The sequence below is a fragment of the Octopus sinensis genome, linkage group LG7, assembly GCF_006345805.1.
Source record: "Octopus sinensis linkage group LG7, ASM634580v1, whole genome shotgun sequence".
Lineage (NCBI taxonomy): Eukaryota > Metazoa > Mollusca > Cephalopoda > Octopoda > Octopodidae > Octopus > Octopus sinensis.
Window position 1 is genome coordinate 85,567,381 of NC_043003.1, and position 72,089 is coordinate 85,639,469.

Sequence of the window (72,089 nt, forward strand, 5' to 3'; positions counted from 1 at the left end):
GAAGACTATGGCTTCCACGCATCAAACCATTTTCATTTATTATCCAGCTTGTGTATATACGTGTGGCCACATTAAAGGTATTTAAAGTTACCACCTTGTTCCATGTATTTCTTTATACCATGTTCCTGTCAAATGACATTACAGCCTTCTGAGTAGAGTCATGTTAGATGGCTCCACAGCCTATCCATCTATAAATGCAATAGTGACAGTTGTTTTTAACATCAAGGGAGACACTCCAGAGAGTAAGCAACACTTCTAGTCTCTCTTATTTTACTTTAGTTTGAACACCTGCCTCTGCCTTTTTCTGAAGGAACTATTCTCTGCTATTCTTGTTTCATTTTCATGTTTAATTTTGCTCGTTTTCTTACTATCACCAACGGTTTCCATTATTTCTACAAACTTCATTTCTTACTTACCTTAAAATAGTGTGCTGGAAGTGCTATTCATTGCCTTTGATTGATTCTACAGCTGAGTGGATTGGAACCACGTGAAATAAAGTGTCTTGCTCAAGAACGCAACACAGCCCGGTCCGGGAATCGAATTTACTACCTCATGATTGTGAGCCCGATGCTCTAACCACTAACCCATATACCTTCACCACAACAGTAGATCAATGAAGTAATGGCATGGCTGGTGGCGCCGCAGTTCCGACATAGTCAGTGGTCCCATGTCCAAAGGTGGCTAGGGTGGAAGCAAAGGCAAAGAAATCGCTTCATTCTCGAGGCAAACAACGTAGAACACCGAGATGCTGTACAGTAGCGGAGCTAGTGGGGGTATGGCTGCGAGGATACAGTCCGCCCGGGCATTTGTAAGAGATCGTTTCCTGGATGCAAAGTTGCGATTTGAAACCGAATCCACATTTTCGTTGCTTGTTACATGGATGTCCGGTCCTTTGTTTCTCCTCTCTGCACTGGGAAATTAATGAGGATGATGTGATCTCTGAGAATCCTAAAACAAAGGTTACTCCTTTGTTTTAGGATTGACCCACTTTAGTTGCCAAACCTTATATAAACTAATAAAAGGTCTGTTCAGCCTCTTTGGTATCAACCTTCTGACCAAGAGCATCGTGGCGGCATGGAAAAGCGGGTGACAACACAATTCTCTTAGGCTCCATCTGGCACGGGAGGTACTACCCGTCACTTACGTATCAAATAGCAGAAGATGATCAAGTAGTAAAGACATACAGGGCGCGGAGGTCTGACTTTAGACATTATGTCACACAAGTCGATATACTTGGATGTCAATACTCTCTTTACTCTTTTACTTATTTCAGTCATTTGACTGTGGTCATGCTGGAGCACCGCCTTTTGTCAAGCAAATCGCCTAGTACTTATTCTATCAGTCTCTTTTGCCGAACCGCTAATTTACGGGGACGTAAACACACCACCATTGGTTGTCAAGCGATGTTGGGGGAACAAACACACACACAAACATATACACACACATACATACATATACGACAGGCTTCTTTCAGTTTCCGTCTACCAAATCCACTCACAAGGCTTTGGTCGGCCTGAGGCTATAGTAGAAGACACTTGCAGTTGGGCCTGACCCCGGAACCATGTAGCTGGTAAGCAAGCTACTTACCACAAAGCCACTCCTGTGCCTTTTCTTTTTAATGAACATAAACATTTAGTTACATTTATCAATTTTTTTTTAATCACAGCAACTACTCGCACACCATAAGATTTAATGGAACCTACTGAAGCAAGCCAGTACGCTCGCAGCATTACCACGGGTGATGGTGAGGCTATAAGGCATTGGGAAAGCCAAGCGACCTCACGGGCATCACCTGACACCTCGGTGAGGCGAGCTGCTAACGTTGACAAGAACTTCGCGGTTAGTGTCCCAGCCCCTTCGAACGTCCCAAACGCCACAAGGTGGAAGAGATAGTTCACTGTCAGGTCCCGATATTTTAGGGTTTTCTTCCATTCGACTACAGAAGCGGTGACCCTCTCCTTAACCGCAGCATCCAGGATGTGGGAAGGAGCAAAAGAGTGGCAGACTGTGGAATCCCAAATGAGGCACCTACCTCTAACCCAAGGACTGAGGGTAAGACCATCTGGTCTCTTTCTATCACTTCTGGACAACACTGACGGCTCCAGAACTGAGGGGATATTAATCCGAGCTAGGGCCCGTTTATTGATTAGGTTTAGCTCAAGTCTCCCAAAGGCGGCAAATTAGCAGAATTGTTAACACGCCGGGCAAAATGCTTAGCAGTATTTCGTCCGTCTTTACGTTCTGAGTTCAAATTCCGCCAAGGTCAACTTTACCTTTCATCGTTTTGAGGTTGTTAAAATAATTACCAGTTGAACACTGGGATCGGTGTGATCGACATACCCCTTCTTATCAAAATGCTGGCCTTGTGCCAAAACTTGAAACCAATACGAATGAGTCTCCCTGACTAAAGGTTAATTAGGTCGTTTGTCTCAAGAGTAAGCTCAGGAAAGCGGGAAGCTAGCACAGTAAAATGTAAATAAACCGGCAGACGGTGACGAGTAACCACTGCTTATCTTTCCCAATAAAAATCATGAATCATCAGATTTTAGCATAGAGATCTATAATCGCCAACGCCTGTAGGCATGGTACATGAAGAGAAGGAGAGACGGGAGAGAAAGAGAGACAGAGACAGGGAGAGAAAGATTGCAACAGAAAAAGAGAAACTTTGAGTTACCTCCCCTTTCTTGTTTATTGTTAACAACTCAGGAAGCGCCACTTTCGACTGAGTTAAGAGGTTTTATAAAATCATTCAATTATTTTTTCAACGGTCACAAAGAATTGATAAAGTTTCGTCCCTAACTTAAACAGTAAGACGTACGAAATATATTATGAGGAATAATTGATAGCAACAAAAATTGGTTTATAAGCATGAAAAATGGGGGTCTGTATACTACTTGCCGTCGCGAGAAGTGGTTGATATAGCAACATTACAAACATTTTATATATTCCAACGAACTCTTACGTACCAACATATATCTACCTATGACAATATCGAATTCTGGATCTGATTTCAGTGAACCAATAATTAATTACGCAAGCTCGACTCGTTCATTAACTTTTGATTAAAGCGGCATTTTCTGAACGAAGCGAATTAATGGTAATTTTTTAATTTTTTAAACTTCTTAACGTTTGTTATTGAGAAAGAAAAAAAAAAACATAGACATCAAAACCATTTTGCCCTTAAGAACATCTTTTCATAGTATCGGTATATAATTGTTTAACTAGTACATACATTATTAAGATTATAATTTTCTGGAGTATTATTAACCACATCTTTAGAGTCAATATTTTATCGATACATTTAGATATTAATATTGTAAATATACATTTTGTTAACTGCACATTTCTGACAGTAAGACTTATACGTAATTGTTTAATACTAATATTAATAATGTTTATGTTATTGCTTAAATGCATGTTTATATGACTGTTTAATAAATCCATATTTTCATAACTTCCCTCATTCAACTTTCATAGTGCTTTATTAATTAAGAAAAACATAGATGTCACCGCATCCTTCTCTTCAGTTTGGTTATTACTGAACACAATAGACATTACTATCATTACCCCTAATTCCATCAAAACGTCTCTTTTTATTTTTCAGCGTTTCATTATTTTGCTTTAACCCCCAGAACATCCCTAGCTAAACAAGCTCTATGATCTAAGTTATTCTAGTTATGACATCTCTTTTTGTACATTTGGAACAATTTTTCCCAATGTCTTTAATTTTTTAAGGCGGAAGGATGTGGCTTAGCGGAATTTTGTCACTATTTCTTGGAGGTCGAATGACTGTACAAAGGCTGCCTCTTTGGCTTAGTGTCCCCTGTTGTTTTTTAGCTCCAAGTCAGCCCTCATTGGGCAAACTTTTGATCAAGGACGTTTAAACCGTGGCCATGCTGTCTTTTCCCCAGTCCCAGTGAACCTAGGAACTCATTAATCAATGAATTCTTTTCTAAGACAGGTGTGTTATAACGGAGATTTGGTTGCTGTTCTTAGCGGGTCAATGTGACTGAATGGAGACTCCTTGGTTGGCTCAACTTCCCATTTTTCTCTTTGTTGCTATGAAAAATATTAGATTTTGCCCCTACAAAAGATATTTATCAGTTTTGATTTTCTTAAGGAGGTACAAGCCCATAGATTTATAGAGGATACGAATAATATTGTGATGCCTTCCTCAAAGACATTGCCATTAAAAATCCGTCCTAATTTAGGCACAAGGCCTGAAATTTTATGGGGAAGAGTTTAGTCGATTACATCGATCCCAGCTCTCAATTGGTACCTTATTTTATCGACCCTGAAAGGACGAAAGGCAAAGTTAATGTGAAATATTTTCAAGAAGCAAAATCGAATCAAAGACCTTTCACTACACTGTCTTCTATAATTATTGATTTTTAACTTTGATTCAAGAATCTGTAGAGAATGGTTAAGTTCTGCTATAATCCTGTTGACATCTGTGATGTCTGGATAAACTCCTGAATTTTTTGTTATTTTGCTGGGGTTAGAGAAAGGGGCTGTGCCCGTGGCCAAGAAAGATATAAACAAGGAAAGGATTCCAGAAAGCTGACATTCTGGAAAGAAAAGATGAGGCATAATGATTAGTGTGGGACTTGCAAAGTTGCACACAGAAAGGGTGATGAAAGTAGGGAGAGGTAGCATAAGCTCTACGAGCTCCATGGAGCAAAATCCATTATAGTAATGATAAGAGAGGAGTCAGCACATCTGTGGGCTACAAGCTGGAGTTTGTATATAAGTGACTTTATGCTGATCAGTTGGATAACCTTTTTCAAGATGTTGTCTAGGGTGTTTATATGTGCAGTAGCACTGTCTCATATGTGGGTCTCATCTGAGCTTAGCAGATTGTTAATAATTGTACGGGATTGAAGAGAAGGGCCAAAAGAAATCTTTGGTGACAGTGGGACCACAAATTGGAGTGATTTTGCAGACATTCATAATGAAAGGGATGTGATGATGTTTTCTTGATGTGAATAGTGATTTGTGTTTTCTAGCTGTTGAAAGAGAATGGTATATAGTCAATGACGGATGCTTTTTGAAGTTTCTGGTGATGGAATCAATGTGGATTTGTTATGTAAGGTCTAGGTTGGGAGTGAATGATGCATGTTAGGAAAGAATGAAAGGTGGGTTCATCTGTAAGAGCATGTTGTGTTGGATGTGTTGGAAAATGAGTCAAGGAAGAAAGTAGGGGACAAATTTGGATTCTGGGGCTTGCCAAAATTCATAGAATGAGGGACTTCCCATTAATGTAACAAATTATTTTCCAATACATAAAGAAGCCTTCTTTGTTACACCTTTGTCAACACACACTACAATAGTGACCTGATAGAAAGCTACTAATCCACAAAATTGGAAGACTGGTGGAGCCTACTGGCAGGCAATTTTGAAAGGAGATTCATGCACCAGACAGTAAAAAAAAGCTTGCAAATATCAGATGACAATATTATTTTCACCAAATTTCTCCAAAGCAAGAGCCTACGGGTGAGTGATAGAGGAGAGTAGTTCACAAATGGAGTTGGCTTTACAGAAGCCATGCTGGTGGTCAATAAGGAGAGAAAGAGAGCAAAGTTGGAGGATGTCATTGTTAACAATTGGTTCCCTTACCTTAGAGTTATTAGAAGTGTGATAAAGTGATTGTTAGCTGAGTTAGAGTAGTTGCCTTTCTGGAGAATGTTTCCTCTGTAGAGGAGGAGAGATTGAAAAGTTTGCTGAGTATAGAAATTAGCTCTGGGGGTTCAGTGTTTGTGTGAAAAGTTTGGACACTGTCAGGGTTGGCAGCCTTGTTGGTTTGAAGTGACCAAAGGTACTTTGGCTTTTGGCATGTGTGTGTACAAGGGAGTGGACATAAAAGGGTGAAAGAGGATAAAATTGGAGAAGATTTGCCAGGAGCATGCAATGTGGAGATGACTGCAAAACAGGCAGTGAAAGGGGAGACTTTCTTTGCAGGAGTATTGCTCTCATAGAACCATCATTGTTGTGAAATGGAGAGAAAGAGGATTCTGCAAAGTTGGTGGAAATCCTTTTGGCAAGGAACCAAAAGAATCTGCTGCAGTTTAGAAGGCAGGATAGCTTGAGGGTTGTACTATACATAATCATCTTACACAGTTTGGATAGTTGCCTTTCAGTTGTGTTGCTGGGTAAGGGTACATACCATTCGGGGTGGGGAGATAAATTTTGCCGGAAATTGTTGGCTTTGCTTTTTGCCTGAACAACTGTACAATTATGAGTGAATCACTTAGGGTATCAGATTTTTGTTGCATGTAGGATGTGAAAGGACTTGTCTAAAAAGATAATTTTATTCACCTACCAAACTGATGGCTCAAGTGTGAAGCACATGCTGCCAGGAGTAGTCAGCTTGGATTGCAGCTGTCAAGGGTAATTGGTATGAAACTGGCAGAGCTCCAACTTGTCATTGGGTATGATGTGTAGAGAGTGTTATGTGGTATATAAACATGTTTGTTGGGTAACTGCAATGAAGCAGTGGTTGGATGATTCAGTAAGTGTGGAGACAGTCATAGCTCAAGTCAGACTAGGTTGAGGGTGAGAATGGGATCAAAGGTATTTGAAGTGTCTGAGTGTTGATGTAGGATGTGTGAAGTGGTAAACTAATGAAGAGGGTTGAGAATTGCCAAAGATTCTGTTTCTGCACAGATGATATCAATGTGGCTTGAGTGAAAGAGTCACCAGGTGATGTGAATTTTGAAGTTGCCAAAAATAACAAGTTTAGAGAGGAGTGAAGTATAATATATATCCTCAATGCAGAAGGAGATATGGTTGAAGGAATTAAGAGAGCAATGTATTTGGAGTTTAAGGGAAGGGGTACTTTGATCCAGATTAAATGAAAGTCAATATTGCTGATCATCAGGGGAAAGAAGTGAGTAACAGGCTAAGTGATGTCTAAATATGTGCAGACACTACTTTTCATGAGGAATTTGGAGTAGAGAGTGTAGCCTGGACAAATGAGATGGGTTGGAGATAGGGATTGAGAGGTTTGTGTCTCAGGGAGAAATAAGATGTGTGATCTGTGTAGCAGAATAACACTGGTGCTTATTTTATCCCTCATAAACTTCAAATTAAATACTGGTACTCTTGGTTTCCATATCTCTACCATCCTATAAATAATTATTTTTTATGCAGCAATGGGCATAGACATGGTTTTGTCCTTAAGAATTTTGCTTCACAAATACATGGTTTGTGGTTCAATTCCATTATGTAGCACTTTGGGCAAGCATCTTTTACCATTGTCTTGGGTTGGTCAATGCCTTGTGAATGAAATTTGACTGCCGAAAAATCTATGTAGATGCCTATATGGGTTCTCTTTTTCTTTTGACCTGTAGACTTAATCCACACCTCTTTAACACTACAACCTGACTCTTTGGTACCTTTAGCACTCTGTTGCAAGTATTTTGGTCAAATTTGAGGATAACTTCCTCAAACCAGTTGTGGAGGCACTGCCAAGTATAATGGACATTTCATTTCATCCTCAACTAAGCCATACAGAAAATGACTAAATTGGTAAAATAATTGACTAAAAATGTGTAATTTTGTCTATTTATGTCAGTGTTTAAATCTTGGTGGTGTAGGCTTAGTCTATCAATAACCCCAGTACAATAAGCTCCAGATATACATACATTTAAATTCATTTGACTACTGTTCCCTAAAATCAGAGCTTTATAAATGGAGTACACTAGGGTATCATAGCATAAAAAAATTATAAATTTAAATAACTCGTTTAAAAAGTCAATAAATGTGTTGCTTACCATAACCTTCTTGTTACCATATTTCTGTTGAAATACTCTGCCTTTGTTTCAATTACTTTTGAAAACAATGAAAAATTTTAGTGAAATAACTAAATTTTGAAAATTATTAATCTGGTGTTTGAAGCATAAATTAAAATAGAATTTTGATGAAAAGTTTTAATTTAGATTACTTTAAAACAAGAAATTTGCCCGATAAAACCAGGGGTTGTCTCAGGCAGGTTGGTATCAAAAGGGTTTTGAGGAGATAGTGACAAGATTACAAAAACACTGGAAACTACTGTCCCAAAGGGGGTACATGCCAGGAGCATGCAATGTGGAGATGACTGCAAAACAGAGTGTCTAGCTTTAAGAGCATCGCAAAAGGCTTGGTTAAAGGCCCAACCTTCTGAGTTGTTTTACATGGCTTAGACAAACTGAAGGATCACTGCAACAAGTGTGTGAATCTGAGAGGGGAATATGCTGAATAAAATCATAATTAATTGATCTCCCCTGTATTTTCTTTTACCCAAAATCAGGAACTTTTCAGCACCACCTCCTATGTTATCAATATTGATTTCTTAGGCAGTGGTTATCTTGTTTAATTTATGACACAAGGTCCTATGTTAGTTCTCAAGAACTGGCATTATGTATCATTGAGTTGTGTAGTGTTTTGGTTTGTCATGGAGCACCACTTTCTTCTGACTTCAAGTTTACATAAGAAAACTTCTTTTGATATTGTCCTCACTTCTTTTGTTGAAACATATCATGATCCAGCTACAGTTTTTTTTTTTTTGAAGGCTAAGTTTGAAGTTTCATATGATTTACTTTTGTAACTTTGAAGGTCTGTCCAAAAGGAAACTGAACTTTTTAAAAAACAGATTTATTTTACTTAAAAATTTTATCCGACATGTCTTTTTCAAAAATGGTTTCTTCCTTTCACACTACACTGCTCCCAACATTTTTTATTTATTTGTATATTTTCTAGTTTTGGAACATTTTCAGAGGTTGCATGTAGTTCTCATAACAAATATTATTTGATTGTTATTACCTCAGATTGGCAACCTTTTAGGAACAGAAAGACATTTTCAAAGGGACCTAATCTAGAGAGATGAGTGAATAAGAGAAGACAGTCCTCCTGTGCCTTGCCAAAAACTCATTGATGAGGAATGACACAAGAGCAGGTGTATTGCCTTGGTACAGCATCACAGCAATTTTGCACTGTGATCATTGCCTGCTGCCATGGATAGTTGTCTAGATTTGAGATTGTCTTCAGTAGATGTTCTTCCTGTACATAATGTCACTGGTGCCACTTGTGACATTATGTACAGCTTAAATGGTCCTCCTTATAGGCCTGCTGCAAAAGTCTAAGAGTTTTTCCAAATTTGAAACAGAATTTCATACAAACATATTTTGCTTTGCTCTTCCAAATTCTTCATTCTTCAACTTCAAACAAATTAACCATGTGCACTGAACATGCATTCTCTCTAGCACCAGTAGATCAATGACAACCTGATATGACTGGAACTGTTATTAGACAGAATGTCAAAGTTACCTTGGTTAGGTCCACATTACTCCATAAAGAGCATAGGACCAGTTTTTCTGGTATATATTCCTCCCTGGATGGAATGCCAGTCTATCACATGATTACTCATTTTTACCAGCTGAGTGGACTGGAGCTACGTGAAATAAAAGTGTTTTACTCAAGAACACAATGCATCACCCAATCCAGGAATTAAAACCATAGTCTTCTGATCATGAGTCCAACACCCTAACCACTAAGCCATGTGCCTCCACTAAAGTCACCATATATAGTGTATACTCTATCATAACACCTTGTTGGTACACTGTTTTAAAGGTACAGTTTCTTTATGGACAGACCTCATATTTAATGATTCTTTTTCATGGGTCCATAGCTTAAATTTTATGGAAAATGAAATGAACTAAGTGTAATAACTCAAGCGAGCCATGAAATTAAATAAGTTTAAGGGTGATGTACCGAATGATGTATGCAAAAATCTTCATAGTTCCTGTGTACCTAGGGTCAAAAGGCCACCCTATAATTAGCAATGTTTGGTTTTGGAAAAATGTGTTCGACCATTTATGATCATATAATCAAAGATTTATTTTGTAAAGGTATCTAATTTAGAGCAAAATAGTTTTACATTAAACAAAATTTAGTACATCACTAAGGCATACTCACTACAGACCATAATGCATGTCTATATTTCAACTACATATGTAAGTAGTTTCAAAAGTACTGCCAAGTCTTGATTACCTGGGCACCATACTGATCTCCATTATTGCAGAGATGCAGTGTAGTTCATCCATGACCCCTTTTATAGTCAAAGAAATGATGTGTGTGAGGGAGTAAAAGTCAGTAAAAAGAGAGAGCTTATCTCTAAGACTAATCTTTAATATGAAATATATTTCTTGATAATGTCATAAATAGCATGTTTAGTTTACTTTCTGGTAAATGTAGGGTATGTTAACACATCAATCACTGCTGCCATCTACGTCAGTGTCACTATGTCTAGCTGTTTCTGCCTTATCACTATTTTCATAGAGAAGTTCATCTTTAATCTCATTTATTGCATTTCGTATTTTGCATTCTTTTATGTCTACTTTGACTGTTGCCCATGATGACTTCACCAACAGACATACTTCTGCAGTTGTAGGTTGCTTCAGCCATCTTTTTGGGTTTACCAGATATTCCCAGCAACCATCCACAGGTTCCACTCTTGTGTAAAACATCTCAATAGCTTGTTGACTGAAATGTCTAATGGTTGTAACTACAATATTAAACTGCAGGAGATATTGACATTTTAGTTTATAATTGCTTAAGGGTATTTTTCTTCCTTTGTTGCTTCTCTTTTGTGGGGTTTGGAATTGATCCCACACTGATAATATTGGTTTCTTCAACAAAACCTTCCTAACACTATGGCCATATTTCTCCAACCAGAGTTTCACATCACCTTCATCCATCCACCATTTGTGATGGACATGAACAAAATGCCAGTTGTAACAATTTCCTTGGACATTTAAGAGGTTTGTAATGTCTGCATATTGTAGTGTTTCTCAGGTTTAGTTATTTTTATAATCACTCTTTTGCATTATTATTTTTGGCAGTTTTTTTTGACACTACATTGAATATCAGCAGTATTTGATATTGCTTATTTGCCCCAGTTGGTAATTTACTACGTTCCTTGTATTGGTCATTCATTTTGTTAAACATTAAGATTTTCTTCCTCATACTCCTCAAGCATTTTTCTTTTGTACTTTAGTCTACCTCTTCATGAAATGGTAGCAACAAGATAAAGATCCAGCAATCTCCGGCTGGTTATATTTCTATATTCTGCCAATTTTCTTAACCTGCTTATTACCACCTTTGTTGAGACTATGCACCCCTTAAATTATTAATTATGTATCCATAATTTTATGGCTTCCTCCAGTTATAGGAATTTTGTTTCTTTTTGACAGATTCCATGTTGTTTTTTTTTCATACTTGTTTTTAATATCTCTCCCCGTTTTCTTCTTTCACAAATCATATTTTCAGTTGGTGGTTGTCCCTTCAGTTGCTCAGTTCCCCTGGTTGCCCTGTTGTTTGGCATATTCATCAACCTGTAGCTTGTAACTAATTGTATATGTGTCTTTTCTGCTTAGTTGTCATTGTGTATTGTTGTAGAGAAGTCCTTTGTCTGGGACCCTGAACTCTTGATGGAATCATAAGGGCACCATCTTGACCTACTTCATGTCTTGGGTATCAAAACCTAAACATACTCCATTTTCTTGCATACAATTCTACATAGTATATAGTATAAACATGTGGTGTAAATATTCAAACATTGTAACTATCTTTCCAATTTCTGTATTTCACATGGGATTTTTTTGCCCTCTAAAACCATCTTTGGCTGTAAATTTTGGTTTGGAAAATTCAGCTTGTGTGCCACAGAATACAGCATCTCTTCAGGTCTGACCACAGCTGATTTCTTCTAAAGAGAAAAAGAGAGAGTTGAAAAGAGAAAGAAAGCTCTATCTTAGGATTGTACTGGTATTTTATTTATCAACTCTGGAAAGATGACAAACAAAGTTGACCTTAGTGAAATTTGCTCCCAAACTGCAGAGAGCCAGAGCAATATTGCAAGTCAGTTTAATTGACATTATAACAACTCTGCCAATTAGTTTGTATGTGTGGTGGTGGTAGTGGTGGGGTATCCTTTAGTGGTATGTCAACTTGTCAACATATAATATATGAGATATTATTTATCAATTACTTAGGGTGGCCAACTGGCAGAATCATTAAGACCCCCGGCAAAATGCTTAGCGGCATTTAGTCTGTCTGTGCATTATGAGGTCAACTTTGCCTTTCAGCCTTACTGGGTCAATAAAATAAGTACCAGTTGAATATTAGGGTCGATGTATTTGGCTCATTCCTTCCCTTGAAATTACTGGCCTTGTGCCAAAATTTGAAACCATTATTTATTGATTACCATTTACCAAACAAAACAAATGGTGTTCCAATACAAGTTCATATGAAATTAGTGGTAAATCTATTTGAACTTCTTACTAGTTGCCATCAATATAATTCAAAACTAATTTGCCCTGAGTATAACTTTAAACTGTATCCAGTTGTGGAGTCCTGTTTCAGAAGTTCCAGAGTTTTGAGAAGTATGGAACCACCTTTTGGCCACTATTGTTTCTAGGTCTACTCTGACTCAAAGTAGTAGCACCCATCAATGTCTCAGCTTTGTGTTAACTAGCTTATTAGTGCTTACCTACCTATGCATGTGAAGACTGGATCTGACAGACTCTGCAGAAGAAACCTTCATGATTAAACAAAGAGATAAGTAGCTGCAGCAACATATTGTGAAGCATAGAGAGCGAGATGAGGCAAGACATCTCAGTCATCCACTGCATCCCTCTTCATCCCCTGTCATCCTGACATGGTCTTCCCACTGGATTGAAGATGGTTGCAGATGAAACAATGAGGTTGACAGTGCACAACTTTTCTTCGCCTGAAACAAAGTCACTGTGCAAGTTATCAGTCATCCCCAAGGATGACTAGATGGCGCTTGTACAAAGCTAATAAATTTGATAATCATAGTACTTCAATATCTTTATTCGCATGTTAATGTAGCCGTAGTTGATTTATATTACAAGTCTCGGGTTCTAGTGAGAACCTATACTCTTATAAATAAAATGCAGTTATTTGAGGTAGGGGGTTCTTACATAGAAAAGCATGTCTTATGAGCCAGAGAATACAATCATTGAAATTTACTTCATTGTTGGAGAATGAAAAGCAAACATTTAGCAGAAGCTCTTAGAAACTCTCTAAGAAACGAGAGATAATTTAAAAAAATTTAAGAATTAATTTCGTAAAGTTAATTTATAAACTGGTGAGTGGAGAATATCTGAACTGTTAGGATTTTATCTGCCTTCTCTCCAATTAGGCAGGAAATTTCGATTAATTATGAACTTTTTGCATTTGTGTTAAGTACATCACCCTTTAATTTATTTATCTACATTTACAGAGTCAGAGTGATGTAAGTGCAAGGAGAGGATTATAACTGACAATCAAACATTTGACGGCCTACCTTATATTTGGGGGAGGGAAATAATAAAAAACTTACTTTTTCATTCTACTAAGGTTGATAAAATAAGTATCAGCCAAGTATTGTGACTAGTTTACTTGCTCATGTCCCTGCCCCAAATATTTGTAGCCTTAAGAAATCATTATTTTCTGTTGTAGTAGTGTTGTTTCATATTCTTTATCTAGGAAGAAAACCAAAAGAAATTAAGTAAGAAGAAGAAAACAAAAACAAAAATGGCATGTATTACTTATATTTTGGCACAATTATATGTAAGCACACGCACATACACATACACATATTCTTTTGCTGATTTTCTGTCATTGTATTGTGGCCATGCTAGAGCTCTACCTTTGAGGAACCATGTTGATCCACCTGCCTCCATTACTAATTTGAAAATCTAGTATTTGAACCAACCAAATCAAGCCCAAACATTCTGTCTGTTTTATGTTTAAACCAGCCAAATCCAGCCTTTCACACCAATCCTGCAATGTCATTCTGAAAATAAGCACAATTACATCATTGAAATATCAAATCTCAAAGCTATGAGATAGCACATGATTAATTCAAAACAATGTGAATAAATAAGTATTACATTTGACTGAGTAATCTGAATGCTAAAGCGTTAAGTTTAGTATTTATTTTATCAATCTCTGTTTACCAGAAGACTAAGTTAAGTTTTTGACATAAAGGGATGCAATACTGGTATAAACATAAACACTGACATGGACACACACACTTCTTATATATCATTATCACTTTTCCACTTTTCCATGGAGGCATTTCCTGGACGGGGCTTTTCCAAGTAATGTTTTACAGTTAGATGTCCTTTTAGATACCTGTTATGATATGCAGGGATACAGCCAGGATACACAAACACATAACCACACTCACACACATCTGTGTGTCTCTGTGTATGTGAAGGCATGTGGCCTTCTGGTTAGGGTGTTGCACTCACAATTGCATGAACGTGGTTTCGATTCCCAAACCAGGAGATGCATTGTGTTCTTGAACAAAACACTTAATTTCACATTGCCCCAGTCAACTCAGCTTTAAATGAGTAACCCTGCTTCAGATTTGTATTCTGTAATCTCAGCCAATTTATACATCATGTAAACTGGGTAACAAGTTCTATGGGTCTTAGGGCTCAAGACAGTACTTTGTCTTTGTGTGCATGTGTGTGTTCATGTATAAATGTATGTGTGTGTATACACTCAAGCTAATATTGAACAGTAAGAATGAGTGCTCAACACTGCATTGGTGAATAAATATGTTTTATTTGTTGGTTAACAAGACTATTTCTGGTTTCATGCCAGGAGAAGTTTCTCAGCAATTATCAAGGCTGCCACATGGGACATTGATACTCATCTTCACCTTGGATGAGAATACATGTAGCTTCACGTCCATTGTAGCAGATTTAATAATGACTGAGAAATCTTCTCAGCATGAAATTAATGGTAGCCTGCTAACCCACAAATAAAGTTTATATATATATATATATAATATAATAATATAAATAATATATATGCATATATACATACATATATGTACATACATATATATGTATATAGCTTTGCATATATGGGTACAGGACATCACAAAACGTAAATAACATGAAATACATAAATAAGTTGGGTATGTGAACAATGAGAGAAACAAATGGTAAACAAAACAAGTAACATAAAAAAACGACCCTTCATCAGTTGTTGGCTGTCCTTCTTCTCTTCATTTCGAGCATTGGCCAACAATATAAGACTTTGAAGGCAGTTGCTCCTGTGAACCTAAATAAAATTTGGGATTTGCAGAGGGTCAAAGTTGGTAACAAAAACTGGGCAGTGGAGACATACAAGGAAACTGATTGAAACTCCCCCTTTCGTTTTCTCTCTCATCCTTTCTCTAAATCTTTTCTCTCCCCTTCACTGTTTTCTGTCTGTCTCTCACTCTCCCTCTTCCTCCTCACTCATTGCTCACATGTGACCATCATCCATCTTTCTTTTCCTTCAGTGCAGTTGTACAGACTGCATGTATTCCTATCTATTTCCCTTTCTATCTTTTCTCTTGTCAAAGAGCATTCACTACTTTACCTCATCTGGTCTACCGACCTTCCTTGTTTGTTTTCGATCAGTTTCCTTGTATGTCTTCACTGTCCTGTTTTTGTTACCAACTTTGGCCCTCTGCAAATCCCAAATTTTATTTTAGTTTGCAGGAGCAACTGCCTTCAAAGTCTTATAATGTCATTCACTGCTCAAAATAAGGAGTAGAAGAACAGCCGACAACTGATGAAGGGTCGTTTTTTATGTTACTTGCCTTGTTTTCAATTGTTTCCCTCATTGTTCGCATACCCAATTTTATTTTCGTATTTCATGTTACGTTTTGTGATGTCCTGTAACCATATTATGCATATATATATACATATGTATGTATATATGCATATATACATACATACATATATATATATATATATATATAATATGTTATTTATATCATTATTTGATTGAACGCCATGCATCCATTTCCAAGTATGTTTATCTATCTATATGTGTGTGTATGTGAAATGAATTGGCTGAGTCTTTAAATTGTCAGCCTTATTGTCATTCTGGCTCTCAGCACACTGTTCAGATATTACTGAAGTTGACTTTACCTTTCATCCTTTTTGGAGAGCTTGATATATAAAGTGTGTGTATGTGTAAGATTTTTCTTTTGTCCCATACAATCTTAATAAAATAACTAGCAGACAAAGTGTAAGGTCTCATATGTAATTAACTAAAATCTCTTGAAGTCTGTGTACTACCATGGCTGCACTCTAACTGTTACCAATCAACAAATAGGTATCAGGCCATATTGTGAGCCGGGAAAGGATTAGCTAGTTACACTGGAATCACCACTTCCTAAATTCCAAAGATGTTTTAAGTGTCTGTAGTTATCTGTATATATTTTTTTTATTAAGCTGATGAAAGATAGGATACATCTATCCTTGAGCCAGAGGTAAGTCTATCTTAGATGGAATTCTTCAGTTCTCTTAGGTAAGATGAAGTACATAAAATAAAAAAATTTAATCTTCTATCCTAACCCCACTCACTGCCAGTAAAATGTCTATAATGAATTTGAACTGCAAACCCGTGAATTAGTTGACCCATATCATTTTCATCTTGTCATTCCCTTTGTATATACAGTAGGGTAGTAAGAATCTGTAGGGAGAGGTTAATAGCAGGTCTTCAGAGAAGAACCCACACACACACTTATGCAAGTGTTTCAGACCTTAAGTTCTTTCACGCTAAAGGGGGTCTGCCCACATCCAGGTTATTACTCCTGGATACCCTTCTGTTGCCGCTTTCTATCTGCATTGCAACTCTCCTTATGGTTTCATGTCTATCTAATATTTGCCGGGAAAGGGGTTCAGAGTTTTTTGATATTGCTCAGCATCGTTCTCCTTAGCATTCTTCTTCATTTTCTTCTGTTTACAATTTAGGGGCCACAACCAACAAAAGATGTTGGGTTCTCCATACTGATCAATCTGCTTTTACTGTTGGTCTTTGTCTTTAGTAAAATCAGCAGCTTTACTGTCATCATTATCATCATCATCATCATCTTCACCAACACCACCATTTTCATCATCACCACCACCACCATCATCATCATCTTATCCACTTTTCCATGCTGGATCACTGAACAGGACATTTTGTGGCAGTGTTTTACAGCTAGATGCCTTTCCTAATGCCCACCCTTTTAATTACTTCTTGTGGCACATAGAGAGTTATGGGGTACCTATTTAAAAATTAGGATATACATGGTATTAAATCCAATATTGCTAGATCAATAGTTTGTGGCCATTTATTACCATAAACCAATCTGACTGATCAACAATCTTCCATCACCTTTTTTTTTTAATCAATAAAAAAAAAACTATTTTCAAGAAATGGTACATGCTTAAAACTGGATAATGTTCTTGGGGAAAATATACAAGAGTTTTTGTTTACAGTAAATGTTGTGTTGTTGCTTTTATGGCTATGTCTTTATGTATTATATATTCATAAGCATTTTATATTTCATCAAATATTTTGAAAGTAAAAGATTTTGTCTTTCTAATCCACAGATTACAAACTGTTGGTTTAATGCTGGTCATTAACTTGTGAAAAATGTCTTTTACAAATTCTCTGCAATATAATAATTGTCTGTAGCTTGATTTTATACCAGTGGCTATACAAAAGAGTAGCCAGTGATATATAGTATTTTGTGAATATATTTTACCAAGGATAAGATGCTAGACTACATATCACAAGTAAATCCCTCTACAATTAATGCTTGATACATACAATGTCTTGTGAGATGGAAACTAAATGGAAGTTCATCATGTCTGTTTGTGTTTTCAGAGATATTATGTTTCACTGTGGAGGTCTGATAAGATTGAAACATATCTGGTGTTGTCTCCCATACTTGCTGAACAAATCAGACAGCATTTCACTTCAGTCAATGATATTAGTAATGAAGAACTAATAAGGCAGTCACAGCATGATCAATCAACCTGTTAGGAATGGCTGTGCAGTCTTCCTCAAATGACACCCTAAAAAACACAGGAAACACTGCATAATGTAATAATACTAAATATATTATGTACGAAAAATAGAAGACAAGATTATCATAGATGAAATTCCTGCTGGATCATGACTGACCTAGGCTAAATAACTAATAACATCTGTCCATTGACCCTACCTTATAAACTTACATTAGTAACAAATATAAGAATTGATTGATATATTAATTACAAATCTTTTAAATGTTTCCATAATGTTTTTCTATGTGTGTTTTAAAACTAAACACGATTATTAAGGAATTTCTTGTCATTGATATTTCTTTTTTTCTGTTTGCTGCATATTTCTAAAGATGTCTTTCATAAAGAAAGGACGGCCGTTGTATCCAACTAAAAACAACATTAAAAAAAGAAAGAAACGTCCAGCATGGGATGTAAGTAATTTCTGTTTCGTCTTATGACTTTCTCCACCAAATAGCATATCCAAAGGACAACCAACCATGAAATAAGTACTGTGTGTTATGTGTTGCCAGCATTATTAATTAACAAGATATGTAGTTCTTGACACCTGAGCTTAGGATTTACTAAGCTAGGTTGACCTAGCTTAGGATCTACTTAGGCAGATCCTGTTCTTAGTTAAATTCAGTTGTGTAAGCTGCAGTTGCCTGTGTTCAATTCTGTTGGCATAAAAGGCTTTGAGGCAGTCCTATCTGCCTCCTATCTCTTCCCAACAGTTATGCCTGAACCAATTGTTTCTCTTTTCTATTGTTAATAGGATTGACACCAACTAGAAGTTATGTGTTATGTATATATATATATATATGCATATATATAAACACATATATACACGTGTGTGTGTATGTATGTGTAAATAGGTGTATTTGTATTACATATATGAATAGAAAACTATAAATTTAAATAAATAAAGATATATGGACAAGTGTTTCCTACTATATCCATGAGCCAATCAAAGCCATGTGAATGAATTTGGGAGATGGAAAGTGGAAGAAGCTTGTTGTGTGTGTGTGTATAGGCACATGGCTTAGTGGTTGGGGTACTCGGCTCATGATTGTGTGGTTGTGAGTTCAATTCCTGGGGGCACGTTGTGTTCTTGAGCAAGACACTTTATTTCATGTTTCTCCAGTCCACTCAGCTGGCAAAAATAAGTACTATCTGTATTTCAAAGGGCCAATCTTGTCACATTCTGTGTCACTCTGTATCTCCCTGAGAAGGGTACATGTGTCTGTGGACTGCTCAGCCACTTGCATATTAATTTCACAAGAAAGCTGTTCTCTTGATTGTATCAACTGGATCATTATCATAAACGACTGAGTACCAGTACATATATATTTATATATATGTACTCACACACACTTATAAATACATATACATACACACACACACACACACACACACACATATATATATATACACACACACATGCATATGTGTGTGTTTGTGCCTCTTTATCTTGACATCACATGATAGTTATAAGTGAGTATCCCAGTTATACAAACTGATTTTTGTCTCCAATCTTCTGTGAAGAATATATTCAGTAATGGGGAAATATTACCTTGCTTAGAAACTGGCATCCTTCCATAAAAAAAATCAGCCTCAAAGAATTCTTTCTGACTCATGCAGGCATGGAAAATTGAACATTAAAATAATGATGATTATAATGTTAATTTGCATTGTTATGAATGTTTATATTTTAAGGATAATTTTTATAGTTAAAGCAAGTTTGTATGATTAGTTAGACTGCATGCTTATTTGAAACTAAGAGGATACTGTATTTTCCGGCATACAAGTCGACATATATAGTGTAAACATTCAAACATTGTCACGATCTTTCCAAATTCTACTGCATTTTACACACAGATTTTTTGGTTCTTCAAAGTTGTCTTGGTGTATAAGTCATAAATCAACTGCCTTTTTAGGCTGTAAATTTAGGTCTGAAAAATTCAACTTGTATGCTGAAAAATATATGAGTTCAGTTAAGAAAGAGCACACCATCAGTTTGATTGAATTGTTTCTGTGAGAATGCTTTTCCATATTATTTCAGGACACTCTGACAGATCTTTCTGTGTACAAGTCAAATCCCGAAGAACTTGTAAGCACCCTGATTTTTGTTAATTCCCATTTTTTTAATATTTTTAGCTTAGGCATGGCTGTGTGGTTGAGTGGTTGAGAAGTTCACTTCCAAGCCACATGGTTTCAGGTTCAGTCCTACTACATGACACCTTGGACAAGTGTCTTCTACTATAGCCTTAAGCGGATCTTTTCCTTTTGAACGGCACTTTGTAACATAATTTCTAGGTAACTAAAAAGTTTTAAACTTCGTATACTGGTAGAATGTATTTATAAAACATCATTTTCTCTTGCTTTTATTGAGAAAATTTTATATGTTGTAACATATTTCGTCTTTAATTTCGAGCATTTCGGCAATTTTAACCAATCGCTGAGCTCCATTTAGGTAAATAACATTCTGTGCATAATGAATATGTCCCTCCTTTAAGAAACAGATTGGGTTTATTTACATTTGTGAAGAAAAAAAGATACCCTTCCCCAACTCCTAACCCTAACTCTAACCCTAAATCTAAAATAGATTGAAATGCAATAGATCGATACTAGAGCCATAATTATGGGTGACATTTTCATTTGACACCGCTAGAAAAAAATCTCATTTTCCGTAGTGGTGTCGTATGAAATTGTCACCCATAATTATAACCCTAGTATCTATCTATTGCATTTCAATCTATTTTAGATTTAGGGTTAGTCAGGGTTGGGGGTGGGGGAAGGGTATCTTTTTTCTTCACAAATGTAAATAAACCCAATCTGTTTCTTAAAGGAGGGACATATTCATTATGCACAGAATGTTATTTACCTAAATGGAGGTCAGCGGTTGTTTAAAATTGCCGAAATGCTCGAAATTAAAGACGAAATGTGTTACAACATATAGAATTTTCTCAATAAAGCCAAGAAAAAATGATGTTTTATAAACACATTCTACCAGTATACGAAGTTTAAAAGTGTTTAGTTAACTAGAAATTGTGTTGACATGTGCCGTTCAAAAGGAAAAGATTTCCTTAAGCTTATCAATGCCTTGTGAGAAGGTTAGGTTGGCAGAAGCAACTGAAAGAAACCCATCATGTGTATATGTGTTTGTGTTACCTTGTAAATTGTAAGTGATCATCAATGTTATACAAGCAGTGTCATTTATTTCAAACCTTTTGTGAAAATATGTTTAGCCAAGATGAAATATTACCTTGCGGAGAAACAAGTGAGAAAGAATTGGCAACAGGAAGGGCATCTGACCATAGAAAACAAATTCCATCATGGTTCATGCATGATGTTAAAATGATGATGATGATGATGATGACAATGCATACAAATGAATTGAGTAGGTGGAGAAGACTTGGTTAAATGTTTGACACATTCAGTCATGGAATCTAGGTTATTGCCATACATAACCTCCAGCCAACAGTTGAGCTTGTACTTCTCTGTTATGGCCTGCAGAACTCTAATAAACAAGGGTAGCTGAGAACTAAGTCCCAATGGATATCTACCTGCTGAATTCGTTGCTATCTCTTATCTTACTGACAACCTCTTTGTACGTGACTTATACTGCTTGTACAAGCCACTGGTGTATATGCACTTACTTTTCTTAGCAACCACCAGACTACAAAGCATGTACCCTATTAAAATCTTTGTCTAGGTCAATATTTGCTAGGTTTAGTGGTTTGTTCTTTACTGTGACCATTTCCTGTAGTTGTTTCACCAGGAAAAGAGCTTTACTGGTATCCTGTCCTGGTACAACCTCAATCTGCATCTCCTTTAACCCTTCAGCATATCCCACAAAAATATTCTACTTGTTTTATATTTAAACAGGCTAGATGTGGTTTCTCACACCTACCCTACAATATCATTCTAATAAATTAACAGTTACCTCATCAAAATCTCAAATCTACAAGATAATGCATGATTAATTCAAAACAATGTGAAGAAATAAGCATTACATGTAACAGAATAATCTGAATGCTAAAGGGGTTAACCCTTTAACATTTAAATCAATCATATCTGCTTTAAAATATTCCATCTGTTTTATGTTCACCTGTCAGATCTGGCTTTTCACACCTACCTTACAATGTCATTCTAAAAATAAACAACCACATGATCAAAATCTTGAAGAAGTTATGAGAGAATGCGTGATTAATTCAAAACAATGTATAAATAAGCATTACAGTTGACGAATTAATTTGAATGCTAAAGGGTTTAAGCTAATTTTCTTTCTATTAATTTGTGCTGTAACCCTTCATGTTAATTGCATAGCTTGGTCTGTCAGTCTGCTGTATTATTTGTATTATTTGAATGACTATGTGAATATTCTACTTCACTGGATATTATCAGCATCTCAGCAACCATCCCCAATGATCAGCTACTTTCTCTGACATCATATCTTTAAACACCATTTTGACCATATATATATATATATATATACAATTTAAAAATAGGATAAAATCTTTATAAGAAATGATCGAGTAGTTAGTGTGAAAAACCTCATTGCATTCCCTCACGTTCGGTACTATGTGTTTATTATGGTAGTTTTGGAGTCCCTCCTAGCATGAGGCATTTATGTATAGTAATGCCTTTAATATATATATATATATATATATATATATATATATATATATATATTTATATATATATATATATATATATATATATATATATATTGTTGTGTCTAGAGAGAGTCATTCTCTTTTAGTGCCTTATTATTTAACACACTCACTGGTAAAGTTTACACTCATTTACTTATTCATTTTTCCTAAAATTTTCGTTGCGTCTTGCAACCTTTTCAATTTGCAAACCAAATCCCAAAACAAAGTATATATGTATATATATATATATATATATATATAAATTTAAATAATTGGTCCCTCTGTTGAGTCTTCTTTGTATTAGCTTATCTTTCTCAAGCATTCTCCTTTCCTATAATTTCTTTTTCTTCATCTTTTTATGTATTTTAATTTTTTCCTTTTCTATTTTGCTGTCAGATGTATCGCAAGAAAATTCACCAGTCAAAACATTTACCGTGTGTTAAATTTCAGAATGACAGGAAGCAAAATGGCAAAGGTTTGTAACATTAACACTTTTCTACTTCTCTTTTTTTATCCTATGTCACCCTATCTCTCTCTCTCTCTTTCTCTCTCATTTTATATGCCCAGTTATGTCAATCTGTCTCTTTGTAGGTCAGTCTATCTCTCTACCTACCTACCTATCTATCTATTTACCTGTCCAAATACCCATTTGTCTGTTTGTCTGTGTCATATTTACTTTTGATGAATTGTCCTTGTTACATATGTGTGTTTTGTGCACTTGTAAATATACTTATATGTATGGCTGTGTTTAAGAAGCTTGCTTCCCAGTCACATGATTTCGGGTTCAATCCTATTGCATAAAATCTTGGGTGAGTACCTCCTATGGCTTCAGGCTAACCAAAGACTTGTAAGTGGATTTAGAAGATGGAAACTGAAAGAAGTACATCATGTGTGTGTGTGTGTATCTCCTTGCTTGGAAAGGGTTGGTGGGAGGAAGGGAATCCAGCTATAGAAAATCTGCTTCTATGAAGTGTACCTAGCCTTTGAAAGCATGGATAAGGAGATGTGAAAACAATGATATCTTCAGTAAAAAGTCATCAGAATTTTGGAAAAAAAATCCTTTTATTTCATCATTATTATTAGCACTTTTGTTCCTCTCTAGAACTTGTCAAATACAAGTTCTAGAGAGGAACGAAAGCTCTAATAATAATGATGAAATAAAGGATTTTTTTCCAAAATTCTGACAACTTTTTTCTCAATATTCAATTCAGTACATCACACCTAACATACACACACACACACACACACACACACACTCTCTCTTTATATATATATATATATATATATTCATCTACCAGCTATATAATCCCGTGCACAGATAAGTTTGAATGCTTACTTTCACTCCTAGACTGATCATACATGTCTCTCTATCTATCTAACTATTTTATCTGATTTCTCTATCTATCTATCTATTTTGTCTGATTTGTTCATTTCTCCTCTCGTCTATGATCGACCTTCGTGTATTCGCCATCTTGAAACCTGTTTCCTTTAATACACTTCCGCCTTCTCCAAAAATTCCTCTTCCGGACAGCTTTTTACTTAAAAGGTTACCCACAACATGTGCTCTCTCTCTTTCTCATTCATCTACCAGCTATATAATCCCGTGCACAGATAAGTTTGAATGCTTACTTTCACTCCTAGACTGATCATACATGTCTCTCTATCTATCTAACTATTTTATCTGATTTCTCTATCTATCTATCTATTTTGTCTGATTTGTTCATTTCTCCTCTTGTCTATGATCGACCTTCGTGTATTCGCCATCTTGAAACCTGTTTCCTTTAATATACTTCCACCTTCTCCAAAAATTCCTCTTCCGGACAGCTTTTTACTTAAAAGGCTACCCACAACATGTGCTCTCTCTCTTTCTCATTCATCTACCAGCTATATAATCCTGTGCACAGATAAGTTTGAATGCTTACTTTCACTCCTAGACTGATCATACATGTCTCTCTATCTATCTAACTATTTTATCTGATTTCTCTATCTATCTATCTATTTTGTCTGATTTGTTCATTTCTCCTCTTGTCTATGATCGACCTTCGTGTATTCGCGGTGCAAAACCACCACCAATACCGGATATTTCTATTTTTGCTCCATCTATACCGGATGTCGCTTCTCCCACCACCATTATAGGTGTCTACTCTTCGAACCCCGCTCTTCAATACGCTATTTCACCATGCATTACCCCTCTCTTGATATCCTACGTTCTACTTGCCTACAACCTGTCATCTTTTCTCTGAACCACCCCTCCCCACTGGTGCTCCCCTATATTTCTGCACCCCCCCCCCACATAAAAAGCACCATCCGAACGTGGCCGATGCCAGACCCCTCTGGCACCTGTGCAGGTGGCACGTAAAAAGCACCCACTACACTCGCGGAGTGGTTGGCGTTAGGAAGGGCATCCAGCTGTAGAAACACTGCCAGACTAGACTGGAGCCTGGGGCAGTCCCTAGCTCCCCAGACCCCGGTCGAAACCGTCCAACCCGTGCTAGCGCGGAAAACGGACGTTAAACGATGATGATGATGATGATGATATATATATATATATAACAGGAAGGTTTACGAAAATAAACAAAAAACGAAGGCAGGTGGAGTACAAACAAACAAATGTATTAGTATGGCGTTCAGGAATAGAAATAGAACAAGTCTTTTACGTTTCGAGCCTACGCTCTTCGACAGAAAGATACACAGAAAAAAAACAAGGAGAGAAAAAATGCGTGTAGGAGCTAACGATCTATAAAACTGAGAATGTGTGTTTCCCTAAAACTTGAGAACTACACAGCCAATTTCATTCAAATTTTACACATGCCTAACTTAGGGTCCATGTAGTGTCATCGGCAAAAAATTGTTCAACTTCTTGCCTAGGGTGAGCCCATAGCAATATCATATCTTCTCCACTATTTCAGTATTACGTGTTAAAAGTGAAACAAAAACATCTCTCTATTTTATGTCAGATACTTTCACTTTAACAATAAAAATTAGAGATAATAATAACAATTGAATTATATGTAGTAATCGTAACATAACAATTAAAAGTAAAATAGCAATTGGTATAAAATTGCATCAATGACTTGAACTTGAATAAGTGGTTTCACATAAATGGGAATAAATTAAATATAAATTTAAAGTGCAGAAATGGAATAGTCCAGATGGAGCTGTGCACATACCCTTTACCATGGCTTTTACATTAGATTATCTGCTAATTAGCTAGCATTAAGTATCTATATGAAGTTTGGCTGTACGTAATGTCTGTTTTCTCGAATAGACGCTCCTACTGAGTACAGCTGTTAGTTTATTTCTTATACATAAAGGACTATAGCTTCAACTCAGTACTGCTTTTTGATTCACCCTAAGGTTTGTTGTTATTATTATTACTGTTTAACTATTGTTATCACGTTTGTTGGTTCCTCGTAAGGGAAGCGTTGTTGTGCTGCATTTCTTAAATAATTGTAAACCGTAACCCTCCCCCTTTGGGAGAAGGAGCTTTGGTTATTGTTTAAAAATTGAATTGTGTCCCTGTTTGGGGAAATTGACAATATTTTCACCATTTATACGGAAGCATTTTTGTTAAAATATCTTCAATAGAAGAAAGTCCAAAAATGAATTTTGCTGCAGCCGTCGGTGGGCGCGAACTCATTAAAATTAAAATGGAAGAAATACAAACCTATTTCGAATTGATCACCGACGGTGAAACTAGGATAACACCACCAAATGAAATAAAAAATAAAATTAAAGAAAAGACTATTGTCTATAAAGTATACAATGTAGAGAAAAAAATGAGATTTGAACACCTGGAGGAAAGCACCATCGAAAAGTGTCTTGGTGCGACTATGGAAGATATCTAACTAGAGGCGGTAAATTCGCCACAATAGAAGCAAGGTTTGAGTCAACAGAGTGTGCAAGGAGTACTCAACTCCAACCTTGCAAAGTGGAAATATTTTATTTTTACCTTTATATCTGGGACGTAGGACGTCCCGGATAAAAATTTAAAATGTCCTCCCAGAGGTAGAGGTAGGCTGGATTGTAGCCACAAGAGAGAGGACAAGATAGAATTGATCGAAATTGCAAGAGACGGGCCTACAATTCCAACTTTGTATTTTGTATTTTATGTGTAGATGTATATATATAGATGTACATGTAATATGTACACATATATACACATATATACATGCACTAGCACTATGACCCGGGAACGCCGGGTCATAATGCTAGTATATATATATATATATATATATATATATATAATCTATGAGAGTATTTTTTTTTTCTTTTCATTAGATGAAATCTCATTGAATCTTGCAAAGTTAAATAGCAGACAGTTGGCGATTATGAAAGAGGTTCTTTATGATCAAGACCAGGTATGTATATGAATTCTGCCATTTTCTCTTTGTTGTTAATTTCATAGTAGAATGTGTGTGTGTGTGTATGTGTGCATATATCTAAACATATAAATTTGACATGGGCGATTCTTTCTTGTCTTGGGATTCACAGTCAAACAGCTGGGTGGAATTGCGCAAAAAATTACACAGATGTGTAGAATGATCTGGTGGTGTTGCTGGGCTTTGTATTTTTTTCATAGCTCCCATGGTTACTGAGATAATCTAGTATAATAATACTGTGTATGTGTGCATGCAAGCAAGCAAGCACTCACTCACTCACTCACTCTCTCACTCTCACTCTCACTCACTCACTCACTCACTCACTCACTCACTCACTCACAGACAGATGTATGCATGTTTGTGTGGAGGTTTGGTGATGCAAACAGGAAAAATAGAGCTCAGAACAGAAGTAGATATATATTTTTTATTAATATCTAGCAGAAGCAACAAAGTGAATCAAGAGCTGAGAATTCTGTGCATTATATACGTGTATTTATATACCCACATACGCATACTTAGCAGAGATATGTTTTAAAGTGATCTTTATTATACGTGTTCTTTTATTTTTCTTTTAGATTAAAACAGTTCTAGAATATTCAGATAGAATGATGGACAGAGTTGCAGATCTATGTGGTGATCATCCAAAGGTCTTGTTTTTGTTTATCTTGCTTTGTTATTCATCTTGGTAGTCTTGATCCATATATAATGTCACATCTTATAACTTGAATGAGGAAATAATTGTTTATTGTATTTAGTTCATTGAATCATTACACAGACTATAAACCCTGCTTCTGTTCACCCCTTTAGCATCTAAACCGCTCATATCTGACCTAAATATTCTACCTCTTTAAAGTTAATTGACCAGATTCAACCTCTCATACCTGCCCTACAATGTCATTCAAAAGAATATATGAACACACAAATGGAAATCTTGAAGCTACAAGATAATGCTTGGTTAATTCAAAACAATGTGAATAAGTAAGCAATGCATTTGGCACAGAATCTGGGAAATGTTGTTCTGTTGTCTTGTGAGATAGTGAGACATTTTGGCACAGCTGTTTTGATACTGCTTATTTGGCATCACTGATTCAATGCTGACTTATTTGACATCAGACATTCTAATGTTTCTCTTGTTCTCTCTCCTGCTTTCTCTTTCTCCCTCCCTCTCTCTGTATATGTATAAGTATACATATATTTTTGCACATGCATATGTGTTTGGCTTCAGTGTCAAAGATATACTGTTGCCAAAACAGGTTGAATGTCCAGTCCACACAGCTGTACCCATTCATCTCATTCTAATCTTGTGATACATAAACTAGTACATTCTATCTGGAGACATTGTTGACTGCCATTTGTTTCATGTCAGGAAACTGCAGATATGTATGGATTCTCAGCAGTCCACTGGGTGGTTCTGGAAAGAACAAAACTAAATCTAACACTGTAACCTCATAACAGTTTTGGCTTGATGTGTTGTTTATTTGATTTTTTTTCTTTGTTTAACCCTTGCAGAGGTACCAAGCATTTCCCTCTGTTACTGCTGCACCCAACTCTGAAACAAGTGCGATCAATAAAGTGTGAGTGGCAAAAAAAGTTTATTGCTGTTTTTCCGTCATCATCACCATCATTGCTATTGTCATCCTCATTATTGTTATCATTTCTTTCATCATTAGAATTGCCATCATTGTTATCTTATCAGTGTTGTTATTGCAGTCATCATCATTATAAATGTCATTATTGATCATTGTTATCATCATCATCATCGTTTTCATTATCATCATCATCATTTTCATCGTCACCATCATCATCTTCATCATTTTCATCATCGTCGTTGTCATCATTTTCGTCATTGCCATCATCACTCTGATGTTTGTTTTCATGATTTTGTGTTATTATTAACCTCCCTCCTGGAACCTAGCATTACTGTCAAAAAGCTGCACTGCTTTTTGTGGATTGATCCTCATGATATGTATATCTGTCAGTGTAGGTACACATTGTGGGTCTTACAGAAAGGGCAAAGTGCCAGTTGTATATATGAGCCTATGTAGTGCAAAAAAAAAAAGGATCTGTTGGTTCCTAGTTGGTTCAGTTTAGTCCAAATATCCCTAGTCAATGTCTATTCAATTGCACTGATGTCTGGGGGGATGGTAGGGAACACTTATTAGTATTTTACTGTGTGACCAATATGTACTGTATTTGTCGTATTATAGATGTTCATTTCATAGTCCAATTGTGACTTCAAGGTAACAGTTTGGATTTTATGCTAACTGCACCAATTACCACAGGAATAATTGTTGTCATAGTAGTCTTCTGCAATTTCTACATCTGTCTTGCTAAATTCTGATATTTCCCAATTTTTTTTTTTCAATTTCTTTGTTATTCACTCTTTATTATTAACAGTTAATATTATTATTACAGTTCCCTGCCAAAAGAAGTCCCTGAGTTCCATAGCCATCTGGATACATTAAGCAGCAGTTTAATGGATGTGTCAGCCCTAAATGATAACTGTCATAAACAAGGTTGTAGATATTTCTGTTTTAACCCCTTTTATTCATTCACATAGATATAGATATTACATCTGTTATATTTGTTAGAATTCCTGTTCTTACTAACACCCTTAAAACTAATACCCAGTTGAGTAAGCATTATCTACAAGCAGGGAACATGCAGCTGTAGTACCATGACATCTTCTCATTTTCTCTGTGAAGAACATAACAATCCATTGAAAAATCTCTATAAGAAGCATTGTATTAGGAAAACTGATGATGTTGTCAACTGAACAAAGTGGAAAGCTTTCCTGAAAAAGTATAAGTGTTATACTTGTAGCAAATAAAGTTGTCTTTGGGAGCTGTAAATATCCCTTCACAAACAAGGACTTCAGTATTCTGCATTCTTGACAACCTTAATCAAGTGGGGGTCAATCAGTTATGTTTCTGTGGTTAAGAAGTTCACTTCCCAGCTATGTGGTTTTGGGTTCAATCTCATTGCATGGTGCTTTGGGATAATGTCTTCTACTATAGCTCCAAGTCAACCAAAGCACTGCGAGTGGATTTAGTAAACAGAAACTGAAAGAGACCCATCATAACCCATGGTAGCATTGAAGGCAGACGTTAAACGATGATGATATATATATATATATATATATATATATATATATATATATAGGGAGTGGAAGTTGTATCTTCTTTTCTTGACATGGTACAATAGTTGCAAATGCATGTCACTAGACTTCCATGAGAACATGTCCAGCTTTGGGGAAACATGAAGGGTATCGACAATAGAAAATCTGTCTCATTGAATTCTATCTGACCCTTGGAAGCATGGAAAACAATATATATTTATGGCGCCTGCCTGTCTTGTTAATTCTGTTAGAAATCAATATTTTAACTAATCTCTCTTTCTTTCTCCTCCTTGGCCTATGGACTGTGTTTCAAATGAGGATCAGAGTTGACCTCCGCATCAAATGAATCATTACCATCAGTCACATATACTAGTCACAGTGACATGGAACGGTTCCGGAAGCTACTAGAAACAGAAGAGAAGAACCTTTTAGCAACCCAGTATTCCTTACAAGACCAATCATCATCACAGATGACCAACATACTTAAACGTATTTATTAATTTTTACTAACACACACACACATATTAAATTTTACTAACACACACAAACACACAAATTGTTTTATTTTTTTAGTTCCATGTTTGCATGCATGGTGTTTTTTTTCTTTTTGTTTTTAGTTTTTTTCTCTGTGTTTGTTGGAGCAATATCTTTTATATGGATGGTTGTCTTTCCTAACTCTAGCTCTTCAATCATTAAATAGCAGTTGAACCTGTTAGATAAAGTAAAGCAAACAGATTCAAGATATATTATTAATGTAAATGCTAGCAGCCACAACGTGCTGCTTCTGCTACTACTACTACTACTACTACTGCTGCTGCTATTGGTGGTGGTGTTGGTGGCAGCAGTGGTGACAACAACAGCAGCAGGTGGTGGGAGGATATTTAGTACATATGAGAAATGCTGGTTTCTCACTTAGTCACTCAGGTAGTGCAAGGAGATGCTAAACCCAGTGACTGGTGCAAAAGCATCAATCATGAACTACTACAAGAGCAAATGAGATGTTCTAGAAAGAATTAAGTGCAGTGGCATTAAAATGAAGAACCAGTTACATGAAAATGGCAGAGAAAGTTACAGCTAGGCTGATCAAGGAGAGAACTATCTTCGATGAGATAGACTTTGGATGAGGTTGTACCAGGATGTAGAACTACCAATGTCCTCTTCTTGGAGAGCTTACTACAAGAGAAGTGCTTAGCCAAGAACACTCTATTATACTTAACATTTGTTGTCTGGCTTGGAGAATATCTTTGAGTGGGTACCACAACCTGTAGTCTGACAGTTGCTAAGATAACCAGGTGTGGATGAATGGCTTGTGTGAGCTATGTTAGTCATGAATATGAGACTTAGCAATGTGACACTTAGCAACAAGCTCTTTGAAAACTTTAGTATTCAGGTTGGTGTTTAACTAAGTTCACTTCTCAGTCTCTTCCTCCTGTTTACCATTGTAACAGAAGAGTTCAAAACTGGCTGTCCTTGGCAATTCCTGTATGCCAGTGATTTAGTTATCATAAGTAAATCAGTTGGAGAAAAAGTTCCAAATGTAGAAGCAGGATCTAGATTCACAACCCTAAAGATCGGTTTATCAAGAAAGAAGAAAAGAATCCACTATTACTAAGTGTGAAGTGACCATGCTTGATATATAAAAAAAGGGAATTGGTAGGAACTGCATTCTGTGTATCCAATGCAACAACGGATATACGAAAGGTACAGTGGAATCTCAGACAAGCCAACTGAGAAGTAGGATTTCATCTGTAATAAAGCACATGAGGATGTTAGCTGTAAAAGCAATCAAGAAATGAAGTTTTTCAATACCCTAGGAGGTTTATTAGAAGTAGTTGGTAACTCCTGTTACCTAGGTAACCTATTCAGAAGTGGAGGTGATTGTAGCTAAAAACATAGTTGTTAAGTGAAAGGATGGGGCGGGAAAGCTATCAAAATTATTACTGCTAGCATTTGTCTTTTTATTGTTGTTGGTATAGGCATAGTTGTGTGGTTAGCTTCACTTTCATGTGGTCTCAGGTTGATTGTACTGTGTCGTACTTTGGATAGGTGTTTTCTATTATAGCCTTCAGTTGGCTGATGCCTTATGAATAAAATTTGGAAGATGGAAACTGTACAGAAGCCCATGGCTGTGTGGTTTTGAACACACACACATATGCATACACACAAATATAGCAAAAATTCTAGCAAAAACTGTCCAACGAACGGGAACGTGATACACACAAATATATAAATGTATGTGTGTGTTTGCCTGTATGTGTTTTTACATTGCTTGGGCTGCAGTAAAGTTTGTTATGTTCCACATAACCAATACATCTCAGATTTCATTGATTCAGTATCTAAGACCACTGGAACACCTAACATGAAAACATGTAAAGGTTGGCGTTGGCATCGGGGAGAACATCCAGCCACAGAATACTACCTCAAGAAGTCTTGTCCAACCCATGCCAGCATGGAAAAAGTGGACATAAAAATGATTGTTGATAATAATAATAATGTTGCTAAAAATAGAAAAGCAAGATATGAGCAGCATCGACCACATCAGGTGGACCAGCCTAATCCTTATGCACATTGAATGATGATTGCTAGGAAGCTACAATTGTTGGGGTTATTGTTGTAAGTTATCTTCTGTCAGCAACTGCAGTTTCAATTTCATGAAGTGAAATTTACGGCCGGTTGTGGCCGTTGCCAGCCTCGTCTGGCCCCCGTGCCGGTGGCACGTAAAAAGCACCATCCGATCATGGCCGTTTGCCAGCCTCGTAAAAAGCACCCACTACACTCACAGAGTGGTTGGCGTTAGGAAGGGCATCCAGCTGTAGAAACACTGCCAGATCAGACTGGGCCTGGTACAGCCTTCTGGCTTCCCAGACCCCAGTTGAACCGTCCAACCCATGCTAGCATGGAAAACGGACGTTAAACGATGATGATGATGATGAAAGCTCATTTCATTTCATTTGTATTTATGCTGTGTAGAAAACTAAAACCATCAAAACTTCCTAATGTTCCACCACCATCACTAACAATCTGATGTTTCTTGATGTTTTCTCAATGATTAATCTGTATTGATCTCATTCATATTACTTCAAATCAGTTTATTTACAGGACTAAGCCACTTGCCAAACTGGTTTGCAACCTTGCTACATTAGCTGATGCTGTTTGCTGTTTTTAACCCCAGGTTGACCCTGAACTAGCAAACCTATGACCAGAGTTGTTCCAGCCACGACCGGTTTCAGTCATAAAAATTTGGCTTTGGTCAATCATATTGCAACCCACATATACTCATTCTTGCTCATATGCAATGCGCATACACGCACACACACACACACATATGATGAACTTTTATAGTTTCTGTCTCTCATTATTTCAATCAAATGGTGACCCAAGGCTGTAGTTGAAGACACCTCTACACTGTTTCATGCTCAATCCCACATGGTTGTGAAACAAAGACAATCAAAATTCTGTGTCAGCAGCAGCTATGGCCAATGTCTAGGTTGAAGGAAATAGTTCAAAATCAGACAAACATTGCTCCACCTGGCACTCTGTTGGTTATGACTACAAGTGTTCTAGTTGATTTGATCAACAGAACAACCTGCTCATGACGTTATTCTGCAAGTAACTGAGCACTCCACAGATATGTGTACTCCTAACATAGTTCTAAGGGAGATTCGGCATGACACTGACTGTGACAAAGCTGGCCCTTTGAATCACAGGTACCACTCATCTTTGCTAGCTGAGTGGACTGGAGAAACATGAAATAAAGTGTCTTGCTCCAGGATACAACACACCACCAGGAATTGAACTCATGACTATATGATCATGAACCAAATACCCCTAACCACTAAGCCAAATGCCTTCACATGATTTGATGACATTTAGCCAACCTGCAAGGCAGGAGAATTTAAACAGGGACTTCATGATTGCAAAGTGACCTTTTTAACCATTCATTCAGCCATACTGCACCTACATATATATATATATATATATATATATATAAAAGGGAAGGTTTACGAAAATAACCAAAAGACGAAGGCAGGTGGAGTACAAACAAACAAATGTATTAGTATGGCGCTCAGGAATAGAAATAGAACAAGTCTTTTACGTTTCGAGTCTACGCTCTTCGACAGAAAGATACACAGAAAAAAAACAAGGAGAGAAAAAAATGCGTGTAGGAGCTAACGATCTATCATGGTGTTCTGATATATATATATTTATATACGCATTAGTTCTCTAACATAATGCAATAAAATGTTCCTTTGATGATCCATTGTGGTTAAACATCCAGTTGCACTTGGAACATCCAATGCAGAGTTCCAAACAACCAGAATGATGAAACATACATAGAAACTAATAGTAATATAAACTTGTGTTTATCATAATTTACACTGACCACTAAGTGATGCACCTTCAACAAACATTAAGGCAATGTTATATCCTTGTTAAAATAGACATTATTTTGTGCACAGGCATAGCTGTGTGATTAAGAAGCTCTCTTTGCAATCATGTAGTTTCATGTTCAGTCCCACTGAACAGCACTTTGGGGAAATATCTTCTACTATAAGCTCTAAGCCATCCAGTACCTCGTTAGTGAGTTTGGCAGACAGAAACTGTGTGGAAGCCTATTGTGTGTGTGTGTGTGTGTATATATAATGTGTCTGTGCTTGTCCCCATCCTTCAAGGTGGTGCCTTAGCATGGCCATAGTCCAGTGACTGAAACAAGCAAAAGATAAAAGATTATAATTATCTTAATTTTTATATAATTTTTTTTATCGTTTTTCCGTTTTCCAGAAACCCCCCAAGATGTTCCAGGTGCTTTCACCCCAGTTCAGAACAACAGGGGTCCTATCACAGCTGTTAACGACACAACAAAAGTGAATAAGGTTCGTAGGGTTTTGCATGCAGATATTTCTGATGAGGAGCCCTCTTCTGACAGAAATGGAGAACTATCACACTCAGAGTCTGGATTCACTCTCAAAGATCTCAAAAAGGTTAATTTTTTTTGTTGAAGGTTCTTTTATTTCTTTCTTGGTTCCCTGATTGCTTAATTGTGAGGACACATGATCTAGTGGTTAGGGTGCTGCACTCATGATCTCAAGATCATAGTTTCAATTCCTAGACTGGGTGGTGCATTGTGTTCTTATTTCTTTACTGCCCACAAGGGGCTACACACAGAGGGGACAAACAAGGACAGACAAACGGATTAAGTCAATTATATCGACCCCAGTGCATAACTGGTACTTATTTAATCGACCCTGAAAGGATGAAAGGCAAAGTCAACCTCGGCAGAATTTGAACTCAGAATGTAGAGGCAGACGAAATACCACTAAGCATTTCACCTGGCGTGCTAATGCTTCTGCCAGCTTGCTGCCTTGGTGCATTGTGTTCTTGAGCAAAACACTTCATCTCACATTGCTCTGCGATCACTTTGACACCTGACATGTGGTACGCCCTGCACCTGTTCAGGCAACGTTCAATTGATGGAGGGAGTGAGTTAATGTATGGCCTATACATTTGATCCTTATTAACCAGTGGAAAGTTCCAAGAGGGCATTGAAGAAAATTGGGGCAATAATTGGGTAGTGATTCATGTAAAAATGGGGTGATAATGGGGTAGCAGTTCATGTAAAAACAACAAAATAATGGGTTCATTAGGTTAAGTTTTATTTGCGAATTACAGTTGCTTTGAATTTCCTTCAGAAAGAGGTTTATGTTTATGATGGTTAGTTGGGATGGGGGCACTAGGAATGTGGCCTGGTATCAAGAGGGTGGCAGTCTGAAAAAGTTTGGGAACCACTGCTATAAACAAATTCTTTGTGCAGGTCCTTTGGCAATGCTGAACACTCGTATGTCATCTTCGACGGTAGAGTCTGTCAATTGCTTAAGGTGTCTGATGTATATATTGCTGGTGTTGTTTATGTAGATGCAGGTATTGGTGTGCAGTTAAAAATGTTGGTTTGCAACCACATAGTTTCCGGTTCAGTCCCACTGTGAGATACTTAAGGCAAGTGTCTTCTACAATAGCCCTAGGATGACCAAAGCCTTGTGAGTGGATTTGGAGACTGAAAGAAGCCCATGCATGTAGATGTATTTGTGTGCTTGTGTCTCCTAATTATGACAACAGGAGATAGTTGTAAATAAGCATCACCATCATACAAGCAGAGTCCCTCATTTCCAGTCTTCTGTCAAAACATGCCCACTCATGGGAAAATAAGAATTTTACCTTGCTTGGAAGCAGGTGAGAGTTTGCAACAGGAAACACATCTGGTTAAAGGAAAACTGACCCATGCAAGCATAGAAAAATAAATATTAAACCAATGATATATGTATCCATTCAATTATTCATCCATTGATTTTTCACTGCTTGCAATTTCTGAGAGGTCTGCAGGAGTAGAATCATCAGGCACCTCCTCCATACAGTCCTATCCGAATCAACCATCATCAAACATTCCTGCTGGATTCCCAAGTGCGACCAACTAAGACTGTGGATATTATCCAACCAATTCACTTGTTCTCCTTGTAGGTCTCCTACCAGTTGGCTCAGCATGAAGTGTATATATTTTGTGATCCTCTCCTTTGGCATTCTAATCACATATATAAAATGTTGTTTTTGGTTTTCAGGTGCTGGAAGAAATGCAGCGAGAAATGGTTATTTATGAAGAAAATACTGGTAAGGTACCAGCTGAGAAGCAACAAAAGGAGACATTTTCAGGCTACACAATGTCTCTTTGTCAGACAGTTATTAAGTTGTGTCGATACCTGAGAGAAGTAAGTGATTCTATTATCAGTATCTAAATCGTGTGTGTGTGTGTATGTATTCTTTTACTTGTTTCAGTCAGACTGTGGCCATACTGGGGCACCAGCTTGAAGAATTTTAGTTGTATGAATCAGCCCCCAGTACTTTTATTTCTTTAAGCCTGGTATTTATTCTATCGGTCTCTTTGCCAAACTGTTAAGATCCTGGGATGTAAACACACCATCATCAGTTGTTAAGCAGTGGTGGGGGGCAAACACAGATGCACACACACACACACATAGTTGTATATAAGTGTGTGTTGAATGATGATGATGATGATGATGGTGGTGCAGTAGATCAGTTCTATACTCAGCTCCTGTCTTTGACATATACAGACATTCTTCATAACTCCAGATAAGCTACAATGCAGAATCTGCATGCCATAATAGAAAAGGAACAAAGAAAACATAGTTGGTATTAATGCTTTTATAATATACACATGTTTTGTGAGATAAACAGAATCAATCATGTGGCCATAAAACCTAATTACCTGAAGAAATGCTGTTAGTCTCTTTTATCAGCATTACCCAAGGGAAAGTGTGTGTGTGTGTATATATATATATATCATCATCATCATCATTTAACTGAAACTGTAAGGCGTCAAGCTGGTAGAATCGTTAGTACGCCAGGCAGAGTGCTTTGCAACATTTCCTTCATTTTTACATTCTGAGTTCAAATACAGCTGTGGTTGACTTTGTTTTTACCCCTTCAGGGTCAATAAAATAAATACTATTTGAATATTGGGGGTCAGTGTAATCGATTTACCCCATCGCCTGAAATTGCTGGCCTTGTGCCAAAATTTGAAACCAAATATAATGTGAATCTCTGTTAAATTTGAACATGAAAGTCTGTAAGCAAATACCACAAGACTCTACCGATTATGCTACTCACTACTCTCTTTTAATCAATAATATCATTTTAAGTAATAATAAATATCTATGAAAATTTTTCAAATTTTCAGACGGATGAGAAACTTCAAGAACAGAAGAAACTGCGTGAAAAACTTTCATTGGAAACATCAGAATTGAAACTTCTTATAGATGCCCTGACTTTGGTAAAGAAAATTTCTAAGAAATCCCTGTGTTGTATGTATGTGTAATACATATATATATATATATATATATATATATATATACACACAAAGGGGTGCTGAAAAGTTCCTGGCTTTAAGGGTATCACAAAAGGTCTGGTTGTAGTCCCAACCTTCTGATTCTTGTACAGGTCTTAGAAAAACTGAAGGACCACTGCGATGAGTGTGTGAATCTGAAAGGGGAAGATGTTGAATAAAATCATAACTGATCCTCCTGTATTTTCTTTCATCCAAATCCAGGAACTTTTCGGTACCCCTCCACACACACACACATATATATATATATGTATATATATAAATAACATAGACATTCGTTCACAATTGAGTATGACTTAATAGCATCATATTTTTCTTATTATTTTAGGTACCTGTATAGTCACAAACAGACATAGATACATTCTCAGTGGTTCTACCCTTGACTTAGCAGTATATCAAGGATATGACAACTGGAGGAAGTGAGGGCTGTTTCAGCACCTTGCTACTTCTCACCTCTCAGCTGTGCAGACTGGAACAGTGTGAAATGAAGTGCCTTGCTCAAGGACACGCTATACTACTTGCTCCAGGAGTCAAAGCAATGATTTTATAATCTTGTGCCCAACGCACACTCCACTATGTGTGTGTGTGTGTGTGTGTGTGTGTGTGTGTGTGTGTGTGTGTGTGTGTGCATGTATAAATATAGATAGATAGATATAATATGTTTGTGTCAAGTGTTTCTAAAGTAACATAGAATAATTTGAAGAATGATTAGTAGGAAATTAACCACTCAAAAGTCAAGCCACTGTGGAAACTTCTATATGTTCCCCTGACCTATTAGAAATATCAGTCAAATCTAACCCAAATCACAGACTGCTGTCTTAAAAAAAGAAAGCACACATAGATAATGTAGTCCAAGATATATTATGCCTGAATAAAAGACAGTATGGTCATGGTTCTGTTTGAACAGAGTGATCTGGGGGTGGCAAATGAAATATAAAAGTGAATACTAATAACAGCAATATCCAATACTAATATTAAGATTATATGTGTTTGTGTGTGACATTGTCTTGAAATCATGTGATGGTAGTCAAATGAGCATCACCATCATTACAAGGGGCATTGTTCATTTCCAGTCTTCCATAAAAAACACACCTGGCCAAAGGGAAACTGGTGGAGTAGCTGGCCATAGAAAATTTGTTTTAACAATTAATATCTGACCCATACGAGCATAGGAAAGGGGGCATTAGATGATGATGATGATTACGACAATGACAACAAGCTATTGTTGTAGTATGACCTGTTAGGAATAGCTGCCAAATTTTCCTCAAAACACTACCTATTATTTTGAAAGGAAGGATATTACTGTATATTATGGACCCAGATTAAACTCTATAAAAAAATGATAAACAGGTTGCTGCCAGAATGCTGATGCATAGTCCCAGGTCAACCCTGTTGGAGCAAGTCTATAGTCAATGACATTTCAACCCTGATCATCTCATTTTTATTCAGATGCAATGTATTAAAGACTACATTATTGAATATGTCTTTTTTTTTTTTTAAATGTCTGTAGAATGTGAATGAACTGAGGAAGGTTGAGTGACTGTTTCGAGATTTTATCATTGGCTTAAACTGCTAAAATGTTTACATCATTGTTTATTCTCTTCAATTCAAACTAATCTGGTTCTAAACAACAACAGTGGCAACAACAATAAAATAATGGCCCTAGAAATTGTATTGATTAATATAAGAAATTAGTAATGACTGTATTAAATGCAGATGTTCTATTTCAGAATCTGATTGAGAGCCAAGATAAATACAACGGTCTCTATGCGGACATGAAAGAATACCAAAGAAATACAAATGAAGAAATTGCATCACTGAAAGTAAGTAGTGTTTGAAAGGAGGAAATTTATCTTTGTTGCAAGCTTAAATTAGCTCAGCGTCTCTTTCAGGAACACTGGGGCCAGTGTATTGCTGCACAAGGTGACTATTTCAAAGGAAATGATGTTAAAACTGGTACATAAGTTATTTTTTTATTAAACATAACAGGAGTGGCTGTGTGGTAAGTAGCTTGCTTACCAAACACATGGTTCCGGGTTCATTCCCACTGCGTGGCATCTTGGGCAAGTGTCTTCTGCTATAGCCTCGGGCCGACCAATGCCTTGTGAGTGGATTTGGTAGACGGAAACTGAAAGAAGCCTGTTGTATATATGTATGTGTGTGTATATGTTTATGTGTCTGTGTTTGTCCCTCTAGCATTGCTTGACAGCCGATGCTGGTGTGTTTACGTCCCCGTCACTTAGCAGTTCGGCAAAAGAGACCGATAGAATAAGTACTGGGCTTACAAAGAATAAGTCCTGGGGTCGATTTGCTCGACTAAAGGCGGTGTTCCAGCATGGCTGCAGTCAAATAACTGAAACAAGTAAAAGAGTAAAAGAGTCTGGGGACTTTTTGATACTGCCTTGTATACCGAAATTTTAACCATTCATTTATTTATAAGTTGTTGCTCTTTTTTATATTCCAGACAAAAATCAACTTATTAACTAGCCCTGGAATGAATGGCACTATTTTGAAGCAGATTCAACAACAAAGGTCATCATCAGAAGTCGAACAGCAACAAAATTACAGTTTGTCCTCTGTGCTCCATCAGCAGTTGTCCTCTCAGACCCATCAGCAGTTGCCTTCTCAAACTCATCAGCAGATACCTTCTCAAGCCCATCAGCAATTACCTTCTCAAACCCATCAGCAGTTGCCCTCACCAACCCATCACCAGTTGCCTTCACAGAACGATCACCAGTTGTCCTCACAGATCCATACCCAATTACACACACACGTCCAAAAGCTACAGCAGCAATCATCTACACAGACCCATCAACAACCGAAGCAAACGACTGTGCAAGTTGAGCTGCAGCAACAGAAGCATCAATCAACTGTGCAGCTACAACATCAGCAACAAAAGCAAGAACTGGCACGTCTTGCTTGCAGTTTCCACTCCTTTCTGGATGACACTAGAAAACGTACGCATTTCTTTAATTTCAAGTACCATTTCTTTTCATTGCGGTTTTTCTTCCCCTTTAGTATACAGTCTGGGTGATACTTGGGAGATATCTTGTTGAAGCAATTATTTTTACAGCCTTCCCTACTGCTAACCTTTTCAACCATCAAGTAGGGATGAAGCCAGAGTTTTGTCGGTCAGTTTGTTAGAAGAATAACTTGAGTACCAAAGAAAATGGTTAACAGTATTTCCTCAAGTCTTTTTATATTCTGAGTTCAAATCCTCATAGGGTTGATTGAGTATTAGTCACATACTGGGGTTAGTTTAACCAATCATTTTCACTGCTAATGTTACAAATCTATTTTATAGCCACCATTCTATGTTAGCATAGGAAGGGCCAGAAATTTTCATATTTGAACATTTGCATTTAAATTATTTGAGAAAGGATTGTTGGTTATAGTTGTTGTTCCTGAGATCAACTTTGATCAATGAGACCTATGATCAAAGAAGTTCTAATTGTGACATCATTTCATCTTTTTTGAAGATTAGTGAATCTAGGTATACTTCACTCAGTGTATACTTTTTATTTTTGCTTTGCTATTTTCGAGATGGTAGGTGTAATTTAAGGGAAATGTGGCTGCTGTTTTCAGTACTTTTTTTTGTTCATTTTCAGCTTGCTTTGATCTATCTCTGTTGACTCATGAGTAAGTATTGTTGGTGATGGAGGAGTGAATAGCTTCAGTCCATTCTACATGAACAGGCTAATGATTCGATGATAGCTGATGAAGTCTCACACTATAAATACATTGCAAATCTACTACACAGGCCATCATACAGTATTTTGTTGTTTGAGATCCATTTTAGCAATTTAGAAGTTTTGTGCTGGTTCAGATCACCTTGTAAATAATCATTTCCTGGTTTTGTTCAATGTTGTACTCATTGTCATAGAGCTTTTGAATTTTGCAGGGGGTAATGTAGCAAGAGTTAATCCTCTGGTTCAGTATACTGGAATATGTCATCCATATACTCTAATTTTCTATTTGTTTCTGTACATATTGCATGTGACTTTCTGCACATATTGCATCCAATTTTGCTTTTTGTATATGTTTTATATGTCTGTCTGTCCATAGGTTTGTTGGTGGTAGAAATTTGTATCCAAAATGAGCAAGGTGAAATAATGTGTCTTATAGCTTAGTTTTCTTCGGATAAATTATGTATTAACATCTTGTGTTAGAAAACTCACATTGGGCCTTACTCATTATCATTATTTCTATATATATAAACGTCATTATATGCAATATCATAAATGCTATGGATGCTGAAGCATTAAATAAGGTAAATAGAACAAAACTATAATGAAGTGCCTATTTATTATAAAGTATCATCCTTCTAATTCAGGCCTGTTTGGATCAGCAACAGAAGAAGAGAATACAAATGGTTGGCATGATTCTTCTGCAGTTTATGAAACACATCAAGGAAATACTCTGAGCAGTTTTAAAGCAGCTTTCCAGCTTTCTCCTCCTGTGCAAAGAACACACGTGTCTTCAAATTCTAAAGGTCTGGAGAATTTTTAATACTGTTTACGAATTCCAATAATTTACCCTTTTGCAGGCAGTTTCAGATAGACAGTTTTTCTACAATTGCATTATTATATTCTTTTAAATGCTCTTTTTATACTATAAGATTTTAAATTCAGCAGTGGATCTAAAAATCCATTGTTGACTTGAAACAATGTCAGTGAGTTCTGCTGAAGCTAAGCTTATAGCATTAGGGTAGAGTAGAGTAAGGTGCTTTCTTGAAAAATACATACGATGACTGTAACACTACTGTAGCTGTCAGTGATAGCAGCAACTTTCCATCATCCTGATCAAATAGATCTGTGGCATACATTGATGATTATATAATTACATGCTAGCAATCTACATTCAGCATTCTAGATATACTAAGCCATTGCTGAGTTGAAGAGACCACAATGGGAACTCCAACATGCAATGATTTATTGTATGAAATGCACTGTGTCATTCTTGGCATAATTCTTCTGCCTATTTCTTGTATCTCCTGGTGGTGGCTACTGCAGAGATGTTTAAGGTGGACTTAGAGCATACCATTTGTTGTAGTAGTGTTTTAACCAATAACTTAGATCATGGTTCTCCAATAATTTTGTAACTGAAAAACAAGGATGAAAGGTAATATGGTTTAAAAACCATTTCATCAAAGAGAGGTACAAGCAGATTTTGAGGTCTTTTTTTATATATCAATTAGTCAAAGAAAAGGCAGACTCTTGATTTTTGCATGACTTCCTAGATCAGAGAGATTGATATGGTTGATACATAGCCTGAACATCTTTAGGAAATATATGGACAAGGAGGGGGCTTGTCTGAATGCTTGTAACAGAATGAACTTTGAATGAACTGATAGTTGTATTAAACTGAGCAACATATTAGGACAACCACCTAATATATACTTAATACGTAAGCCCTTGCAATTGTTGTTTAACTTCAAATCAACTCTGATCAAGAAAACCCATGGATAAAGATATTCTAATCATGACCATCTTGTCCTTCAGATATTTAGTTGAAAATCTGCAGATGCAATTAGTAGTAGATTAACTTTTGTAACATTTAAGAGCTAACCTTTGATCTACACTTATTGGTTACTTTCATAAGTTTTCTTCCTTTAATTTACAACCATAGGTCTGTTTCCTTTAAGCTGAGAAATGAGTGTAATCTTTTACTAACTAGGTAGGTTTAGGTTACAAGACTTGATCTAAGCTTAAACACAAAAGCTATTGAGTAATCAGTAAAATTTTGTTTTATGTTATTCTTACAGATCCACTAGAATTTTTGGATGAAGCTGAGCTCTCAGCATCGAAGTCCATTTTTGATTTGACACAACAGCCTTCATTGAACACTTCATTTATATCAGATAAGCTTGTTACTGAAACTATTTTACCAGGACAAGTTCCAGAAGTGTACCCCTTTCAGAACGACACCACTGCTAGTTCTTTTAAACCAATAAACTCGGCAGTTTCTCAGTCAGTATTGCCTGAAATTCACAAAGACGTACCTGCTCGAGACGACTGCCTTTCACCAGAGATAGAAAGCAAATCTTTCCTTGCCAGCCAAATTGAAGAATTAAACAAGCAACATGAAGAAGCAGAGAGACTTTTACAGAAATTTCTTCAGAGTGGAAAAGAACAGGAAGAAATGTTGAAACTTGGAGGAGAGTTTGAAAGTAAATCTCAGACTGAGTTACAGAGAGCACAAGGAACTGATGATTTTCTAACATTGCCTACATCTAACCAAATCTCCAATGAGGAGCACCCTCAAACTCTAGAACAACAGAGAAGTAACTCACCACATATATTTAATGGTGTATGTATATAGAGTTAGTTTATTGTGTTCCTGTTTTTACTTTAATTCCTCATGTTGTATTTTTACTGCTTTATTGGAATTGTTAAATATCATTCTCCTGCTTATCCATTCATCCAAGTGCTTATCCTTATTGCATTTAACTTGTGATATAAATATTGTATAAAACTTGAAGCACAGTCTTGCACTAGATATTTCCTTGTACAATGCACATGCCATGAGAATAAGGTTACGATAAACTTCTTTGGGAATTAGAGCTTGTACTCTAGCCTTAGTTCTAACTAATTGTAACTCCTACTGTGACTCCTAACCATTTTAATACTAACCATAAACCTAAGTCTAATCCTACCACACAGGGATCATAGTTTACTTGCAAGAGATTCCATTTGTTAGATCTATAATTATCCCAAGACATTTCTGCAAGTAAGATAGTGATTTCCAAAAAAGGGTTCAGAGATCCGTTCTACCATCAAAGAGAACATAAAAAATAGTATGAAATTCTTGTCTCTTCTTTAAGACCATTGTGACTTCGGGGAAGTGAAATTGGGGTAGGAGGATTGGGAAAATATTTAATATGGCATTCTGGGAGTAAGGCAGGTTTATGAAGCTGTTCAGTTTAACAAGACCTTCACTACAAAGTCCTCGAGTGTCTTAGGAAGTGTTCATTCTGTTGCAAACATTCAAGGCAGATCCCTGTTCCCTTCATATCCACATTTCATTTCCTGCAAATGTTCAAGCTGTTCATCATTTGACCATTCTGAGATGACCTACAAAAAAAAAAGGAGATAATATAGAGAGGAGGGATCATCAAGCATTAAGGGGTTTGAACAAGAATAGGAAATAGTCAGAAAAGCTGGAACCAGTGTTTGCGTGGTAGTAAACACAGAGAAAAGACAACATGCTGTTGGATTAATGGCATGTGAGTGATTGCAGTATGTTGCTGATTAGCCTCTGATCAGTTCTATAATGAAGATGTTCCAGTTGTGACCTACCCATTCTTTCATTCAGATATATGCCAGGGGTGTAACTAGCCTACTTATGCATACCTTTTCCTTCTTTGGACACTAAACTCTGCTTGCGAAGACCTGTTGAGGCAAGTGAAATCAAAATCAAATTCGATGACTGGCATCCGTGCTAGTGGGGTGCAAAGAGCACCATATGAGTGTGATCGTTGACAGAGCGGCTAACCGGCTTCCATGCCAGTGGCACATAAAAGGACATTATTTGAGCGTGATCGTTACCAGTGTTGCCTTACTGGCACTTGAGCCCCATGCTAGTAGGGTGCTAAGAGCACCATCTGAGTGTGATCATTGCCAGAGCGGCTAACTGGCTTCCGTGCCGGTGGCATGTAGGAGGCACCATTTGAGCGTGATCGTTACCAGCATCGCCTTACTGGCACCTGTACCGGTGGCATGTGTAAAAAGATTCGAGCGAGGTCGTTGCCAGTACCGCCTGACTGGCCCCTGTGCCGGTGGCACGTAAAAGCACCCACTACCCTCTCGGAGTGGTTGGCATTAGGAAGGGCATCCAGCTGTAGAAACTCTGCCAGATCACGATTGAAGCTTGGTGCAGCCATCTGGTTCGCCAGCCCTCGGTCAAATCGTCCAACCCATGCTAGCATGGAAAGCGGACATTAAACGATGATGACGATGATGATGATGTTGATATTATCAGGCACATTACTAAATTTGTCCCATTTTGAAAACACTAGGGTTAAATTGAAGGATGCTTTGATTGCTATTTCTGGTAAGTCAAATGACCATATACATTGGTGAGTAATGGTATATCAGTCAAATATATATATATAGCATTCGTTTAGATATGAATCTCTGTTTGTGTGGATAAATAATGCAATATGCAAATTTTTTTTTCTTTTTACCTTCCAACCAATACCAGTTTTAGAGAAATAGTTCTACTTGTCAAAGGAAAATCAAAATTATGAATTTTAGGTTTTGGAAAAAATGCTGAAAATCTTATAACTCTGTTGGACTTTCAGGTAGCATATTGATGTATTTTGTTTTGTTGTTTCTTAAACATTTATTTCTTTTTGAGTAATTAAATTAGGTTAGTTTGTAACTAATAAATCTTAACAACCAGTACAGCTACATGTGAACAGTATTTATTTCCTTATTACCCACAAGGGGCTAAACATAGAGGGGACAAACAAGGACAGACATAGGTATTAAGTCGATTACATCAACCCCAGTGCGTAACTGGTACTTAATTTATCGACCCTGAAAGGATGAAAGGTAAAGTTGACCTCCGCGCAATTTGAACTCACAACGTAACGACAGACGAAATACTGCTAAGCATTTCACCCAACGTGCTAACGTTTCTGCCAGCTCTCCGCCTTATTGTTTTGTTGTTTTTTAAACATTTATTTCTTTTTGAGTAATTAAATTAGGTTAGTTTGTAACTAATAAAGCTTAACAACCAGTACAGATACATGTGAACGGTACTGTAAAGTTTACGCTTGTGTCCTGCAAAGTATCAGAGTTGCAATATGTTCTGATCATGAAGAGAGAGATTATCCTTAATATCTTGTAAAATTGTAAATACCAATTCTCATTCGTATTTTACCTTCAACTATTTTTAAAGATTCCCATTCATATTTGAGGTATAATATCAAAATAATGTCATTTTTCTGTAGGTATCTCCAGCAATATCGCCTATCATCGTTGAGGAATGTTTTGATCAAGCTGTTTGATTATTTGGTAAGTGCCCTTTAAAGTGTAATGTTTGCCTCACTTATTCTTTGGCTGTTTCACTCCCATCTGTATTGCTGTTGTTTAGTTTCCAACCCATATCTTGATAGAATCTGAGAGGACTGTCTTCTGCTCTACTTTCTACTTTGATATGGTTCCAATGACTAGATGTCCTTCCTAACACCAACCAATTTACTGAATTTACTGGTGGACGGTGTCGGGGGGAGGGGGGCTTTCTCTTGGTATTAACACTAGTGAGGTCGCCATGTTGCTCGCAATACTAAAATCCCCTTGACTGAGTGGGACTCCAGTAGAGAGAAAGAGCAAGAAAGGCAGCTTTATGTTAAGTGTCAAGAGGTAATAGATATATATATATATATATATATTATATTAAATTAGAGATAAAACCACTTTTAGGCAAATCAAACAATGAAAAACATAAGCCAATACATAAAATTAATTAATTTATATTATTTTAAATATATATCAAAAGTATTAAAAGTTTAATAAAAGATAATGAGTAAAACACTACGATCGTTTCATGGCTGTCCATATATATATATATAGTAAAGGCACATTCTCAGACCGGGCTGTGTGTTGTGTTCTTGAGCAAGACACTTCATTTCACTTTACTCCAATTCACTCAGTGGTAGAATTGAGTTGCAACGTCACTGGTGCCAAGCTGTATCAGCCTTTGCCTTTCCCTTGGATAACATCGGTGGCATGGAGAGGAGTGTGCATGGGTGACTACTAGTTTTCCATAAACAACCTTTCCTAGAATTGTGCCTTGGTGAGAAACTTTCTAGGTGCAATCCCATGGTCATTTGTGACAAAAGGGGGTCTTTACCTTATATATATATGTATAACTTTTTTTATCATCATCAAAATCTAGAGTTCTAATTATATTTTATATTTTCAGATGAGCTATGCGAGTCAAAGATTCCCTCGTAACCGTCCAATCAGCCTAGAAGAAATGCCAACATCATATCACACTTCAACTACCAGTTCTTCATTCCTTATCTATTTGTATTATATTATTTATAACTTCCTTTTTTTTTTTTCATTGTAAAATTATTATTTTAAGATTGAGTGGTGGTGGTGGTAAAAACTGTAGAGTACCTGACTGAATGCTGAGTAACTTACAGTTATACTCTTTCATGTTCAGTTCAGACTCCACCAGAATTTACCTTAGTTTCTCATTTCACTAGATTCAGTAAAATGAATACCAATCTTGTAGAGGAATTGGTTATTTCTAAAACATGGAATTTATCCACAGAGGCTCACCATTGGCTTGAATTTTAGATTTGTTGAAAATGATGGAGAGGACGGCATCGCACTGAATGCTCTTTCTTACCTACGTTTTACGCTTCATCACTACAAGTTCAAATCTGACTCCGATCATCTTATTTTTTATATTTCTTTTATCTATTTTTTTAAAACTTGTATCAGTCAATGAACTGCGACCATGTTGGGGGTACCACCTTGAAGGGTTTCAATCAAATGAATTGATCCAAGTACATATTTTTTTAAGGCCTGGTACTATTCTATCAGTCTCTTTTGCCAAACCACTAAGTACACATTGATGTAAACACTAACACCAGTTATCAAGTGGTGGTGGGGAATAAATGCAAACACACACACACACACACACACGATATGTGTGACTGGCTTGTTTCAGTTTCTATCTACCTTATCCATTCGAGTCTTTGGTTGGCCCAGGGCTATCATAGAAGACATTCACCCAAGGTGCCATGCTGTGGGACTGAATCCAAAACCATGTGTTTGGAAAGCAACTTCTTACCACATGGCCATGCCTATGCCTTTATATATATATATTTTATTTCCGTGTAAAAGGAGATCCAGGACAGTTGGTAAAATTAGAATAAGCTTTCCTTGAATTTTGATGATTAGTATTCACTTGTTCAATCCATTGGTTGAGCATTGAAGTATTGTGTAAGTGATTGAGTATTCCATAGACATTTTTACCCTTCAGTGTAATTCTCAGTCTGAATCAGCATAATGCAGTATGTGACAAGAACGGACCTTTGCTTTGAAGTATAATCCTTTCGGCAAGCTTCCAATACAATTTCTGTCAGCCTGGTTTCATTCACAGTTTGGGGTTGACCTGACTTATTGTAAAAGACACTTGCCCAACCCAGGGCATGAATGTTGTGAATAAAACAAAAACCAAGGCTATAATGAAGTTTGCTTCTTCCTTTTATATTTTACGTAACCAAAAATGTATAAATGAATATAAAAAAGCAATAAGAATCCCAAAAGTTTCTTAAAAATAAAAAGAGCTTTTTGAAAATAAAGTTTAAAAAATTAATTCAGTTTCCTTTATTTAATTTCACCCTCTCACTTTGTAAGTATGAGTGCAATGTTTGAGTGATCTTTAAGTACAAGTTTGTGTTGCATCGTTTTCAGTTAATATTTTCATCCAAGAAACTTCCTTCTTCTCACCTTGGTAATTTTTTTTTAATTAAAGGAAAGTAAAGTTAACCTCATTTGACACTCGTGGTAGTTGGGTTGGTTGGTTGGTTGGTTAGTTGTTTAACAACTAATGGTGTCTCCCATCATACAATGGGAAGATATTATTAGACAGCAAGGAGTGTTTTGACAGGGATTTGACTCCTAATTCTAGCATACTCTCTCTTTGACTCTTTTACTTGTTTCAGTAATTTGACTGTGGCCATGCTGGAGCACTGCCTTTAGTCAAGCAAATCGACCCCAGGACTTATTCTTTGTAACTTATTCTATTGGTCTGTTTTGCCGAACCGCTAAGTTACGGGGGTACGTAAACATACCAGCATCAGTTGTCAAGCGATGTTGGGGGGACAAACACAGACACACATATATAAACATATATATGACGGGCTTCTTTCAATTTCTGTCTACCAGATCCACTCACAAGGCTTTGGTCGGACCGAGGCTATAATAGAAGACACCCAAGGTGCCACGCAGTGGGACTGAACCCGGGGCCATGTGGTTCGTAAGCAAGCTACTTACCACACAGCCACTCCTATGCCTATAATGTCAGTTATTTCACAGAGTTTCCTTAGGCAATGTCAGATTTTTTAATGGTAAGTCTAAAGGGAAATTTTATTTCATAAGTGTTTACCTATATACAATGTATATAGTCCACAGATGAGATCCAGGGACTCTCCGTATAGATAATACTTAGTAGTGCTCAAAAGATTCAAACTTAGTCTGCAACGTGTTTACAGGGGATCAATTCCACAAGGTAAAGAAAGGCTATGAGAGGAATCAAGTTGAGTGGGTATAGGAGGCAATTATGCAGATAAACAAATTAGATATATTAAATAGGCAATTATGCAGATAATTACCATATATACAGTGGTTTTCCTACTTATGAACATTTGAACATACCAAATCTTATAGGAACTTATTTTGTCTGTTAGTTCAGTACTACTCTTCGCAATATTGAATACTGTACACAACATTGTGAAAAAAATCATAATGTAGCAATAGAATATTTTATTCACCTTAAATAGTATTTTAATCTATTATGTGTTGTGTCCAGCTATATTTATTCCTCCCCTATTTTGTAAGTATGAGTGCAATGTTTGAGTGATGTTTAAGTACAAGTTTGTGTTGCATCGTATTAATTCTATCTCTCTCCCATCACAATCTCTGGGTAACAAGGGTTACATTGGATCTATGTATAATCAATATACCATACCATCATTCTTCACTTCTGGCCATCATTCCCTCTGTCTTAGGTCTCTCATTATTAACATCTGTCACTCTCTCTTACCAGCAAACATGAAACTATCATTCCCTCCTTTAGCACTCTCACAAATAATTATTTATCTTATCTCCTTAGCAACCACGAATATGACAAAAATTAAAAGCATATCTAAACCTTTATTTGTTTTACTGATCCCCTAGCAACTAAATGTGTGGCATTGATGTAAGTTGCTGAATGGTGATATAAGTATGTCTTAGCATTTATTTGTTTTGCCTGTCTCCTTGATTTGCAGAAATATGATGCACGCATCATCATCATCATCATTTAACATCCATTTTTTCATGCTGGCATGGGTTGGATGGTTTGGTAGGAGCTGGCAAGGCCAGGAGTTGCACCAGGTTCTAGTCTATTTTGGCTTGGTTTCAACAGCTGGATGCCATTCCTAATGCCAACCACTTTACAGAATGCACTGGGTGCTCTTTAAGGTGGTTTAGGATATCAACTCTGTTCTATTGTGGTGAACAGGTCATCTTGAGTATAATAATGTGCCATATATCTTGACTCTTTGTCATCTTCATAAGAGTCAGCATTTTGAGATTGGCCTTCACTACTTCATCCCATGTCTTCCTGGGTCTCCTTCTTCCACAGTTTCCATCCACTTTAAGTGATTAGCACTTCTTTATGCAACTGCTCTCATCCATATGCTTCACATGACCAAACCAGTGCAGTCTTCTCTTTTGCACACTGCATCTTATTCGTCTTATGCCAGACTTTTCTCTCAATGCACTAACACTCTTTCACACATATACACTGACGTTGTACATCCAGCAGAGATTACTGTCTTTGTTCCTCTCTAGTCTTTGCAAGCCCTCTGCATTCAGGGCCCATATCTTACTGCCATGTAGCATCGACGATGTTTTGACATTTGTTGTTTTGCTTGTTTCTTTTACGACCAAAAATATTAGACTCAAATTGGAAATTTGTAGATCTAAGTTCAAACCACCTGCATAACATGAATTTATATTATTAACTGCAAAATCATTGGTAAATTATGAGATAGCTTCTTCCAAATATCATTTGCTATCATAATCATAATCTCATGCCAAGAAGTATCAATGTTGTAGATGTTATAATTCTTCCAGAATTCCACTCTTTGTCTAATTCACATCATAGCTGAAAGTTTTCCTTTGAGTGTTAGGCCTTAAAACTAGCTGTGGTACTTTGATCAATGGATTGGAAGACAGAGAGACATTGGGGGGCAGGTATATCACCATGATGTTGTTGTGGTAATTGACTAGGAATGATGGGTAACCTAGGGCATTCTCTTGACCAAGCAAGACTGAAGGGCAGATTTTTTTGCAGCAGAAAAATGAAAAACCCAATCTTCAAAAATGAATGTTGTCATCCATGCTTTAGTGGTAGATGGCTACACAACAGGAAGTAAATTTTTGAAAACATCTCAAGAACCACAAGACTTTCTGAATGATGGAGTAATAAAGGTTTAACCCATTAGTATTTGGATTACTCTGTCAAATGTAAAGTTTATTCACATTGTTTTGAATTAATTATACATTATCTCTTATCTTGAAGATTTTAATGATCTGATTGTATATTTTTAGAATGACATTGTAGTGTAGGTGTGAGAGCTTGGATCTGGCTAAAACAAGTAGAATATTTTGACTGGATATAGCCAGTTAAAAAGCTAAAGGGTTTGTACCAATAAGAATATATTGGGTCATCCCATAAATAATGTAGTTTTTTTCAACTGGGTGAACTAAAAGTCGGAGGGAGACAGGATAAACTACCTGCATCAACTTGCTATAAAAGCAGGTAGTAATTTTACCTTGTCCTTATTTTTAGTGCAAGTTTTGAAGAGTGCAGTTCAATTTTAACAGTTATTTTTTCAAAGCTATAATGGAAGTGACAAATGGGCATATTTTGCTTTATGAGTTCAATAAAGGCAACAATGCAATGAAAAGTGCAAGGAATATTAATGCAGTGTATGGGGATTGGACAATAAGCATAAGCCAATGTCAGTAGTGGTTCCAGAAACTACAGCTTAGAAGACAATCCTCCATCCTGGAAGATCTATAGAGTTCAACAAGCACATCCTGCAAACCCTGGTGGAACAAATCCCATCATAACTGTTGAGGAACTAGCAGAGAAGCTTAGATTTGGTCATTTAACCATTCATTGACACCTGCACTAGAAGAAAAACGACCATCTTTGGTTTCAAGACAAAAGGTGTTTTTCCATGCTAAGCCACGTGCAGCAAGGATGACATTCCAAAGGATGGAGCTATTTGAATGGGAAACGATGCCCCACCCACCATATTCGTCAGACATTGCCCCATCTGATTATCATTTATTCCGCAGTTATCAAAATCATTTGGACGGAAAAAGTATGAATTCTGTAGATGAGGTCAGAACAAAACTGGAGGAGTATTTTTCATCATGGACAAGTGTATTTTGGAAAAGAGGCCTTGCAAGTCTACCAGATAGTAGGAAGAGCATTGTAGAAAATGAAGGAGAGTATATTTTAGATTAAAAAAGACCTTTGTTTATCTTAATTTTGAAAAATAAAAGAAATATTAAAAAACAGCATTATTTATGGGATAACCCAATAAGTTTTCCCTTTGTTGCCATAAACCCCTAACATACAAATATTTTTTTTAATGCTTTTTTAAACATGGAACTGTGTTAGTTTATATATATATATATATATGATATATATATCTGTGGATAGTAAACATTGTTCTTACATGAAACAGTTAATGTGTCAATGTTAGTATGTCTGTATTGTATGAACAGTGAATGTAGCTCTTTCGTGGAACAGCTAAAGTGTTTAGTTTGTCTATATAGTATAAACATTAGTATAGTATTAAGGCGGCGAGCTGGCAGAAACGTTAGCACGCCGGGCGAAATGTTTAGCTGTATTTCGTCTGACGTTACATTCTGAGTTCAAATTCCGCTGAGGTAGACTTTGCCTTTCATCCTTTCGGGGTTGATAAATAAAGTACCTGTTTCGCACCGGGGTCGATGTAATCGACTTAATCCCTTTGTCTGTCCTTGTTTGTCCCCTCTATGTTTAGCCCCTTGTGGATAATAAAGAAATAGGTATGCATGTGTGTATGTATCATGAATAGGGGATTGGTGGAGTCAATGAAATGGTAGATTATATGCAGTTTCTTAGGTGCATGAATGTGATTTTTAGGGTTCAGAAGAGAGAGTAAATAGCAGGTTACGGAGTTTGTGTGTGTGTGTGAGTGACTGAAGATGTGCAGAAAGCAAGTGAAATAAAGTGCAGAGTTGAATGGGTGGAGGGAGCAGTTACAGCTCCATTCAAAGGATCAGTGTCATCATTAGGGTAACAGTATGGGGGAGGGGGCAAACCTTTTGCCCCACCGAATCTGTTGTAGTTAAAAATACAAAAACAAACTAAGAAAGTTTGTATGGAAGTGGGAAGGGCTTTAAGTGATGTGGGGAAAGAAGCATCTGTGTCTCTGAGGATGATGATATGTGTGAATATATGTATTTCTGTGTGTGGTGATATGCATTTGTATGTAAGGAGTCATATTGGAGGGGAAGTGTCTGAAACACCTAGGATTATTTCAGTTTTTTTTCATTTCATGTATGCATATATAAATGTGTACGTGTGTGTGTATGTATATGTATATATATATATATATATATGTATGTGTGTGTATATATATATATATATATATTCTGTGCAGGTGGCACGTAAAAAGCACCCACTACACTCACGGAGTGGTTGGCGTTAGGAAGGGCATCCAGCCGTAGAAACACTGCCAAATCTGACTGGGCCTGATGAAGCCTTCCGGCTTCACAGACCCCAGTTAAACTGTCCAACCCATGCTAGCATGGAAAACGGACGCTAAATGAAGATGATACACGTATGTATGTGTGTGTGTGTATATATATATATGTATATACATATGTATGTATGTGTGTATATATACATACACATGTGTGCGTATATGTATATATGTATATCATCATCATTTAACATCTGTGTTCCATGCTAGCATGGGGGTGGGGCACAGTACCATAAGAGCATATACATTTATATGTATCTGTGTGTATATATATGTGTAGACGCAGTTTGGATTCGTGCCAGGGAAAAGCACCACTGATGCCATATTTCTGGTGAGACAGCTGCAGGAGAAATACCTAGCCAAAGATAAACCTCTGTACCTGGCTTTTGTCGACATGGAGAAAGCCTTTGACAGGGTCCCCCAATCCCTTATCTGGTGGTCAATGAGGAAACTAGGGATAGATGAATGGTTAGTGAGAGCTGTACAAGCCATGTATAGGGACGCTGTTAGTAAGGTGAGGGTTGGTAACGAGTACAGTGAAGAATTCCGGGTAGAGGTTGGGGTCCACCAAGGTTCAGTCCTCAGCCCCCTCCTATTTATCATAGTCCTCCAAGCAATAACGGAGGAATTCAAGACAGGTTGCCCCTGGGAGCTCCTCTATGCTGATGACCTTGCTCTAATTGCTGAGTCACTATCAGAACTGGAGGAGAGGTTTCAGGTGTGGAAGCAAGGATTAGAATCGAAGGGCCTTAGAGTCAACCTAGCTAAAACCAAAGTTCTAATAAGTAGGAAGGTAGACAAATCACAAACACCCTGAGGTAGATGGCCCTGCTTGATCTGTAGAAAAGGCGTAGGTAGAAACTCTATAAGATGCACCAAGTGTAAGCTATGGACACATAAGAGGTGCAGCAATGTCAAAGGAAGGCTAACTAGGAAGATAGGTTTTGTATGTGGAAGATGCTCGGGAGCAATAAACACTGAAAATATGCAGAGACCATCTTCTACCACATTCCTTGGAGAAAAACTAGAAATAGTTGATATCTTCCGTTACCTAGGTGACCAAATCAGCAGCAGGTGCGGGTGCGCTGAAAATGTAACTGATAGAGTAAGAATAGCCTGTGCAAAGTTCAGAGAGCTCTTGCCTCTGCTAGTGACAAAAGGCCTCTCGCTCAGAGTAAAAGGCAGATTGTATGACGCATGTGTACGAACAGCTATGCTACATGGCAGTGAAACATGGGCCGTGACTGCTGAGGATATGCTAAGCTTGCAAGAAATGAAGCCAGTATGCTCCGATGGATGTGTAATGTCAGTGTTCATACTTGACAGAGTGTAAGTACTTTGAGAGAAAAGTTGGACCTAAGAAGCATCAGTTGTGGTGTGCAAGAGAGACGTTTGTGCTGGTATGGTCATGTGGCGAGAATGGATGAAGATAGTTGTATGAAAAAGTGCCACACCCTAGCGGTTGAGGGAACCTGTGGAAGAGGTAGACCCAGGAAAACCTGGGACGAGGTGGTGAAGCACGACCTTCAAACTTTAGGTCTCGCCGAGGAAATGACTAGAGACCGAGACCTTTGGAAGTATGCTGTGCGTGAGAAGACCCAGCAGGGCAAGTGAGGCCATAATCCCGTGGCCTATACCTGGGATGTAGCCAGCCCACTTATGCTTTCCTTTCCTTCTTGGGACACAAAACTCCACTTGTGAAGACCTGTTGAGGCAAGTGAAAATCAAAATCGTAATCTGTTAACATCAATGGAATTTGTAGCTCTGATACCAGTGCCGGTGGCACATAAGAGAATCATTCGAACATGGCCGTAGCCAGCGCCGCCCGTCATAAAATTGGTGCATTTTACGTGCCACCAGCACGGAAGCCAGTCATGGCGGCGCTGGGATCGGCCATGATTCGGATGGTGCTTTTTACGTGCCACCGGCACGGAAGCCAGTCAAGGTGGCGCTGGCATCGGCCAGGCGGCGCTATCCCTAAAAATGAAAGGCAAAGTTAATTCTGGCTGAATTTGATTTTAAAGTTTAAAGAGCCAAAAGAAATACTGCTAAGCTGTATATTGCACTAATAATTCTGCCAGCTCACTGTCTTAATAATAACGATCATCCTTTTTATTATAAGCAAAAGGCTTGAAATTTTAGGGAACAGGGTTAGTCAATTATATTGAATCCAGTGCTCAGCTGGTACTTGTTTCATCAAACCTGAAAGGATGAAGTGCAAAGTTGACCTTAGTGGAATTTGAACTCAGCACAATAATAACAATACTAATTCTTTCTACTATATAGGCTCAAGGCCTGAATAATAATAATAATAATAATGAAGATGGAGATGATGATGCTGATAAGGATGAAAGGCAAAGTTGACCTTGGTGGGATATGAACTCAGAACACAGTGCCAGATGAAATACTGCTAAGCATTTCATCCAGTGTGCTAATGATTCTGCCAGCTCACTTCCTTAATAATAATAATAATCAAACCCGTGAGTGTGTTAAATTAATAAGGCACTAAAAGAGAATGATTCTCCCAGAAACACACAAATTCAAATATAGAATCTTGCAAACCAGAAACGAAATAATAATAATGATAATAATAATAATAATAATAATAATAATTGTTTCTAATTTAGGCACAAGACCAAAAAATTTGAGAAGAAGGTGTTAATTAATACCACCAACCCCCAGTACTTGACTGGTATGTTATTTTACCAGCCCTGGAGGGATGAAAGTCAAAGTTGACATCAGCAAGATTTTGAACTCTGAAGACAAAAGCCTGTAACTAAATATTACATAGTATTTTGTCTGACACACTTGACCATTGCAGACAATATACACAATGTATAATGTTATGCAAAAGATTACAAAGCATGGGGATGTGTGTGTGCGTGGTTTGGGCAGTGAGTATGATGTCATCTGCAAGTCAAAGGTGTGTTAGTGGCTCGCCATTGATGTTCACACCACCTCCCCAGTCAATATCTCTGATGACTGTTTCTAAACACATAATGAAAAACATTGAAGACATGGTATCTCCTTGAGATAGAGTGAAATGGGCGGAGATTGCCGGAGATTGGCGGAATAGCATTTTGGGATATTTCCCAATAATGCTGGGTGTTAAAACACCTGGGAGAGAGGGAGATAGGCGTAGATAGAGTGAGATAGGAGGAGACATAGTGAGATAGGTGGAAATAGGCGAAGATTGGCAGATATTGGTTGAGATTGCTGGAGATAGGCGGAATAGCATTTTGGGAGATATCCCTATAATGCTGGGTGTTAAAACACCTGGAAGAGAGGGAGAGAGTGAGATTGGTGGAGAATGGCGTAGATGGGTGGAGGAGATTGGTGGAGATTGGTAGAAATTTGCGGAGATTGGCAGAGATACGTGGAGTTAAGCGGAGATAGGTGGAATAGCATTTTGGGAGATTTCCCAATAATACTGGATGTTAAAACACCTGGGAGAGAGTGAGAAAAGCAGAGATAGAGTGAGATTGGCGAAGATTGATGGAGGTAGGCGGAATAGCATTTGGGGAGATTGCCCAATAATGTTGGGTGTTAAAACACCTGGGAGAGAGTGAGATAGGTGGCGATAGAGTGAGATTGGCGGAGTTTACCGGAGTTTGCCGGAGATTGCCGGAGTTTGCTGGAGATTGCCGGAGTTTTCCGGACATTGCCGGAGATTGCCGCTGATTGGCCGAGTTTGCTGGAGATTGCCAGAGTTTGCTGGAGATTGTTGGTCATTGCCGGAGTTTACCTGAGTTTGCAAGAGTTTGCCGGAGATAGCTGAATATTGGTGGAATAGCATTTTGGGAGATTTCCCAATAATGCTGGGTGTGAAAACCCCTGGGAGAGATTGAGATAGGCGGAGATAAAATAAAATAAAATAAAATAAAATGTAAAACTGAAATAATGAAATAAAACGAAAAAAAAGGATGTTTTCCTTTTGAACGGCAGACAATTTCTAGTTAACTAAACACTTTAAAACTTCGTATACTGGTAGAATGTGTCAAAATAAAACATTTTTTCTCTTGGCTTTCTTGAGAAAATTGTAATTTGTTTGTTTAACGTACTTTTTCGAATTGTTTAACATAATTTTTCGAATTTTAACCAATCCTATGCTCTCAAAAATCATTTGCTGCCTCTAAAACTGAGACAACATCCTGTAACTAACCCTAAACCACCCCTAACCCTAATTTTTTTTTTCTTAATTGTTAAATTAATTTAACTGTTGCGCGTGTAAAAAAAACTAAAGCAATGGAAAATAATTTAAACAATTAACAAACAAAATAATTCTATAATTTTATATACACGCTTCCCATATACGTACGGAAAGCGTGTGTATAAAATTTAGTTTTTTTTACACGCGTAACAATTAAATTAATTTAACAATTAAGAAAGAAAAATTTAGGGTTAGGGGAAGGTTTAGTGTTAGTTACAAGATGTTGTCTCAATTTTAGACGCAGCAAATTATTTTAGTTCAATGGAGGTAATCGATTGGTTAAAATTGCCGAAATGCTCGGATTTTCCGACGAAATATCTTACAAACTATAGAATTTTCTCGATAAAACCAAGACAAAATGACGTTTTATAAACACATTCTACCAGTATACGAAGTTTAAAACTTTTTAGTTACCTAGAAATTATGTTACAAACTGCCGTTCAATAGGAAAAGATCCGAAAAAGAATAGTTCGCACGTTGGACAAAAGGCGTTTCTTTCTGCCGGAACAGTAAGTCACGTGAACCTAAATACACCAACGCCGCTTGACAACCGGTGTTGGGTGACAAACATAGACAGAGGAACACACACACACAAACATAGGACAAACCTCTTTCGGTTTCTGACGTTCATAAGACTTTGATCGGTCCGAGGCTGCAGTTGAAGACACTTGTCCAAAGTTCCACGCAGGGGGACTGAACCCGGAACCTTGTAGTTGGCAATCAAACTTCTTACTCCGCAGCCAGGCCGTTATGTGTGTGTATGTGTTCGTCCGCACACCACTTGAAAACCGATGTTGGTTTGTTTACGTTTCCGTTACCTTGTGGTTCGGCAAAGATATCGATATAATAAGTACCAAGCTTCAAAAAGAAAAAAAAAAGGGATCTTTTCCTTTTGAACGGCACTTTGTAACATAATTTCTAGTTAACTAAACACTTTTAAACTTCGTATACTGGTAGAGTGTGTTTATAAAACATTTTTTTTCTTGGCTTTATTGAGAAAATTTTATAGGTTGTAATATATTTCGTCTCAATTTTCGAGCATTTCGGCAATTTTAACCAATCGCTGGAGTCCATTTAGGTTAACAACATTCCGTGCTGTATGAATATGTCCCTCGTTTAAGAAACAGATTGGGTTTATTTACATTTGTGAAGAAAAAAATATACCCTTCCCCAAAGTTCTGGGGTAGATTTGTTCGACTAAAATTATTCAAACCGGTTACCCCAGCATTCTTGCAGTCTAATGACTGCATCAAGAAAAGAAAAAAATTAAGTACATCCTCTGAAAAGTATTTGTAGAAAATTTCTATTAAAAAATATCAATTTCCCTCAAAGTTATGGCGAAATAAAGGCGGAGATAGGGCGAAGGACATACTAATGTGGGTAAACCCAAAGGTTAAAGATGTTTGGTTTAGGGAATATCATAACATGCCCGCAGTTAAATTTAAAACTTAGTCCTACTTGTAACTTCTTGTTACAGGTAGGAGTAAGTTTAAATGGCCAGAATGGTTCAGAAGTTCGCTTCGCAACAAAAAACGCCTGGATTGGATCTTACTGTGTAACCTCTTAGACAAATATAATTTATTATTATTATTATTATTATTATTTTCTTTATAGTTTTGGGTCTGTCGATACCGTTGTGAACGAAATTGCGTAAACGGAAACTGTATGGGTGGAGTATACTTCTAATTCAAAAATAATAGCTTTGACATACACTCTGTCATGTCAACTCTTCCTGAGGAGCACATGAAGGGCACATGTGTCTGTGAGATACTCAACCACTTATGCGTTAATTTAATCGCAGGTAATTCTGTTGATCGGACAACCAAATCCTCATTATTGAACAACCAAAATCCATCACTACCAAGACGACAATTATATTTACAGTTAAAGGGAAATAACTAAGGCAGTTTTTCACCTAAATTATCTCCCTTCCACCAGGCATGAGTAATGTAATTCGGTAGGTTATATTTTGGAAAAATAAATTACCCGCTCAAATACGACGTAATGCTGAAGAGTTTCCGGCTTTGGGCAAAAGAAAATACAGGAGGATCAGTTAATTATGATTTTATTCAACATATTTCTCTCTCAGATTCACATACTCATTGCAGCAGTCCTTCAGTTTTTCTAAGCCTTGTAAAAGAACTCGGATGGTTGGGCTTCCAATCTGGACTTTCGTGATACCCTTAAAAACAGGAACTTTCCCAACACCCTCTTGTATGGGTAGCTTATTTGATTTAGGGGTGCTAATTTCGTATCTGTTTCTAGCTTTTTCGAATCAAAGTTCTTTCCCCCCCCCTTCTTTCAGACAGCGTTTTCAAATTTTATCAATATAGTTGTATATAAAATGCATAGCATACAATTATATGATATAATAGCCAGAATAGAATAATTTTAGCGTTTGAAGATACGATCTATTCCATTTTCATTTATATACGACATTATGTTTATAGTTAAGAAAAGGGATCTTTTCCTTTTGAACGGCACTTTGTAACATAATTTCTAGTTAACTAAACACTTTTAAACTTCGTATACTGGTTGAATGTGTTTATAAAACATCAGTTTTTTCTTGGCTTTATTGAGAAAATTCTATAGTTTGTAATGTATTTCGTCTGAAATTTCGAGCATTTCGGCAATTTTAACCAATCGTTGGAGTCCATTTAGGTAAACAACATTGCGTGCTGTGTGAATATGTCCCTCATTTAAGAAACAGATTGGGTTTATTAACATTTGCGAAGAAAAAAATATACCCTTCCCCCACCCCTAACCCTGAAATAGATTGAAATGCAATAGATCGATACTAGGGTTATAATTATGGGTGACAATTTCATATGACACTGCTACGGAAAATGGGATTTTTTTCTAGCAGTGTCAAATGAAATTGTCACCCATAATTATAACCCTAGTATCGATCTATTGCATTTCAATCTATTTTAGGGTTAGTTTAGAGTTATGGCTAGGGTTAGGGTTGGGGGTGGGGGAAGGGTATCTTTTTTCTTTGCAAATGTAAATAAACTCAATCTGTTTCTTAAAGGAGGGACATATTCATACAGCACGGAATGTTGTTTACCTAAATGGACTCCAGCGATTGGTTAAAATTGCCGAAATGCTCGAAATTTCAGACGAAATATCTTGCAAACTATAGAATTTTCTCAATAAAGCCAAGAAAAAAATGATGTTTTATAAACACATTCTACCAGTATACGAATTTTAAAAGTGTTTAGTTAACTAGAAATTGTGTTCACATGTGCTGTTCAAAAGGAAAAGATCCAAGAAAAGTAGATATATTTTGAAAAAATTTATTAAAAATAAAATAAATCTTTAGCGCAAATGCAGATGTTCCTGCACTATTTAGCCACGTAAAAGAAAAGAAAAAAACAGAAAGATGAAAACACAACAGCCACCACTGAAATAATGCACACAGTGTATGCATAACATAACCCAGCCAACAAATTTTGTCCATTTTATTTTAATCCAGCGTCCAAAGATGTAGATTAAGCATACGTCCAATGTGTGCTGTTTAATCTTTCTCAAGCAGTTATTATTTAATAATAATAATAATAATAATAATAATAATGAAATTATTGTATACAGTGCTCAGGTGCACCACAACTTGTCAGAAAGTGTGTATAAAGTATATGCAGTAATGTACAAATGTCTGGAAAGCAAACAATGTATGAGTCAGATACATGCTTGTGTGTGTATGGAGGGGAGAAAATCAGGTGTAGTGTTGGCAAATCTCAGAAAGCACGAAAGTTTTGAAGGATGCAGTGCTCCGACAACTAACGACTGATGCCGGCAATTTGTTCCATGCTTCAGCAACTCTCAGTGTGAAAAAATGTTTCCTAAAGTCATGGGAGCTGTGCTGTTTTCTGACTTTGTAAACATGTCCACGGGTGTTAGACAGGTGGAGTTTGAAAAGGTGCTCAGAGTTATTGTTTGTAAGATGGTGTAGTGTGAATGATGAAAAAGGACAACAGAAAAGGAGAAAGGAAATACAATTAGGTCTTACCTCGGCGAAGATTAGTCTACCAAAAACTCAGCGAAGATCAGATCTCTCTCGATACGTCTCGTCCCTTCCTCGTGTGAGCTCCAACTGCCGCTTCGTCGATCCCACACCACTTCCGCATCCTGCCGCGCATGCGCCCTGCAAGCCCTATTTCCGCCCTCCCCTCATCTGTCGTCCTCTCCACCGACACCACACGCCCCCCTGATCTATAGATCACTGAACTGGCTTTCTCACTCGCTCCCCGCTCCCAAACTCGCACCTTAACTGGTTTCATAATCAGCCAACCGGGGAGGAGGGTGCCGTTCCCTCTGTGGTTGCAGTGCGACCCTAGGACTTGTTCCTGGTATGTTGCTGCTGGCCTCATCATCCTGTCTACTGGTGTTGTTTTCATCTTGCCCACTGCTGCTGGTCCCATCCTCTGAGGTATGGACAATCCTCCGTATATCCAAAACGTGGCGTGGCATACCATCGACCGAGATGTTATTCTTTGAATTTACAGAGGGTATTGTCCCCCTTCCCCATTGTGATGTACACTGTGCGTTTGGGGGTTTTACCCAGACTTCCTCCCCGACCTGCACGAAGGCGTGCTCTTCCTCTGCTCCGGGTCGCATTGATGTAATACACAGATGCCTCCACTCGTACCTGAATATTGCCCTGTGTGACACCGACTCCTCAGCATGTCCTGATCTGGGTGACATATTGTACCAAAATACGGCCTTGATTGGTGAAATGTGACCCCTCTCTGCCATGGCCTTGATGGTACGATGATGCCTTTCCACCACCCCATTTCCACTTGGCCGGTATGCCGCCCTGAAGAAGCGGTTGACCTTCCACTCATCAAGCATTTCTTTCAGCACATCGAAGTGAAATACAGTGCCATTGTCCAGAAACAGTTCATCCACGGGGCCTCGTTCCAGGAATATCTCATTCAACACTTTCACAATTTCTTCTGTGGTCCCTGTCTTCATCTCCCTCCATATGGCCAACCGCAATCGCTCACAACGTCAGCTGTAGTCCCTGCACTACAATCTGCGCATCTGTAACCCCTTCACAGTGTACTTCTCTTCCGTTGACAGCCCTAACATGCTTCCTCCACTCCACGTCTCTGCCACTTCTGTAGTTATCAGGGTCGTTGTATAGCCCATGTACACAAGGGCTCGCGACATCTTCCCCTCCACAGGTAGCGATGATAAGCGCACCTCTACTGATCCGAAGGGACGACTAGTGGCGCAGTAGTCTCCCGCAGTCCGTTTCCCCGCAGACACTCGCTGGCTATATGCCCCAGCTCTCGACACCGGTAGCAAATCACCTCAGGCTTGGGTGACAGGCAGTCACGCACCATGTGTGGACCTTGGCACCGGAAACACTGTCCTTTGAATGGTTGCACATGTTCTTTCTTTAGCCCCTCTCCGCTGCTCCTAGCTGGGTCACTTTTTGACATTGCAGTCGCTGCTACCGACGTCATCCTGCTGCACGAAACTAGTACGCGTGCCCGAGATATGATGTCCGCCATCGGCATCGAATGCACATTCGGAAGCTTCTGTAGCTCGACCAACATGTTGTCGGGAAAGCCAATCACGAATGCCAACCTAACCGTCCGGTCCAGCAACTCTCCCTCATAACCCGCCAGTTTAGCCAGTCTTCTAAGTTCATTGGCAAACACATCCATCTCGTTCTACCCAGGCGAGCATATGCCTCGAACATTCCCTCCGCAAAGGCCTCCATCAACCGGATTTCTACTTTCTCCGCGCTGAGTTGGTCCGTCTCCTCCATCTCTAAATACAATGCCAACGCCGGGCCATCCAAGTACAGTGGCATGAAGCTCACCAGGTCACCTATACCATGGAGCTTCGCCACCAACTTCGCTTTCTTCAGCCAAGCGACTACATCTGTGTCGCCGCAAAACGGTGTTATAAGTTCGTGCGAAACACGGGCACTCTTCATCATTTTTATTTATAAAACCGATTGTTTATATGCCGAAATAGCTTGTGGTGTGAATGATGAAAAAGGACAACAGAAAAGGAGAAAGGAAATACAATTAGGTCTTACCTCGGCGAAGATTAGTCTACCAAAAACTCAGCGAAGATCAGATCTCTCTCGATACGTCTCGTCCCTTCCTCGTGTGAGCTCCAACTGCCGCTTCGTCGATCCCACATGTGCGTCGTCCCTCACCACTTCCGCGTCCTGCCGTGCATGTGCCCTGCAAGCCATACTTCTGCCCTCCCCTCATCTGTCGTCCTCTCTACCGACACCACAGATGGTTAATAATTTCAGGTAGTGTTTCTCCACCATTTTAAAAATCTCAAGCTCCACTTCATACATGTGTGTGTACGTGTGTGTATTTGCTCGCTTGCTTCGTGTTCTTGCTTGATGGGACTGGGGTCATCCCAGGCTGGTGGTCCCAGAGACATAATCTTGGGTAGATCCGACCAGGTTCAACCCCTTTGCATCATCCAAGATGACGTTAAGCCTCCAGAGATCTTCCGTAATCTTGTGTGAGGCCTCTTTCAATCCACTGCTGCTGTACCGAATGTGAGTAAGACCTGGTATGTATGCATATATATATATATATAAGTTCGGCAAAATTTAAATTCAGATGAATATGGTACTTAAGTTAAAGGCACCAGATTTTGTATGGTACTATCCATATAAAGCTGGACCTAAGAAGCATCAGTTGTGGTGTGCAAGAGAGTCGTTTGCGCTGGTATGGTCATGTGGCGAGAATGGATGAAGATAGTTATGTGAAAAAGTGCCATACCCTAATGGTTGAGGGAACCTGTGGAAGAGGCAGACCCAGGAAAACCTGGGACGAGGTGGTGAAGCACGACCTTCGAACTTTAGGTCTCACTGAGGAAATGACTAGAGACCGAGACCTTTGGAAGTGTGCTGTGCGTGAGAAGACCCAGCAGGACAAGTGAGACAATAACCCGGGATGTGCCAGTCCATTTATGCATACCTTTCCTTCTGGGGACACAAAACTCTACTTGTGAAGACCTGTTGAGGCAAGTGAGAATCAAAATCGATCAACATCAATGGAAATTGCAGCTGTGATACTAGTGCCGGTGGCACGTAAGAGAACCATCCGAACATGGCCGTTGCCAGCACCACCCCGACTGGCCTCGTGCAAGTGGCACGTAAAAAGCACCATCCAATCGTGGCTGTTTGCCAGCCTCGTCTGGCACCTGTGCAGAGGCACGTAAAAAGCACCCACTACACTCACGGAGTGGTTGGCATTAGGAAGGGCATCCAGCCGTAGAAACATTGCCAGATCAGACTGGGCCTGGTGCAGCCTTCTGGCTTCCCAGACCCCAGTTGAACCGTCCAACCCATGCTAGCATGGAAAGCGGACACTAAACGATGATGATGATGGGGTGATTATAATCAAAATAAGCAACAAGGATATCCAAGGTAGAGTAGTACAATTGTTTCATGCTACTTCATTTTATTAAACCCTGTAAGTATTACATCAGTTTTAAAATGTCGAGCAATCTTCAGCCACATGTAGAATTTTTCAATTAAACGGACAATGCACATTCTTATACTTATTTCAATTTGTCATTGTCCATTTAATTGAAAAAATTCTATATGTGGCTGAAGATTGCTCGACATTTTAAAACTGATGTAATACTTACAGGGTTTAATAAAATTAAGTAGCATGAAACAATTGTACTACTCTACCTTGGATATCCTATTTGCTTATTTTGATTATATACATATATATAGTCATAAATGACAGAAATATTTAGATGAATCTTTATTGATTAAAAAAACCCCAAATATCCACGACAAATTTGTTTCATAACTCAAAAAACATGTAAACAAATAATTTTGTCATACTGAATAATAAATAAATTACACATCTGAAATAGACTTTATGTTAATTTCTTTTTTTTGACATGAAATATATTTCACCTGATAATATAGCTCAAATTCTTCTGCATTATTTTGATAGACGTTTTTACATTTCGTATTAGTGCAGACATGTAAGTAATCTATTTATTATTAAATAAATTTATTTATTATTAAATAAATCAAACCAAATCAAAATAGATGAACATCAATGGAATTTGTATCTTTGTGGTACCAGTGCCAGTGGCACACAAGAAAACCATCCGAACGTGGCCGTAGCCAGTACCGCATCGACTGGCCTCCGTGCTGTGGGCACGTAACAAACACCATCCGATCGTGGCTGTTCGCCAGCCTCATCTGGCACCTGTATCGGTGGCACATAAAAAACACCATCCGAGCGTGGCCGTTCGCCAGCCTCGTCTGGCACCTGTGTCGGTAGCACATAAAATCACCCACTACACTCTCGGAGTGGTTGGCGTTAGGAAGGGCATCCAGCTGTAGAAACACTGCCAGATCTGACTGGCCTGGTGCAGCCTTCGGGCTCCCCAGACCCCAGTTGAACCGTCCAACCCATGCTAGCATGGAAAGCGGACGTTAAATGATGATGATGATGATGATGATAATATAAGCTATTTACATGTTTTTTGAGTTATGAAACAAATTTGTTGTGATATTTAGATTTTTTATTGTTAAATAAAGATTCATCTAAATAGAGCTCTGTCATTTATGACTATATACACTCCTTACCTTTTCCTCTTGTATCATCATCATCATTGTTTTACGTCTGCTTTCCCTGCTGGCATGGGTTGGACAGTTTGACTGAGGACAGGTGAGCCAGAGGCTGCAGCAGGCTCACTCTGATCTAGCAAAGTTTCTACAGCTGGATGCCCTTCCTAACACAAACCGCTCCGAGAGTGGAGTGGGTGCTTTTACGTGCCACTGGCATGAAGGCCAGTGAGGTGGTTTTGGCAACGACCACGCTCAAAAGGTGTTTTTACGTGCTACCTGCATGGGAGCCAGTCCAGCGGTACTGGCAATGACCACGCTCGAATGTTGTTTTTCACGTGCCCCCAGCACATGTGCTGGTAAAGTGATGCTGGCAATGATCATGCTCGAATGGTGCTTTTCACATGTCACTGGCATGGGAGCTAATCCGTGGCCCACCTGCATGGGAGCCAATCTGTGGCCCTGGCAATGATCATGCTCGGATGCACTTTTAACGTTCCACTGGCACGAGTGCCAATCAGGTGGTACTGTCATCGGCCATGTCAGCGATTTTGATTTGTTTACACTTGCCTTAATAGGTCTTTGCAAGCAAAGTTCATTGTCCAATGAATGAGGGGTACTCATACGTAGGCCGGTTACACCCCACGTTTGGATGTGCTTTTAACATTCCACTGTGTATGTACACTGATGTTATACATCTAGTGGAGTATATTCGCTTCATTCCTTGTAAGCTTACGCATTTCCTCAGCAGTCACAGCCCATGATTCACTGCCATGTAGCATGGCTGTTCACACTTACTCTGAGCGAGAAACCCTTTGTCACCAGCAGAGGTAGGAGCTCTTTGAACTTTACCCAGGCTATTCTTATTCTAGCAGCTACACTTTCAGAGCATCTTCCTAGTTAGCCTTCCTTTGACATTGCTGCACCTCTTATGTGTCCATAGCTTACACTGGGTACATCTTATTGAGTTTCTACCTATGCCTTTTCTACAGATCGAGCAGGGCCATATACCTGAAGGGATTTGTAGTTTGTCTGCCTTCCTACTTATTAAGACTTTGGTTTTAGCTAGGTTGACTCTAAGGCCCTTCGATTCTAATTCTCGCTTCCACACCTGAAACTTTTCCTCTAGTTCTGATAGTGACTCAGCAATTAGAGCAAGGTCGTCAGCATAGAGGAGCTCCCAGGGGCATCCTGTCTTGAATTCCTGTTATTGCCAGGAGGACTATGATGAATAAGAGGGGGATGAGGACTAATCCTTGGTGGACCCTTGGCCATACTTGGAATTCTTCACTGTACTCATTGCCAAACCTCACCTTACTGACAGCATCCCTGTACATGGCTTGCACAGCTCTCACTAGCCATTCATCTATCCCTAGTTTACTCATTGGCCACCAGATAAGGGATTGGGGGACCCTGTCAGAGGCTTTCTCCATGTCAACGAAAGCCAGGTACAGAGGCTAGGTATTTCTCTTGTAGCTGTCTTACCAGAAATATAGCATCAGCAGTGCTTTTCCCTGGCACGAACCATAGTTTGTATTGTACAGTGGCTCGTTAAATAGCTTTTCTATGAGTATTATCATGTGTGTGTGTGAAGGTGCATGGCCTAGTGGTTAGGCAGTTGCACTCACAATCGCTAGATTGTGGGTTCGATTCCTAGACTGGGAGGCGCGTTGTGTTCTTGAGCAAAATACTTCACTTCATGTTACTCCAGTCCCCTTTCAATCAAGGGGGATTGTTGGCCTGCTCGCCTAACCAGCAAGGTGGCATCATTCAATGGCCAAAACGATGTAAGGCACATTGTGACCAGCGATGTGTGACAACATGGTTGGTCACGGGACCCTCCACACACAACATGCATTTGTTAGTTCACTTCTTATTATTTATCAATTAGTTGATAATTTAGCTAGTAAATCAATTTACTAATTGATTGTTTTATTAACCATTTGGTCAATCAATCAGCTAGGTTTGTCAAAGTTCTTAAGTCACCATTCACAACCTCATCAATGACATAGGGCATGTCATTGATGAAATCATGAATGGTGAGGAAAAGACTCCTGACAAACCTAGCTGATTGATTGACTGACAAAATGATTAATCAAACAATCGCTTAGTTAAATTTACTAGTTAAATGATTAATCAATTGAAAATTGAAAAATAAAGAAGTGAAACTAAAACAGCGCATGTGTTTATTATTGGTATACTAACGCTCCAGAGATACAACAAAATCTGTTTCAACATATAAGTTCACATCACGAATCTTGCAAACCATTCACTACAACTCATCTACATACACTTTAGATGAGTTGTAGTGCACCTGAGCACTGTACACAATGTTTTATTATTATTATAGGATAAAATGAAATCTACGAGGTGCATTTCAGAAGTTTTGTGATTATTGAAGAAAGGCAGTTAACTCTTTACTCTTTATACTTGTTTCAGTCATTTGACTGTAGCCATGCTGGAGCACCGCCTACAGTCGAGCAAATCGAGCCCAGGACTTATTCTTTGTAAGCCTAGTACTTATTCTATCGGTCTCTTTTGCCGAACTGCTAAGTTACGGGGACGTAAACACACCAGCATCGGTTGTCAAGCGATGTTGGGAGGACAAACACAGACGCACACACACACATATATATATACATATATACGATGGGCTTCTTTCAGTTTCCATCTACGAAATCTACTCACATGGCTTTGGTCGGCCCAAAGCTATAGTAGAAGACACTTGCTCAAGGTGTCAGGCAGTGGGACTGAACCCAGAACCATGTGGTTCGTAAGCAAGCTACTTACCACACAGCCACTCCTATGCCTAGATTATTGTACGTTTAGTATATCATTACCATACAGCTAATAAGTGGCCTGCCAGTGTTTTTATTCCAGATTGAAAGAGATGGCTGTAACAGCATTTTGAACACACCCTATTAAACACTACTTGTTACAGCTGCCTAGTTTGCAGAATGATGTTGGAGCGTGAAGACAATTTGCTAGGATGAAGGCATGTTGGCAAAACACTGCTCCTCTAAATCGAAACCTTACCTGGCACAATCATGTGATAGGTTGTACTGGGTTACATACTATCAGTAGTAATAAGAGTAATCTGATATAATGTAAACTAGCGGGGCCTGCGAGTAAATCATGGAATTAAGGGTAAACCTATTGGATTATTTCTGAAAACTTTATCCAAAAGACCCGAAAACGTAGCCTGTGTTGTGTCTGTACAGAAAGATAATTGCTCATCTGCTGCTTATTGAAAAGTGAAAGAAATTGGAATATGATGATTGCTTAATGCACATTGTGGCTGTGTGGTAAGTAGCTTGCTAACCAACCACATGGTTCCGGGTTCAGTCCCACTGCGTGGCATCTTGGGCAAGTGTCTTCTGCTATAGCCCCGGGCCAACCAATGCCTTGTGAGTGGATTTGGTAGACGGAAACTGAAAGAAGCCTGTCGTATATATGTATATGTATATATATATATATATTATATATATATATATATATATATAATATATATATATATAATATATATATATATATGTATATGTGTGTGTGTGTGTTTGTCCCCCTAGCATTGCTTGACAACCGATGCTGGTGTGTTTACGTCCCCGTCACTTAGCGGTTCGGCAAAAGAGACGGATAGAATAAGCACTGGGCTTACAAAGAATAAGTTCCGAGGTCCATTTGCTCGACTAAAGGCGGTGTTCCAGCATGGCCGCAGTCAAAATGACTGAAACAAGTAAAAGAGTATACACTTTACATACTTTATGCACACTTTTATTGACTTAATACACAACATTCATAAAATAAATATTCACTCTTATTTTTCCATTTTCCCCATAAATATCCGGTACATATGATACAACCTTTATTTAAATTGCATATATCTGCCAAATAAATAAGTGTGAATATTTCACAGAATTGCACTTATGCACATGCGTTAAGTGATAGGTGATATAAAAAAAAACTTAGTTCAATTAAAAAAGCACACTTTACACTATCCAATCACCACCACCATCACCTCTCTCTCTGCTTTTCTTTAACCTCACCATCAGAACATCACCCCTCTGCTAAAATTATACTTTTAACTCTCCTCTCTATCATCACTACCTTCAACTAACTTTTTTAACCATGTAATAAATATTATGTCCTCCTTACCTCATGTCATGGACACTTCTTTCTCCTTTTTCTCTCTCTGTCTTTTTCTTTCTGTTTCACTCTTCACCTTATCCTCTTTTTCTCTCTCCCTTTCCTTTCTCTTCTCTTTCCCTTCAACTAATCATATGAAAGCGTTACAATTACATTCCCTTTACTCCACGTCATGGATGCTTCTCTCTCCCTCTTTTTCTCTAATCATGTGAAAGCATTATCGGCGGGCTAAGTAACAGAATGACAAGCAGAATTATTAAAACATATGCATCCATGCATACACACACACACAAATTATTTGTACTATTTAACCAAGAACTTACCTACATCATCCAATGAACAATGCACAAAATCATTGCTAGAGAAAATTATAGACCTTACGAAATAGGTATTCTTCTATGAGTTTCCATGGCAAACTTCAGACTCAGAAGATTTTGACTTAAACTCCTGAAAGCTCCCATCTAAAATAGGACCTGGATTGTTTTGAATTGAACTTCCTGGTTCTTATACTAAAACTATGATTCTGTAAGTATTCTAACCATTTCCAGAATAAGTTTAGATCTGACATAAATAGTTTAAAAGATTCAAATAAGATTTGCATTTCTCTGACAAGACCAAATATTTATATGAGGTAGATAACTGATTGAACTGTATGAACAGTTT

General features: G+C 37.8%; 1 protein-coding gene across 6 annotated transcripts; it reads left to right on the plus strand.

The window, feature by feature from the left end:
- The first annotated feature begins 2,640 nt into the window (after positions 1–2,640).
- On the plus strand, positions 2,641–48,045 carry LOC115214321 (spindle and centriole-associated protein 1-like). Of its 6 annotated transcripts, none has more exons than XM_036504874.1 (19): positions 2,642–3,097; positions 13,525–13,608; positions 18,218–18,298; positions 19,927–19,974; positions 22,919–22,997; positions 26,804–26,883; positions 27,480–27,551; positions 28,414–28,478; positions 29,320–29,420; positions 30,347–30,511; positions 34,805–35,004; positions 36,634–36,780; positions 37,770–37,862; positions 39,665–39,757; positions 40,399–40,891; positions 42,268–42,426; positions 43,699–44,243; positions 46,891–46,954; positions 47,865–48,045. In XM_036504874.1, the coding sequence occupies exons 1-18, from the start codon at positions 3,095–3,097 to the stop codon at positions 46,945–46,947; spliced, it is 2,565 nt and encodes an 854-aa protein (XP_036360767.1). In that variant the 5' UTR covers positions 2,642–3,094; the 3' UTR covers positions 46,948–46,954; positions 47,865–48,045. The 6 variants fall into 6 exon arrangements, with proteins under 6 accessions (XP_036360768.1, XP_036360767.1, XP_029639356.1 ...); XM_029783496.2 differs by having other exon boundaries at positions 2,644–3,097; positions 13,525–13,575; XM_036504875.1 differs by lacking the exon at positions 19,927–19,974 and having other exon boundaries at positions 2,641–3,097.
- The last annotated feature ends 24,044 nt before the right edge of the window (positions 48,046–72,089 follow it).

What these genes read in the sequence shown, in the direction of transcription:
- LOC115214321 (XM_036504874.1), top strand. An exon ending in CTCTCAAAGATCTCAAAAAG is followed by an intron (nt 35,005 to 36,633) that starts GTTAATTTTTTT and finishes TTTGGTTTTCAG; the next exon opens with GTGCTGGAAGAAATGCAGCG. An exon ending in AAGAAATTGCATCACTGAAA is followed by an intron (nt 39,758 to 40,398) that starts GTAAGTAGTGTT and finishes TTTATATTCCAG; the next exon opens with ACAAAAATCAACTTATTAAC.